The sequence below is a fragment of the Natator depressus genome, chromosome 6 (assembly GCF_965152275.1).
Source record: "Natator depressus isolate rNatDep1 chromosome 6, rNatDep2.hap1, whole genome shotgun sequence".
NCBI classification, from domain to species: Eukaryota; Metazoa; Chordata; order Testudines; family Cheloniidae; genus Natator; species Natator depressus.
Genome location: NC_134239.1, coordinates 103,627,167 through 103,699,255, shown reverse-complemented (window position 1 = coordinate 103,699,255; position 72,089 = coordinate 103,627,167). Strand labels below are relative to the sequence as shown.

The following is a 72,089-nucleotide window of genomic DNA, read 5'->3' as shown; positions in this document are numbered from 1 at the left end:
GCACACCCCAAGCACTATCACAGGGGAGGCTCTATTAGTTTTCTTCCCCAATGTGATTTTTGCGCAGATGGACTCTGTCTTATCCATTCCATCGCTTCTTTTTTCTTTACATTCTACCTCATCATTGATATACAATGCTACTCCACCACCTTTACCTTTATTTCTATCTTTCCTAAACAACACAGACCCTTCAATATCTGTAGTCCAGTCATGACTACTATTCCATCATGTTTCTGTTATCCCTACAATTTCTGGTTTCACTTCCTGCACCAGTAGCTCTAGTTCCTCCATTTTGTTACCTAGGCTCCTCGCATTGGTGTACAAACATCTTAATTTTTGCTCTACAGCCAGTATGACCTATTAGACTGGTATCCACACTGCCCTTCCTTCTAATGTCCATTCTCCTACCCACGGCTGTATCCTTTCTTACTTTGTTTTCTTCCAATTTCTGATCTGCTTAGGGTCAGACCTGGCAGTATCATTAGTGTCCATGTGGCTGAGCAGCATGGGGTGTTGGTCAGAGGTATGGATGAGCCACGGTAACCTTTCTGTAATGTCTCAGACACGGGCTCCAGGCAAGCATCCTACCCCCAGTGTATTGAACAATTTCCTTTCAGAGAAGGCAGAGCTGATAAAGTCTAGACCTCCATGATGCTGAAAACAGCCATCATGCTGCCTGTGAGCAGAAGTTATTGCTAGGAGATGTATGCACTCTATGGAAAGAACAGAGTTCATGGCTTAGCTCCCAGAACTTTAGTGGCCTGCATTAGGACAAAGTGCTGCTGGGTCATGGGACATGCTGTAAAATACTGTTCTTAGGGATGGAGAGCCTATTGAACTAATGTTTTTGTGTCCCTTGAACCGTTACAGCTATCTGTTTCCAAACTTTTATTATGTAGTCTATGAATATTAATCTTTTAAAATATCTGATCTGTGGTTTTCAGCCACTTGCACTGGTGCAGTGAGGAAATAATATTTGCTTTGGTGCCACCTAGTGTAAATGTGCTTGCTCAATTCTGAATCCTTTCCAGTCCTTTCTTTTTTACAATACCTTTCTCATGAAAGGTTTCAGAGTAACAGCCGTGTTAGTCTGTATTCGCAAAAAGAAAAGGAGTACTTGTGGCACTTTAGAGACTAACCAATTTATTTGAGCATGAGCTTTCGTGAGCTACAGCTCACTTCATCGGATGCATACAGTATGCATCCGATGAAGTGAGCTGTAGCTCACAAAAGCTCATGCTCAAATAAATTGGTTAGACTCTAAGGTGCCACAAGTACTCCTTTTCTTTTCTCATGAAAGAATCTCAGACTTCTTACCAGGTCTGTCTCACAAGATAAATCACAATCAAATCACTGGAGCTTTCTCCCAAACCACCTGCAATGGATGCATTAATATTAATTTTGCCTTCAGTGTTTCTGATGTAAATTATTTACTGGGTGAAACCTTTAAGCTGTTTGTGCTTACACAAGGGTGCAGAGCACAGTGGAACTGATGCATTTTTGCTGAATGGACAGAAGCAAAGCAACAGAGAATCCATGTGCTGTTGCCACCACCACTGCACACCAAAGATGGGCATCTGTGGTTGATGTCTGTAGCAGATTCATAGATTCTAAGACTAGAAGGAACCATTGTGATTATCTAGTTTGACCTCCTGTATAGCACAAGCCATAGAGCTTCCCCAAATTAATTCCTAGAACATATCTTTTAGAAAAAAAATCCCATCTTGATTTAAAAATGGTCAATGATGGAGAATCCACCAGGACTCTTGGTAAATTATTCCAAATATTAATGACTTTCATCATTAAAAATTTACACCTTATTTCCAGTCTGAATTTGTCTGGCTTCAAATTCCAACCATTGGATCATGTTATACCTCTCTCTGGTAGACTGAAGAGCTCATTATTAAATATTTGTTTCCCATGTAGGTACTTACAGACAGTGAGCGAGTCACCCCTTAACCTTTTCTTTGTTAAGCTAAATAGATTGAGCTCCTGGAGTTTATTGCTATACGGCAGGTTTTCTCAATCTTTAATCATTCTCATGGCGCTTCTCTGAACCCTGTCTAATTTATCAACAACCTTTCTGAACTGTGAATAGCAGAACTGGACACACAATTCCAGTAGTGGTCACTCCAGTACCAAATACAGAGGAAATATAACCTCCCTACTCCTGCCCAAGATTCCTCTGTTTATACATCCCAGGATGGCATGAGCTCTTTTGGCCACAGCATTACACATTTTGTGTAATGAACTTATCTTACACTGATTATCCACCGTGACCCACAAATCTTTTTCAGTCACTGCTTTCCCAGGAGAGATTCTCCCATCCTGTAAAAATGGCCTACATTCTTTGTTCCCAGATGTATGAATTTACATGTAGCCATATTAAAACACACATTGTTTGCTTGTGCCAAATTTACCAAGTGATCTAGATAGTTCTGAATCAGGGACCTGTCCTCTTCATTATTTGCCACTTTTCTAATTTTGTGTCATCTGCAAAGTTCATCAGCGATGATTTTATTTTTGATTCCAGGTTATTGATAAGGAATTTAAATAGTGTAGGGCCAAGAACCCGTATCTGCAGGACCCCACTGGAAACAGACCTGATGAGGGATGATTCCCCATTTACAGTTACATTTTGAGATCTATCAGTTAGCTAGTTTATAGTCTGTTTAATGTGTGCAATGTTAATTTTATATACCTGTAGTTTTTTTAATCAAAATTTCATAGCCACCAAGTCCCAGGATATTATGTCCACACTAGTACCTATATCAACCAAACTTGTAATCTCATCAGAAAAAAATATCAGTTAGGGTGACAGGATCTATTTTCTGTAAACCCATGTTGATTTGCATTAATCACATTACCCTCCTTTAGTTCATTATTAATCAAGCCCCATATCAGCTGCTATATTGCCTTGCCCGGGATCAATGTCAGGCTGTCATCCTGTTTACCGTTTTTAAAAATTGGCACAACATGAACTTTCTGGAACTTCCCCAGTGTTCTCAAACTTACTGAAAATCAACTTGCGCGGTCCAGCGAGCTCCTCAGTCAGCCTAGATGTGAACAGGGATGAGGGAGTAAATTTGTCACCTCCCAAAAAAGTGTGGTCAGAGGTCCTCTGGGCCACATGTTTCCCATGGCCACAGTGACTTTAGATAGGATTTTAAAAAGTAAGGAATATAAACCCTTAGGCATGGGCCAACCTTCTGAGCTGCTGTTAAGGAGATTTGTATCCCTCAGCCTGCTCAAGTTGTTTTACACTGTAGTCCAGAGTGGGCCTGGCTCAGTTATGTCAAAGGGGAAGAAGGCACAAAGAGCCTTCAGATCCCTTCCTCCCTGGGCAAATCAAGCCACAGTATGGCTGGGGATCCCCCAGTAGGAATGGTCTTCATAAAGAAAGGAGTTCTCTGTCTGCCCTTTCAAGGGTGATAGCCTTGCTGCTGCAACATGGAGTCCTGTGCAGCACAGCCTTTCCGCCTCCTTAATCAGGGCTATTCTTTCAAGGCATAAGCTTTCAGTAACTCCCTTTTTTTCCTTTTGTACAAGAGATCAGTTAACCTTCAGCTCACCCTCTTGGTGGATGTAGAAACAGCCCAGACCCCGAAAAGGATCAAACATATGCCATGCCTTACGATTTTATTTTGTATAGCGTCTTTCATACACACTGTATCTCCAAGTGCTTTACAAGGTTGAACACTTCACAGTAATAGAGAGAAAATAATAGCAGGAGGGTGAGAGTGGTAACAAAGAAGGTGCCTGGAAGTGGTATGTAGTGTATAACGTACAGCAGAGTGCACTGTTAATACAGTTTTTGTTTGGTTCTGACTTCTTCCCAAGAGCTAATATTTGGCAGGGGTAGTGATGAGTGCAGAGGCTCAGAGAAAGTAAAAACCAGCTGGATCGATTCCTTATACCTTGAGTTAGCCCTAAACCCATTTGGGGCCCATGGGACCCAGCAAACCCTGCTGAACTGTATCTTTAAATTTAAAGATACTGTTGGGGTTTAGCTGCAGTTTTCACCCCAGGACCCCTTGAGAACTGTAAAATCTCAGTGTGTGCAAGATTCCCCCCGTCTCCTTCCTGAGAGGTCCGCAGCTCTAGCAGGAAAAGAGAGCAGGATCCTCACATGCTGCAGGGTTTTACGGTCCCACTGTGCAGTCTGGGGCTGGCTCAAGTTTGGGGATGCCCTAGAGTATTGCTAAATTTTCAAAGACAGTTCAGTGGCGCCAGTAGGAGTGCTGACTCCTGTGGGCTTCTGCCTGCTTTGTTGGACTGGGGAGTTGCCATGCAGATGCTGCCTTCCCACACGAGGGGAGCAGATTGCCTGGCCACCTTCTAGAAAGGACTTTAGCTCAGAGGTTGTGGAGAAGGGGAAGGAAACATTTTACCACAAATGGATGCTCTTGCCTTATCTACCTGCTATGGTGCACCGATGACACCCAAGCTGACCCAAATCTATTGCCTACCGTATTGGTTACATGCTGCTTTTGCCCTCTATCTACTCGTCCTATATATGTAATATAGTAAAACACGCACACATACTATGCCCACATGACTACTTGGGTGTTTGTGTTAGACCTAATTAGAACTGGATGGCAAGTGGTTTTCCTGTCCCATTAATATTTTTGAGATTTCAAAATTTTTTTCCTGTACTGTATTATGATGAATTTGAGAGCTTTGGACATTTTTTTACAAAAATAGAGCAGTGTGAATCCAGCATAGCCAGAAGCCTGGTGGTCAGGGAATCCTTGCTCTGCCTGATCTAGGGGTGGGTCTTGACCCCTGTCAGTACTGTAACCACTGGGCTGTTGGCCATTATACACTGGTCTCTCTCAGAGACTGACTATAACACTGGGTCCATCTCTATGCAATAATCACGTAAACCTCTTTGCTCCCAGTAAAAATTAATTCACAGAAAATACGATTTTTACATGACTTAAAATATTAATTTTTATTTTTCCAGGTTTTCATGTTTAGTTCAAAGGGTGGCTATATAGAAGCAGTGCTAGGTCAAATTCAATCCCTACTGTAAATCCATTCAGTAGTTACTCCAAAGATGAAATTATCCTATTATGCTGTAACAAGTAAATAAATAAAACAATTTTTAGATATAAGGGGGGGAAATAAAGTATGGAAACATAATCAAGTCCATCTCCTCAGCCCCAGGTCGGTTTGTGCAGTCAGCTGAGAGGAGGGACAAGAAAAAGGAGACTTAAGCAGAGAATGAATAATATGAATTTAACAGTTTAATAAATGCCATAATTTGCACATTTAACTTTAAACAATTAAATTCCACCCCTACCTACAGCCCCTGAGTTTGGCTGCATGTGAAATTTTCAAATCTAAAGAAAAGGAAACATCTGGTGCATCATCTGGCCAAATAGCCCATATGTATCACACTGCAATAAGTCATGACAATACATTTGATGTTTTTATTGCAGATATGAATAATGTGTATTGCTTTGTCTATATATTTGTCATTATAATTTTTCCTGCTGTAACTAATCCACAAATCATGCTGCAGAAATATATGGATGACTGAATTAGTTGGGGTTCCCCACTAATAGGTTGACATTTGAATACCAGAGTTGAAGATTGCTTGTGTGTAGGAAGTATAGTAGCTAAGTTACTAAATGTGTACCTAGCAAGACAAATATGGATGCAACCCTAATTTTTGTGTATTCTTTATATGGGAATTTTATCACTATTACATCTCATTTAACATAATATCTACTGCATTCATTATCAATCTGTGAGCAGCATTCTCTCTATAGAAGGGCCAGCTTTTGCCCTCAGTGTGGCCTAATAGATAAAGCACTGAATTGGGAGTCAAGAGACGTGGGTTCTATTCCTGATTTTATCCCTGGTCTGCTGGGTGACAGCCCTTCTCTGTGCCTCAGTTTCCCCATCTGTAAAACAGGGATAGTGATACTGACCTCCATGGGAAAATACTTTGAGATGGACTGATGAAAAGCTCTATGGAAGAGCTTGGTAGTACTATTATTATATCTGTGGAATCCAATTGACTTTAGGGGGCTTTATGGGTGTAAATAAAAGCAGAATTAGCCCTCTGTGTCTTTTTGGCCCTACATTCTGTAATGACACCTGTGCATATGGGATGAGATTGTGATTGCTTTAGGCATATGTGCTTCTTTCCTTGGAGTGCACAAGGAAAGCAAGATCCAGCCCCTTTATAAGTAATGGCTATTAGACAAAAGAACAGCTAAATTCTTCCCCCCACCCCTGCCCCACAACAAACAGACTAGATTCCACCCCTTCTGCAAAGTGTTTGGAAACCACTTACCCAAGTTTGAGCCAGGGAATGATGAAAGGCTGGCACTGCAAGCGTAACAGAGGTTGTGGTAGGTTGTCTGAGGAATGTGGTAATTTAGTAGTGATGCGTCTGTCTGGAAGGAGCAGAGGTCAGGTGGTTTCATGTTCTATCTGTCTTTCTGCTTTTGAAGCTTTGTGTCATGTATGTTTCATGTACAGCAACCTAAATCGAGCCACCATAAAGATTTTGTATGTGAGTTTCACATTGATTTTTAGTTCCAGAAAAAAATATCTTTTGTACGGCGTCTGTCACAATAGGATCCTGGTCCAGGACTAGTGCTCCTAAGCCCTATGGTAATACAAATACTAACCAAACAATTACACAGCAGTGGTTCCTCCTTTTATGAACAACAGTATCTTGTCTACACTAGAAAGTTGTACTGCTCCAACCACACTCATATAGTTAAAGCAATACACCCTCATGAGTGTGGATGCAGTTATACTGGTATGAATGGGCTTATATGGGTATAACCTGTTCCCATTATGGGATTGGGAATAAGCTATACTGGTACAAGGCAGCTTTTTACCAGTGGTTGTACTGGTATAACTATTTCAGTTTTTAAAAAAATTATACGTCTGGCAAAACTATTTATAGGCGTACCAAAATTGTGTGTGGGTCAGGCTTTTGGGAAGGTGCTCTCCATCTGAACTGCCTGGGCACTTTCCCAAAGATCCCGATTTTTGTCAAAGAAGTCACTAGTATCTGGCAAATAAAACACTTTCCCCATGGCCATAAGAGCCAGAAACATAATTTTGGGTTTAAATGAAAACGTAGGTTCTGGAGCATCCATTCAACATTAAAAATATTTTACGGTTATCACTGCAACAGCCATGTGTTACCAAGCAACTGTCTTGCCCAAAAGAAATAGTTAACTTTTAAACCAGCACCATATTGATGGTTTTATTAACTTTTTTATATATATTTTTGCAAGTGAAATGCTGCAGTTTATAGGATTATCTATAATTATTAGTCAAAAAGCTCAGAAAACAGCCACATTCACCCCACATTTATAAGTTTTGCAGAAGTTTGTCAGATCAAGACAGCTAAAGTAAACATGACAAATGTAATTTCGTAGTTCTTAATACCGTTAATCCTTAAAGCATGGAACCAGGAAACCCTTATTCGTAGTGGTATTTGAAACCTGTAAGCAATATCATGTTTCTAATGCTGATTTTCTTTTTATTTCACAAAGAAAACAGTATCAAGGCCCTTTTCCCTGGAATATTACTTGAGGCTATTCAGAAAAAAAAATACAACAGGAAATTTGGCTCTTTAGACCTAATAATGGTCTCCTTATTGAACAGAGACTTGCTTTTTTGTTAAACAGATTTTCTTATGAAAGGGTTAGAAGTGAATAAACGACAAGTTCAGGCTCATCTGATTTCTTTTGATTTATGCTGACCTTGAGAGAGAGAGAGGTCATGCTGTTGGCAGGCAATAAGAACTAATCTGTTACTAACTGAGTAATTAAAAGCGAGTCCTTATATATTTTTGTAGTGAGTTGACAGCATTTTCCATCCCCAAGTCAGACTGTTGCTCTAATCAACATGGTCACGGTATTTAACACCAAATGACAAGTTTATAAGAAGTCAGATGACAAACCCTGAAATGGGCTGTTCTTTCATCAGATGAATAGTCTGACTATATTGTCAGTGGGGGAAAGACTCCAATAAAAAATTGTCAGCTTGAGCGTACAGTTAAGAATAGTAAACTTTTCTAATGAATTGGAGGAGATATGGTTGGTAAAAAGTAGAGCTGTGTTCAGTACAGATTTAGAGTTTTGGCAGACAAACCTTTGTGGACTTCTGTAGTTTATTTTGTCATATGAGTGCTTTATTCTGACATCAGATGTGACAGTATCATCTGACTTCCTATAATGTTCTTTTCTGTAGCGCCAAATATCCTGTAAAATAGCAGTTTTTAAGACATGCTGGCAGCTTGGTGACTGAGATCAGAATCATGCCCCATGTTTGATTCAGGGCTTCAATCCTGCAAGGTACGGAAGTGACAACTCTGACCCCAGTCCAGCAAAGGACTTAACCAGCCGCTTAACTTTAAGCATGTGAGTAGTCTGACTTCAAAAGCACTATTTGCATGTTGAAAGCTAAGCATGTGCTTAAATGCATTGCTAACTACGGGTCAGGTTGCTCACTCAGCCCCTTGCAGGGTTAAGCCCCAAAAGCACAGACTTTTCTGTAAAATAGCTCCCATATATAATGTGGACTATAAGATTTGAAAACACTGCAGGAAATAAGCTAGCATGCAAAGTCACACCTCCTATAAGTGGATGTTGGCACACACTCTTCAAGATGAAGAAGGGAGATAAAGATACCCAGGGGTGATCTGTCTCAGAAAGAACGATAAAATTCTTCCAGCTCTTAGCTCATAGAGACAAACATTTTGTCTCCCCCTGTCAGGCATCTCTTCTCTCTTAGCAGAGAAACCACTGTGAGGAAAGACTTCAGCAGGGATATAGATTAAACTGAGAAGCCTGTGAGCATCACAGTGACATCTGGAATGTCCTTCCCCTGTCCATCAAAGAAATAACACAGTTATTTTCACAGATGTCCCTTGTGGTTTGGAAAATATAAACCGGGACGCTGCTGCCTTGATTCTTTTTTATTTGATTTTACTCCCAGGGGTCTCTAGTTACAGTGCCTCCATCTAGATTTCTAGACATCTGCTGTGCTACAAACCATTCTCTCAGCCAAAAGTGCCTACAAAGCACTCCTCCTGTTATCCTGTTTGTTCTTTATGGCACATAAGTTTCAGTAGCTGTGATCAAATCTGCAAATACACGTGATGGCAATGTGGCAGGGATTACTGTCAGGAAGAAGATACCTTCTATCTTCTGCAAAAGGTGACAGCACAATCCCCTACCTATGTGTGTGTTTGCTTGGCACCTAAGCTATCATGAAACAGTCTGGAACTATTCGGGAATGGGCAATTCTGCCTAACAGATGGCTGTGTGTAAAGGCAGCCAAGAGACCATGTATAAGCATCACACATTTCTTGGGGGCATGAGTCCTAGCCAGAAATGTCTAAATGGACTTTGCCCTGAGCCTTCTGATCTATGACTAGCAGATATGTCCTTTCTAATTCAACTTTGGAAAAATTAACTGCCAAAACGTTGTTTAAAAAGTGTCTGCATGTCTTTGAGAAGGGTGTTTGTCTTTGGTTTTAGGGTGGTTATGTTATATTTATTTATTTATTGTGCTCAAGAGAAAGACATAGCAATGTGGTGCAGGGAGCTTGAAAAAGGTGTTCTATTAGAATGGCCATCCCCTTTTGCATTTCCTAGTGAGACACCTGGATCCCAGCCAGCTTTCCGCAGAGTAGGTTGGCAGGGTACCGGGACAGATTATGCAGCTGTCTGCTGCCTTCCATGGACTCCTGCATGCATAATGTTCCTGCTGGATAAAGCCATTAGGGTCCAAATTACAGAAAACACAGGGTTTTGTTTCATAGCTTTTATTTGTTGTTCCATTTCCTGTTTCATTCCTACTTAACCTCTGCTCTCTCTAGTTCAAAATAGTATCCATGTGAATTTGGAAATGAACTTCATATGGATGAGAATGAGTTGTAAAATGTAATATGTACTCTATCCTATATTGTGTATTTCTTTAAAACAATAACCTCTAATTATGGTTTACTAAATTGGAGGATTTTAGTCATCTAGTGTTCTTTAATAATAGTTCACTCCCCCTCTCCAATATCTTCTCATGTACAGATTTCTCCTTCTGAGCACATCAAGAGTCAAGTTTTTAAACTCTTTGGGGGCAGGGATTGTCTTTTCATTATGTGTGCATACAGGGCCTAACAAATTGGTGCCTGGTCCCTGACTGGGGCTGCTGGGCATTACTGCAATGCAAATAAATGTACCGTTTATATGGCCCATCTACAGTGACAAAGGTCATCATGAGCTAGGACACCCCTTAAAGAGGTAGGAAAAGTGTCTTTAAAAAGCTGAGGTATTTGAGGGAAATAAGTGAAAGGAGGATCCTAGCTTGGTGAATCTCTTTAACTTTGGCCCCAGGTTTTTAAAGGACATTAGGTGCCTAACTTCCACTGAAACCAATGGGAGTTAAATGACTAAATGTCTTAAAAAATCTGGCCATTTCTTTCCTATTTGGTCACCCTCAGAACAGCTTGATATAGAAAGCAGTGCCTGAAATAGTGGTGGTGAGCGTACAGACAAGGAAGCACAGTGGTTGCAGCTTTGCTTCACAAGTTGTTTCCTTAGAGCACTCTTTTCTGCAATGTCACATCAAATGCATTTGTCAATAGAAAGCTACAGTTTTGTGGATCTGGCTGTTTAGGAACATAGGAATTGCCGTAATGGATCAGACCTGAGGTCCATCTAGTCCAGTATCCTCAGAGCACTCAGCTACAGATGCTTCAGAGAAAGGTGTAAGAACCCCAGAGCAGGCAGATACTGAGTAAGCCCCAATTCTCTATCATTGGATCTTATCCTGACTTCTGGTAATAGATTGGCTTAAGCCCTGAAGCATGAGGTTTAATATCCATTCCAAACATTTTTGCTGGCATTAATTATAACTGGATATTCTTGATAGCCATATAAATGTCCAATCCCTTTTTTAACTTCTGCTAAGGTGTTGGCAATGAGTTCCAGTCTAATTGCACATTGTATGAAAAAGTATTTCCTTGTATCAGTTTTGGATTGTATACCTTTCAATTACATTGAAAGTCATCTTGTTCTTGTGTTATGAGACAGAACAGAAGCTCCCTATCTACCTTATCTATACCGTTCATTATTTTATATACTTTTATCATATCTCCTCTTATTCATCTCCTTACTAAAATAATCCCAATCTGTTCAATTTATTTGCCTATGTCCTTGATCTTTCTTATCACCCTTCTTTGAACCCCTCTAGTTTGCAATATCCTTTTTAGATGGGGGTGATCAGGTAAGTGGCCGGACCACTGGGCTATAGGCTATTCTGGGGTGGGTCTCTCTCAAGCTCTCCTGTTCCACTTTGTATAAAATACTTGAGTAGTCATTGAACCAGAGAGCATAAGATTCTATAGCCTAGTGGTTAGGGCCCTTACCTGGGAAAGGGGAGACTCAAGTTCATGTCTATGTGCAATGACTATTTAATTATTGATACAAAATTAAACAGCTTTAGCAGGAGAGCCATCACCCAGTGTTTCGGGCAGTCTTCTACAGTGTGAGAGACCCAAGTTCAAATCCTTTCTCCACATCAGTGAGAGGATGGAATTGACCCTAGGTCTCACAAATGAGTGTTTTAGCTCAGTGGTTAACAGCTACAAAGGAACCACACCCAACTTCTCTTCCCTACCACATTTTGTGAACCTAGCCCTTCATTTCCTTGGCTTTTGTATTTAAAATATATTTAAAAGGTTTTGTTGTGGATTGAACAAAATGTAATTTTTTTCAACCTTTTTGATATGCCAACATTTTTAGTTTCCATTTGACCCACACTGATTTTCTTTCTATTTTTCAGAACTGCCAGTGAACCAAAAATCAATTATTCACCAAGTGTTACATTCAAGCCACCCATAAGAATTTTATTTTTAACTTTGTGGGTTTTTCTATCCTTACTTTATGGAAATCTTCTTGAATTCACTCTTGTATGTTACTTAGGCTATTCTTGATGTAGTCTTATTTTCTTATGTTCTCTAGAATTAGTAGCTAGGCTTAGATTTTTAAAGATATTTGGGCAGTGCTGCGCTCAATGTTGTAATGTCTGATTTATGTAGGAGCCAAAATCTCATTTTCAAAAGGAATTTTGGCAGTCAAGAGCCACAATCCCATTGACAGCCAGTTGCTAACAGCACACTAAGCGAGGTGTATAACATGGGCCAGTGCCATTTTAATTTGGAGTGAAGTCCTACCCCCCAACATGACTGTGGCTAGAAGGTGATGACCCATTCCACTACATCTGGTATTTTCTAGGAATGTTCTTCAGAACGTTACAACAATTGAACAGGTTAGCATTTGTTCTTGATTATTACATAATGTCCTCCTCTACACCATGTATCATTAGAGAGCCTATTCTATCCGCTCAGCTATAAGCAGGAAGGACTATAAATGTTGTGTCAGAAAATATTGTGTTATTTGGGACGTTTCCATACAAGTTCTTTCACCTTTTGTGGCTTAATAAGGCACACAGACTTTTAGACATTTAACTGAACTGCTGGATCTTCTGACATTCCGCCAACAATTAGTTCCACGATGATCAATTAAAATGGCTGGCAGTAGCATTAAGATTAAATTTGACCACCCATAGACCTAGGGACAAGATTCAAGATCTGAACAGCAATGCCTATCTGTTGGCCACTGAACTTTTCCAGTACTCTAATATAGAGCAATGGCTAGAATTTTCTTTTTTGGAGGGGTTATAAAGTATTTGGATGAGTCTCTGTTTCATTTTTGGAAGGTTTGCCTCTGGTTTTCTTTAAGACATTTTTTTTTGTTTGTTTAGCAATTCCTTTATGACAGCCTGGCATTCTTTATGACTAAAGCCAAAAGGGCTATTGAGATTAGTAAATTCTGGAAACAATCTATTCTGAAGCAATTTCTTTCCAAAAGGTAAAAGAGACTTCAAGTTATTCCAACAGGAAGAAGGTAGCTGAGATCTGGAAGCCATGTCTGGAACATTCTGCAAGAAAAATAGGCACTGGTAACTGTATGTCTTAAATGAGTAATTTGTTTTGGAGAAAGGCTTTTGAGATTGATGTTTTTGAGATATGAACCTGAAATGACTGTTTCCTCTGAGTAATAGTGGAAGTTGTTCTGTCTAGGCAGAGGAATTGCTGGTATTCTAGTTTTACATTGTGGAAAGGATCGTGACAAGTGTAAGAAATGGAATATCTTGCAAGATTCTCAATTTGCTTGGTATGTGAGACAGAATCATTGCCAAAAAGATTTTTCCCATTAAGTTCATTTGGAAAATATATCCGCATCATATTGGTGGTCTCTGTTCTATTTTTTTTACCACCTACTCTGCAGCGATTCCTATATTTGTGTTTATATTATTTGCATCCCACTTATTGTATCCCAGGAAATTTAAAAATCCAGAACAATGCCTTAACCACATAATTCCTTTCAAGCCTTCGTTGCTTACAGAATAGGTTACTGGTCGTCTTCACTAGCTATTTCATTTTGCGCCAGATTTGGGATTTCTCTGCTTAACGTGGTGGGTCTTGAGAGTGCTTTGATCTGTTGCTTGTTTACAGATAGTTACACCCATATTAGAGAATGTGGACAGAGTCCTTTCTGGAGCAGTGGAATTGGCATCACAAATAGGAGTATCAGCAACATCAGTTTGTGGGATAACACTTTCAAGCCCAGCAAAGGAGCAAAACCGAGGGAGCTGATAAGATGGGGGTAAGTCTTTATTATCCTCATATTACAGATGGGGAAACTGAAGCACAAAGCAATATGGTGTTTTACCCCAGGTCACGAAAGAATACAGTGGCAGAGCCAAGAAAAAATCAATGTCTTCTAACTCCAGGTTCTGTGCTTTTGCTATATCATTGTCCCTTTATTTTCTTTACTTTGGGAGGAATGGAGAATGCTAAGGTAAAAATGCACACTTCCCTGTAAACTGCCTTTCATACTGGACCCTGCTTTGTATAAACATTGTTAGAGCTGGTTGGAAAAAAAATCTTGAAAATCTCATCAAAAATCATCCCCTGCCTCCAGTCCATCTCTAATCATGGTACAGTTCAGGAGGTTATTTATACATCAATGAATAAGAAGCAAACTTTTAACTGCCTCGAATTAACTTGGCAACTCAATCTTTTATAATAAAAAACAAAGTATTTCTCTGTCCAGGGCTGAAATCCACCCTACATTTTGCATTCTGGCAAACCCTGCAGTGAAGGCAACTTTTGGATCTCTTGGTAATGATGACTCTGCACTCACATATAAAGGTAAATCTGTGGCTGTGAAAGTACATTTTAATGACCAGGGAGTTCAGTGGATGGGAACTGTGCAGTTAATTTCAAAATTTGTGCTGCAGAGGTTAATCAGTCGGTATCCACTTTAAACATCATGAGAGAGAATGAACTATTCCTACAACTGAATAATCATCTGTCCTTTTAATTATTTGCTTAGTTTCCCATCTTAAGTTCGTACAATATATTTCTGAAAAGGATGATGGGAATCTGGCAGTATCATGTGATCTAGCCTGTTGGACTCAGTTTTTAGTTTACTGTATGTCTCACAGCTCATTTAGTAGGGTGTTACCCTGACAATACTTAAGTGGCAGGCAGAGGTGAATACGGATGAACTGCAGAGCTATTGGTGTTTTTTGTGTTCTCACCTTTCTAATTTTAAATATGGTCTTAATAATTGTGATCAGTGTAGACACTGCAATTTAGTTAGTTCCTCTCTTCCACTGGATGAGTCAGAGATGTGAATGCCAAGCTTGGTTGTGGAAGATTTTTTCCAGCAACGGCATGTGGCTCTCTTTGACAGACTCCTCCCAACCATTTTGCTGGCAGCTGCTAAGTAGCCTCTAGATCTGTTATGTGGGAAGACTACTGAGGGGCTTCTGATCTACATATTTCTCTGGAAACAATTTTAGTGAGCTACCTTTTGATTCTCCAAATGTTCATTTGTTCTGTATTTATCCGTTTGGTTCCAAACCCCACATAAGTCTGTGACTGCATACAGATCCTTTTATAGCTGACAGAGCAATTTTATGAACTAGCATTCTATGGTGATATTTCTTTGTCCCACCCAGTACATTTCTCACTTGAACATTATCTTTTCTCTGAGAATCAGAAAGTAGTTTCCCTCCTCACTGAAATAAATTATGCACAATATAATCTAATTATGGGTTAGATTCTGTCTGCCCTGTGCACCAGATTAAGGCTGCAGAATGCCCCTTTTCCCTCCACTGAGACCATGTGGGAAGCAACCAGAAATGAGGGGCAACCAGACAGGTTGAGGGAATGACCAAGGCTTTTCTCTCTCCCATGCCAATGCTGAGCTGAACATCTATGATGGTACTGTACCTTTTTAAGGTTGTACTAGTGATTGTGTTTGAGTACACTTCCTGTAGCATCCTGGAGGCGTCCTGTCTCTCTCTCTGCCTTCCCCACAATGCAGAACACCTCTGACCCTTACTGTCCAAGCACATCCACTTCTTTGAAGGGCTGCCGCCAATGAAGTAAGTATGTAAGTATATCTCCTATTTCCTCCTGGCAACCAGATTCTCTACACCAGTGGTTCCCAAACTTGTTCCGCCGCTTGTGCAGAGAAAGCCCCTGGCGGGCCAGGCCAGTTTGTTTATCTGCTGCATCCGCAGGTTTGGCCGATCACGGCTCCCAGTGGCTGGGTTCGCTGCTCCAGGCCAATGGGAGCTCCAGTAAGTGGCGCGGACCAAGGGACATACTGGCCGCCGCTTCCTATTGGCCTGGAGCAGCAAACCATGGCCACTGGGAGCAGCGATCGGCCGAACCTGCGGATGTGGCAGATAAACCGGCCCGGCCCGCCAAGGGCTTTCCCTGCACAAGCGACGGAACAAGTTTGGGAACCACTGCTCTACACGCAGTGCTTGTATTTGTACTTTTACGGGAAATTCTGTCCAGAGATCTCAAAGTGCTTTAGAAACACAAGTGAATTAAACCTCAAAAAATCCTTGTGATTTGGGGAATTATCCCAGTTTTACATATGAGGAAGCTGAGATGCTGGGAAGGCAAGAAGTCCGTATGGAGCCAGGAACAGAATCTGACTTTGAGAATAAACATCTCACTGCGTGTTACATTGTACACATACCTATCCCTGCAACTTGCTGTCGCTCTCTGTTTTAGAACTGGGTGCATTGGAATGCCTAGTAGTAGACTTCATATTGTGTTTATTGACTATAGCATTGCGGACAAACCTACAGCCATCAGCACACAGCCTCATTGTGACTTCCTCTGTTTACAAACTGGCATATTCTGTGCTATTTGTGTAGTCTTGATTCAATGACATTCAGTAGTTCCTCTATGGACAATAAAGAGCTCCTAAAAGTGCTTAAAATCATCATCCAAGATATGAACTCACCAGATGTGGTCTCAACAATGACCTTTGATAGACACCTTGGGCCATATTTTGCTCTGAGTTACATTTGTGCAGCGCCTTTGAAGTCAAAGGGGATGCATTGTTGTAACTGAGAGCAGAATTAGATCCCAAACACTTTGTTGTTTGATTTGAAATTTTATACTTCCGAAGTGGAAGGTGTGAGTAGGGTTTTCCACCACCTCTCTCCTTTGTCAATGTATGGAAAAGTATGGCAGTGGTCGTGTTGTCCCAAGTACATAGCTCATTCTCGAACTAGTAAGAAAAAATAGGCTGTCTTTAACATACTGGCACCATGTCAGAAATTGCTGTACCTCTGAGATAAATGCATTGTCAAGGTTTGAGTGAAGCTGCCTAATACCATCCAGGAATTATTGCTATTCACATATTGCTGGGGCAGGGATTCTATGTTAACATGATGAAAATATCTGGAGTTTTAATTATTTTTATTTATTTATTTATTTAGTGTGGCTCCTAACGAGTTTCAGACATGTAGGCACCAAAGAGCAAACTTGTTGTGTCTTCCATCTGCCAAGATATTGGAGTTCTTTTCAATAGCCTGCTGTAGCAGGGACTTCCAAAATATGGCTGTGTGATTGCCTTTAAAAACATTGCCCTTAGAGTTGCTGGTCTCCTGGTTAAGTTTTTTAGGATTCTCAGTATAACTTCCTAGCCAGTTTTTTGCTGCCCTGTATCAAGATATCGATGCCAACAGCAGAGCCTTGTCTTTAAAATTAAGTAGGTGCAGTATCTCTGTGACGTGCTAAGATTAATCTCTCAAGGTGCACTAGACAGTGTAGATTGTTAAGATTTCTCTTGTGGCAAAATAACATGAAGGGAACCTAGTCATCAAGCTGCCCGTTGAGTCTTTAGGTCTGAATTTTTCTCCCAGCGGCCTGTCTAGACAGGCGTACGGTGTGCCCTTCTCTGCTTTGAATCGGTGACTGCAAACGTTATGCAGATACTGTAGCTACAGGATGAGGTGACCACAGCTTAGTACAGCACACTACCGTACTTTACAACTGTTCTGCAGTTTGGAACCAATGGAGCATTATGTAAATTTGCAGTCTCTGCATAATAGCACTTTTGCTGGGTCATTCGGAATCTTTCAGCGCTCTTTTTCCACCTAATTGCTGCTGTTCACAGGTCTGCCTGGAGACCAGGAGTGCCTGCAAGGCCAAGTTACTGCAATTAATTATGTAGAGCCCGATCCTGAAAGCTTTCCTCACACCAGTAGTCCCACTGAAGTCAGTGGGATTGCCTGAGTGAGTACAGGTTTCCAGGGTTGGCCCTTTACAGTGTAAAAATCTGAGGGTCATAGCCTTACCTTGCTGTTCCCTGGGTGAAGAGCTTTGAGCTCCATTCTCCAGCTGGACTTTTGCCTACTCAATTCCCGACATCAGAAAATCCAGGGCTATGAGATTTCATAACTTCCAGGCCCAGACTGAAGTAGGTAAATATCAAACAGACCCCTCATTGGTTGGAATGCCTAAAGCCTGTTGGATTGTGTCCACACACAACAGCTGTGTCAGCTGTATTGATTGACTGTAGACATGCAGGAGGAGACCTTTAGCTCCTGTTCAGTGGCACTAGTGTTACCTACAATGATTTCTTTGCAATGTGAGCAGAAAGACACAAATATTGGAACTGCACCAAGTTCAGCTTGTTCTCCAAACTCTATCCTTCAATGCTATGGCTCACATTCAGAAATTACCCCAAAGCCCCTGCTCCTGTCAACAATGCTGGGAACTGTGTGGTATGTATTTCAGGAGTCCCAAGATGCACTGGTACAAATGTTGTTGTAAGGTGCACTCAGTGTGTTGAGGTACCAAAATGGGTTCTGTCTGAAAGAGTGTTGCTGTGTGGTTGCACTAAACTGTTGCAAAGACAAGCTGTGCAGAAAACCACTTCATGTAAAAGTGTCCCTGCAAGTCTTCTCTCTTGGAGTTTCAGTCCTGGAAGGTGCTGAACACCACCCTGAGAGCACTCAGCACCTACCAGAAGTGCTCAAAATCTTTCAGAATGAGGCCCTTAGCATGGGCACACCCTTCGTATACTACCTTTCCTACCTATTTTGACAGACAACAGTATAGGGTCTAAATATCACAGACTAAAACAATGTTACAAGATTATTGGCAAACACTGAAATCAAGACATTGAAAGTTTTAAGGTGATATAAGACACCAGAAAACCATCTGTAAGAGGCAACTACTGTGGTTACTATGGCAACCAACTGGAGAAAAAATATTGGAAACAATTTTGTTTTTGCAATGCCATGGGGATTAAAAAAGTAAGCAAGCAATAAAGTGGGAAGCTACTGCTATGTCATAGCAGTGTGGGAGTGAAAAATACTGATTTAAATATGTATTAACTAGTAGTTAGGTAAAATTAGTGCCCTCAAATATAGGGAGGTCACAGCTGTATGTTCCTTTCATTGATTTTGATAATACACATCTGCACACATAAAAACGCCCAAGGCACAACCTATTTTACAAATAATCAATTTGCTAAATCATTACAATATTAAGGATGAAGGAAACCCCACAAGATAGGCAACAATCAAAGACAGGTAAGAGAAATTGAACAAGGGCCTAGAGTAACACCATTAAGCTATTGCATGTAAACATCACCAGATGTCCTAAAACTAGTCCTAAAAGCACATTAAAGTGGGATCAGAATTATTTCCCAGGGTCTCAACACCTAGAAGTACTAAGATCTTACACATATCTTCCCTTAATGTAGCAGAGAAGAAGAATGCTTAGTAGAGGAAAATAAACAATACCTGGAGGGTGGAAAGAGAGGAAATCAATGACAAGCATGGAAAGAAGTAGGATGTGTTAACATTTGTAGCACAAGACTGAAAGTCAGGAATCTTGGGGTGAAAGGCAGTTGCAAAAACTCCTATTGACATCAATAGGGTCAGGATTTCACCCTGGGGTTCTTTCCCCCGCTGTATTCACTTACTAGGGCCAGTCCTGCCAACAGTTTTGTGTGTGTGTGTGTGTGTGTGTACACACTTAATCTTGAGAAAATCACCTAACTTCTGTGTGGCTCACTTTTTTCCCATTTTATTTTTTTTAATTACAAATCTTTCCACATACGGGATTTTTTAGGATGAATTAATGGCGGTAAAGTGCTTGGAAATCCTTGAAAGAATTAGGTGTGATAAGGCATATACTTATCAATGACCAACAAGCAGTCCAGATGGTTAATAGTAAAGCATGATTTTCTAAGCACCAGCTGAAGAAACAATGTTGTAGCAAAGTTTGCCCCACATTTAAAGAATACTGTATCACCAGCATGAAAAATTGGAGCGCTTACTTCAGAACACATCATATATAACCAAGCACTATAAGGTATGGTATAAAGTACACCTGCATTAATGGAGGGAAAGCAAGCAGAGAACAGAACCTCTTTGAAAGCCCATTTGGGATTACTATTACAACCTGGTTGTTGCCTAAAATTATATTTCCCAAAGGCATCACATTTGTTGCGCCTGCACGTCTGTAAATGGGAACGCAGCGGGAAAGAACGCTGATATTTTTGTGACTCTCGGCAGCTCACACAGCCAAGAAAAGAGCTGCACAGAAAGGAAGAGAAACATCTAAATTGTTTTTTCAAGATCTGCCCCCAAGACTAGAGCAGGTTGGGATTAACGTGGCCCCTCCTCAGTGGTGCAAGCAGAACTCATCTCTCGCCGGTAGCTGCACTCGTGGGAGGGACACAAAGGGGGGAGGGGGGGGGGCACGTGATCTCCCCATGTGATTCCTGCCCGGCCGCCCAGCCTGGGGACCCCGCGCTCTCCCCATCCTTCACCCTGTTCCACATCCATCCCCACGTTACCTGCGGGGGGAGGGGGACTCTGTCTCCCCCCGCTGCGCTGGAAACTTCTGCTGTGCGGACCCCAGGCAGGAGGACTCAGGAGCGGCAGCCGTGGGGTCTGGCGGCTGGGCAGCCCCGAGCCGGCTGCTCCTCCAGCGTGGCGGCCGTACTGCCCCCAACCCCGCCCTCAGCCCTTCCGTGCCGCTGTGTCTCCTGAGTCCTCCTGCCAGAGGGCAGGGCCGGGGCCGGTACAGCCGCCAGCGTGGGGCTGCCCCATGGCCTCGTGTTCTGCCGCGGTTCCGGGGAGAGCCCTGAGCGGCCGGGCTCTCCAGGCAACCGCGGCGGGGAAAGGAGCAGGATCCCGGCCGCTGTGCCGCTGCCAGCCCCTGCCTCCTCCGTCTGTACAGCAGCCCCGCCAGAGGTGGTTCCCCGCGGGGAAAGGAGCAGAGCGCAGGCAGCTCCCCCAGCCCTGTCCTCCGGCAAGGTTGCTGGGCCGATGGGGGAGACGCAGCCCCCTGGGAAGGGTTGGGCGGGCTCCTCCTCTGTCTTTCCAGTAGGCCTAACTAGCTGTAAATATCTTACTGGTGTGGCGTACGGGACTGTACCACGGCCCTTCCCTACATGGCCCTGGAACTGGATGGAGCTCAGAATTGGGGGAAGGAACAAATGATGGGTCAAATTCTGCTCAATTTGTTTTCCCTTTGACATCAGTGGGACTGCCTGTCTGAGCAAGGTGAGGTTTTGCCCTATATAGGCGCACCCATAGAGTGGATAGTAGCAAGCAAAGCACTTTCTCTTGAGCCAATTTATATAGAGCGTGAGTGTCTCTTATTCTCAGATAGTTCCATCCCTTAAAGAAAATGAAGCTAGATGCATCCGGGAAGGTTTTTGTGAGATGTTTGACAATTCTTAAAATAGATTCTGGCCATGGAATACATGCTTGTCAGGCTAAAGGTTTCTTAACTGCAAATCCCTCTAAAAAAGGGGAAGATCAGCTAAATATAATTTAAAATTTTGCTTGGTCCTGAGTCTTTGCATTTCTGCATATAGTCAGAATGAAAGCTTGTTCACTTAGAGACCTGAATGAATTAGTCCAAGATCTGACATTTTCCCCATTTCAGGAAAACAAAATATAATGGTTCTCAAAGGATCTTTATTAAAAAAAAAAAAAAAAAAAAACAGCGCGCTTACTCACAGGCAGCATGAGTGTAGAATTCCAGTATGGTGCCTGGGGAGTTACACATATGTCATTTTTTCCCTGCCCTTTATAGACTGACTCACAGGCACACACTTTCATATTGCTTCCTGAGCACTACACTACTACTCTATTATATTCAAATTGTCACAGCTGGGGGAGGTGAAATGCCAACCAGACAGAAATGCAGAGCCCATTCCTTAGCCTATGCTCCAAACTGTACCAGTAGATGGCATTGTTTACATATTCACCACAGGGCTGAATTTTCAAAGGTGACTTTTAATTGTGAAAAGAAAAGGAGGACTTGTGGCACCTTAGAGACTAACAAATTTATTTGAGCATAAGCTTTCATGCATCTGATAAAGTGAGCTGTAGCTCATGAAAGCTTATGCTCAAATAAATTTGTTAGTCTCTAAGGTGCCACAAGTCCTCCTTTTCTTTTTGCAGATACAGACTAACACGGCTGCTACTCTGAAACCTTTTAATTGTGAGTACTTTAATTTTTTGATGCACACTTTAACACATTGAGGGCCTGATTTTTCAGAGGTTCTGAGTCCCCCATATTCCAATGGTCTTCAGTTGGTGTTGAGGGTGCTCAGCATGGTTGAAGAACAGGACATAGATGACCACTTGTGTCAGTGTTATGTGATAGGGTCTGGGACATAAAGACAGGTCTCTTGCCCATCACTCTTGTGTGTCACACCTTTATTAAAAGACCCCCAAAATTAGAGGCCACTTTTGAAAATTTGGACCCAAATTGCCTCTTATCAATACATCACTATCCAAGGAAAATTATGAGTTCCTTTTTTAATGTTACAGCGATTCCTGTTAAATTTGCTGAATAAACATTTTATCCTATTTCTCAAAAAAAGGAGTACTTGTGGCACCTTAGAGACTAACAAATTTATTAGGGCATAAGCTTTCGTGAGCTACAGCTCACTTCATTGGATGCATCCGATGAAGTGAGCTGTAGCTCACGAAAGGTTATGCTCTAATAAATTTGTTAGTCTCTAAGGTGCCACAAGTACTCCTTTTCTTTTTATGGATACAGACTAACACGGCTGCTACTCTGAATCCTATTTCTCAGTTATTGTAATTAAAAGTTATTGCTTTTACTTAATCCACTTGTAACTCACCTGTTGCCAGCACCCTAAGCATTGGGCAATGAAAAGGATGCAAAATATCTTTACAAGCTTTAAAAGACTTTTATCTGTCAAATGCAACGTAAGACATCAAGAGACACAGGCAACTGAGTGCCCCTATAAAATGATCATAGCCCAACTAATGAGAGGGTTTAGGATCAACAGTAACGATGGGTAATTTGGAACCTATACAGAGCAGGCCACATTCACTGCTGTCACAAATGGGCGCAGCTCCATTGAAGTTTTGGGTAGCAATTAACTTTGGCCCAGTATTACTATTCTGTATTTAACCTGTAACATAAGTGTAAAAGAAAACAGCATTTGTCATGCTGTTAACTTTGTAATTGATTCAAATACATAAGCATGAGGATGGAGCTCGGCAAACTTTCAGAGTTTGAAATTGTAACAACCTCAGTGCTTCCTTGATGAAAGCTTTGGTGTAACAAATTTACCCAAGATGAAATTACATGGGAGTTATATTAAAATCAGTCACTTTCAAAGATATTGCATCAGGGATGAATTTGCTCTATATGTTGATATAATTCACAGACAAAGTAACACAATCTTCTTTCAGACAGGGACTACTAAATATGTCTACAGGAATAATGGGGTTTTAAATGGTTTTAAACTCAAGCTCTATAATAATAATAATAGGTTTCATGTACTTTGAATCTGGAAAACAGATTCACCAGTAGATGGTGCAAATCTCTTGATTTGGCTTCAGAGTGTTAAGTGTAAGGAATATATTGAATAAATAATAGTTTGATCTCGCATGAAAGTTTGCTTATTTATAACTACTGAATTCATTAGCTGAATGCTGATACTCAAATTATATTTTGTATTGTTTTTTGTCCAAGAATCAAAATATTTTAGCCATCAATGCGCTAAGCCTTGGTTCTTTAGTACTTGGCCTGGTCTCACACAGTCCTTACACAGGCAAAAATCTCAACACAATCAAAGGGTCCACTTCTGCTCTCAGTTACATAGTTACAAACCCTATTGACTTGCCTGGGCAAAAATTGTGGGATTTAGCCTATTGTGTTTTATTTGTTGGTATAGGGGCTTGTTTCATTTTCTAAACAGGAGAAGCCGATGCCTAAATCTTACATGCTGGTTGATTAAAACACCAATTGATCAAAGGCTAGTACTAGTATCTACACCAATTGATTAAAGGCTAGTACTAGTATCTTCAAATCCCCCTGATGTCAGCTGAGGGCATTCAACACTTTGCCGGAGCGCTCTCCGACTTGCAAGATCAAGCCCAAAATTCTTAGCGCAAACTATGAAGAAACCAAAGAAGAGTAATTGAGACAAAACTCCCGCCTAACTCTCATCTCTCCCTTCCACCCCCCACCCCCCAAAAAACAAAAAAACTAAGTAGACATGTTTTGCAGGGGAGCTTAACCGGGTGGTTTGGCAAATGCAATCCTTATCCCCCAGACCACAGCCACAATGCAGAGCAGCTGGGCAGTCACTCTGTGGCTGTTTTTGCAACTCCTGGGCTGTACAGTAGCAGCAGCTGCAGCCAACTATGGTCTCTTCATCTGGAGCTTTTGACCAGAAGAGCCATATAATTTTACAGACCTACCAGCCCCATCCCTGCCCTTTCTTGGGACTTGTCGCTGCCCCCTGCCGCAGAGCAATGCAACACAGTCTGTCTGTCATTGTCATTTTGTTCTTTTATATTACATCTATCACTTGGATTGATTTCTGTCTCTCCTCCATGCTTTCTGCATTGCTTTCCCACTACCTGTTGGCTGCGGAGCAGCACCATAAAGATTCCATTGCGTGTCAGGCTTTTGGGGCCTTTGCAAGGACAGGCTTTGCCCCTAAAAGAACATGGTCTATATACGTTTGTCACAAACGGAGACAGTTTTACACGGAGAGAGACAAAGGTAAGAAAAGAAAAAAAGATAGATGTGCTAATTGGACCTGCTTTAAAGTTCATTGTGTCAGCCTGATGAAGGTTTAATTTGATTCTGTTACTCAGCGAAGAGATTCAAAATCAACCCAGCTGTCTTTTAAAAGATCAGAAATAATTGGATGACAGTTGCTAGGAGGACTGGATTCACACTACCTTGAAATGAAGTGAGCTGTAGCTCACGAAAGCTTATGCTCAAATAAATTAGTTAGTCTCTAAGGTGCCACAAGTACTCCTTTTCTTTTCTTGAAACAATGCTGTTCTATTAATTGAAAGGAAACACAGTGGCTAATTATCCATGGGAGAAAAGAAAAAAAAATCCCCCTCATAAATAAGGTTGCTAATACCTCTTGAGTTGAAGAGTTTGTGCAACTCAGACCCACATTTGCCCAGTTATAAACTTCCAAAAGAGCAAATGGCATGTTATTGTCTGATAAAGGGGAAAACTAAAGAACCTCCACTTCCTATTAACTTCTGTAAGTCTGTGTCTAATGAAAATATTTCTACATCTAAGGGCAAGGTTTGCTCTCTGTTACACCCCAAGGAACTCAGCTGAAGTCAAGGGAGAATGCAAAGCAGTATTTGATCCATAATATCTGACCAGAAGAGTTGAGAGTCTCCTCAATCAAGTGGTGGAAATAGAGGTGTGCAGGTGGTCCTCTGGACACTCTGCATGCCACTGTGCAGTGCTTTACTGTTCTATTTGGAGCAATACAGCAGGGGAACTTGTAGGCAAAACAAAGGACTGCTCAGTAAATCCATTGCTATGTCTGTCCATTACCCAGATCTCCTACAAAGAGCCCACGGGTCAGCAATGCTTACAGCGGCCTGGAGGCTGTAGTCAGAGCTGTTTTGTTGGTGCTCCATGGCTTTGGGAGGTTTACTCCAATTTTGAGGATTTGTCATTAAAAAAACCAGACCTTTTTAAAAATGATGAAATAGGGAAAAACTCAAATTTGGGGGGATAACAAGTTGCTGAGGTAAAAGGCTCCATGATGCAAGTACTTTCGGAGGTATCTAGATTGCACTGGAACAAACCTGTGTGTTGCTGTACTAATGTGAGCATGCACTGACAAATTTCCTCTGGGATCTTGTTTGGCTGCTGCTTCGGGATTTTAGCAAAACAATGATTATATAAACACTTTAATAGACATGGTCCTAATCAGTATTGCAGTGACTGGATTTCAGGGGTCAGAAAAAAGCCCTCTCCTATATACAAACTATAGCTTGTACCTTACATCCTTGAAGCAGTTTGTGATCCTTTGGGAATGAAAGGTGATATGAAAGTCTAAATTACTAGTATTTAAATTACTGCATTTATAATATACACAATCCTACATTGGTGAAATGGAGATTTAACTATGGGGTCAGTCCTTCTGTGGTCATAATCTGGACATTATAACTGTTAAGCTATTCATTTGTTCAGTGCTGGCCTTATATAGAGAAAAGCACAGTTCATGTCCCACAAGGCTTAGGATGTAAAACACACCCCAGACAGATAACTTTTGTTCTGGATGCTCATCAAAGCATCGTAATTATTTATTAGTATTATTTATTGTCGGTTGTGTAACCGCATTAATGACTGCACTGGCAGGCTTGGTGGAAAGCAGTATGTTTCAAGGGCGGGGTTCAAACGAAAAAGCTCGAGGCACTGGGAGAGTGAAGGGAGTGAGAAAAGCACTAGGAGGTAGTGGGAGTGGACGTGTAGACAGGGCAGACTTGTTCAGGGCCGGTAGGATTTCCCCTCGCCTTTGCTACATTTCCCATAAAAATGCAGGCTCCTTAGTGTGGAGCACGAACGTCATTCCCCCCAGGCTGTCTAAAATCACAAGGTTTAGTCTTCCTCTGACTCATGCTGGTGTAAACTGAATTGAGAGTGAACTTGCTGAATCGGACACACTGGATGTTTCCCATGTCACTGGTGCTGAGCACCTATGGTAACCGGTGGTGCAAGGAGAATAAGTTTCTTACCGGTACGCTGCAGTCATGGGAGGGACACAAAAGAGGAGCACCAGTTAAAGGGTGGGGGCATGTGGCCTCCCCACGTGACCCCCCTATGTGACTCCTCCCCACCCCGCCACCAGCCCGGGCCTCCACGCTCTCCCCATCCCCTCCCTGTGATCCACATCCTTCCCACATTACCTGGGGTGGGGGCCCTGTCCTCTTCCCACTGTGCCAGAAACTTCTAACCGCAGGGCTCTCCGGAACTGCAGGGGAAAAAGGAGCAGAATTTGGGGCCGCCAGCTCCTCCAGCATGGCTGTACCGCCCCCCCATGCCCACCCCCAGCCCTTCCACGCAGCTGCATCTCCGGTCTGGGGTCTGTACATCAGCCCCGCCGGAGAATGGGGCTTGGGGGGGCCGGGGCTGGGAGAGGTACAGTCACGCCAGAGGAGCTGCCGGCATGAGGCCACCCCACATTCTGCTCCTCCTGTGTCTTTCCGGTATGGAGTACCAGCTAGAAATATCTTACTGGTCCAGTGTACCGTACCACACCACCGTACTTGTACCACTGATGGTAACCATACATGTACCGAACAGTGACTCATAACGCACATACACCTACAAGTATACACGCATCTCTCTTGAGTCCAGCCATAGCATCATAGTGCCCTTCCCATATCACTCTGTTCCGTATCACTCCGTTCACTCTGTTGCAGGTGCAGGACAGGTATAGGTATCCATGGGATAGTTCTCCATAGGTTATGTATTCTTGGTCATGTCACTATAAAAATGGATGGAATTATACCTGGCATGAATTTAGCCCTTGCAGTTTCCAAGGACTAATATGGCAGTAGTCTATGGAGGGCTGTATGGTGTGAGCTTTATTCATAGAATCATAGATGTGTAGGACTGGATGGCACTTTGAGTCCAGTCTCCTGTACTCAAGGCAGGACTAAGTAATAACTAGACCATTCCTGAAAACTGTTAAGCTTTCCTTTGGATAGGTTTCAACTATGATTCTACAAGGAAGGGAAAGGGTTAAAACTGAAACCCACCAAGAATCAAAGTAAAATTTAGAAAGATCTTACAGCTAACAAGAGTTTGCCTGTCAGATGAACTCCATTGTACCTACACGTTCATACCTGGTGCCTCAGAAGTACTTTCTCCCCGGCTTCTGCAGTCGGGCTAACCTGGAGAGTCAGAAAGAGTTACAGTGAGGCCAGTGTTATTAGTTCAATAGTGTCTGCAAGGTTTTGGTCTGGGTCCATTTCTAAATGTAAATGACATCCTTAGCAAAGGAGCTTTACAAGTGGAGGTTGCATGACCACAATGTGATCAATTGCTGTCCTTGTATGAATACAGTGACTTAAAGATGCCCGTCCTGCTGAGCGGGGAACTCTCAAGAATGTACTTCTACAAGTACTTCATCTCAGTCTCTTCTCCATTTAAAGCAAGTGATGTTACACAGAATGGGCACACTGCTAGAAAAAACTACCTCTGTGTAGAAAGAGGCAGGACAGGATCCACAGAGGCTTGCTAAGGTAGCAGGAGATGTTTATTTGTACAGCTGGTCCAAAAAAATGGGGAAAAATCAATATACATTTTGAAGTTGTTTCCCTTTTGCAAGGTTTGAAATGGAACAATTTTCACAAAATATTTATTCCAACAATTCTGAAACTTCAGCATTTTCTTTCCCCTCCATTTTCTCTCCTGTTGGGGTGGTGCACAGCTTTAACTATATCTATATGGTTAAAGCTATCCAATCTTTATGTTGCATTACAACTCTGTGTACATAAGTCCAGACCCCATTGTCAGTTATGTATCTGATCTATATCTAATATATCTAGTCTATTTTTGTGTAATCTCTCTAATCTATTTTGTCTGTCTAATTATAGTCAAGCCTTAATCTTATTTATTTTATTCTATTTTTTAACCTTTGTTTTTATAATTCATTCATCACTGTGATAGCACAGGGTGGAACCTAGCCATGTACCTATTAATATCTATAGCAAGGAATGATACATAGTGATTCTTAAAAGTGGAATATTAAGCAATTGACACTATTGAATATTATCCTTTAATTTCTGAATCTGTTATGAATCTTCTACAATCATTACATTATGTATACCAATTGTTATGTGTCTGATGCTTTTAAAAATTTCCTAATAGTGAAAAAAATATATTAAGATTATCCAGTTGGTGTACTCTGCCTGGTATGTTTTATGCCAAACTTAATCAATTCACTGAGACTCTGTCCTCCCTTCTGTTTGTTTATCTTCTCCACTTGTTGTCTCATCAGATGCTTAGACTGTAGACCCTTTGGAGCAGGGGATTGTCTCTTTATTTCATGCTTGTCCTTTGCTTAGTACACTGGGACCCCAATCCCAGTTGCTGCAGTGCTAATAAATAATAATGACAAATATAAAATTTACTTGGAAATAAATGTCAATAAATGTATCCATCAAATAGTATCCATCAAAATTCATTTGTAAACAATCAGATGCTTCCAAGTCTAGTTATCATTTGTGGGGGTGTAAATTTTAAATGTACTATATCTTTGAATTTTGCAAAGAACACTGATAAGGGCACCTGCTGTTCTCATTCTGTAATCAATATCTTTAGGAGTAGGATGCTAAATTTCAACAATACTTGTTCATAACACTGATGATGAGATCTAAAAGCTATATATGTATTTGTGTGGTAAAACCAGTTAAAGAAGACAGCACAAAGAGAAAAGAATGGGAGTGGTTCACTTGAAGAAATCTGTAAAGAATCCATTTGGTCCCAGTGCCTTTGTGGGCTCTCCATCAAACATTCTCATCTACAGCTGCAATTGTGAAAGGGATTCTCAATAACACTCTGTCATCATGATGGAGATACTGAATAGGTTGTTATAGTTTACTTGGACTCTGTAACAAATGTAACATTTTATATTCTTCTGCCCTGGAGAGTAAGTCACTTAAGAGTACACCCCCTCAGTCCGTAAAGTTCTGGTTTCAGTCTGTCCAAAGGGGCTCAGACATCAATGTCGTGAAATAGCATGCCAGCTTCAGTCCTTCCATTTTTTTCCAGGTAGGTCTAACACAGATTCGTTCCTACTTCTCTGGCTTCTGGAAATGACTCTGGAGTTGACTGGTGTCTAACCTATCCAAGCTACTTCATTTGTCACTCAGCTGAATGTCAGTGGTGGCAAGAAGGTGTGGAGGGAGGTCATGGTATGGGTAAGTTCCCACATGCATCATGAATCAGATGTGTGGTCTTATTTCTGCAAGGGAAGCAGCCAAGCAGTAGTCAAAGACACAGGTATGGAGGAGCATTGCACTGCCCTGTACCTATCACAGCAAGTCACTAAAAGACAATAGGAGGGAGAGGGAAGGCAGGGGGAGTTGGAGCAAACAGCCAGTCAGCACTGGGGAAAGAAAGTTCAGAGTCAGCACTCTGATACCATTAGTGTGACTGATTGCCCCAATGCTACAGCACCTGCTGAGGCCACATCTGTGCCTGTTCCTGCCACATTGAGCGTTTCTCTGGTTTTGGGGGTTGGCTTCTACTGTTTTTCTTCTCCAAGCCCATGTAGCTCAGCATAGGGCACTGCTGGAGTGGTGGGAGTCAACTGTGTTTAATTTCATAGTCATGGGACTATGCTGCAGGACCCTCAGAAGCCAGTAGGAATGCCCGGGTAAGTGGTCAGTGAAAGAGCAATGCTCGGGCTGTGAATAACAAATGTAGAGATATATTATAAGTCATGGTAGATAACCACAGGTGAGACTACACCTAAAGGAGGGGTGAAAAGAGAAGGCATCAATGCCCATAGCACTGCGTCACCCACAAGTTCCAGGCAAGCAGGATGCCTGAAAGTAGTATATAAGCCAAAAGAACAAGAAGGGTTTTTAGAAGGGAATAAGTAAGGGCCTATAATACATAGTTCAGATAGTGGCCATACAGTTGGTGACAGCTAATTAAGAGCTAACAAAGAGCACAGGTAGAAATATGGTTATAGGAGATATGTACAGCAAAGAGCAAATGACAAGAGTTCCACTCATGGCAAACAAGCACATATGAAAATATGGGGTTGGATGTGTATTGGGATTTATTGCGAGATGTGGGAGGGCAGGTGTACACCTAGGACAGCAACCATCCCTGTGAACAGCACGCAGCAGGCCATTTCAGCAGCATAAGGAATATAAATATTGAATGATGTTAACTGAGAGAGAAGCCCTGATCGTCCATGTTGATTGAAGCAGTAGATGTGTACCTGGGTGGTGGTAGTACCAGATGCTATTCCATCCCAACAGCATAGCAGGCACTTATACACGGGCTTAGCAATCTCTGGGTAGTAAGTAAGGGATCCTCAGGTACGATGTAGCTCACTGGGGTGTTAACTATATGGTGTGAATGGGCCAGTGTTGCATTTAGTGGTGGCCTTACTGCGTATGTCTACACGGCATTTTGTAGCCCATGGGAGCGAGCCCCCCTTCCTAGGCTTCAGAGTCCGAGCTCCAGCCCAAGACTTCAAAGCACTGTCTACACAGCTATTTTTAGAGCACTAGCCTGAGCCCCGCTAGTCCAACTCTGTCAACCCGGGCTGGGACGCTCGCTCCCGTGGGCTCCAAAATGCTGTGTAGATGTACCCACTATGTCTGTGACCAAGCTCTGCAGTGTCTGTACAGTCATGTTGTAGTCTGAGCGCCACAGTGATCACACACACAGGCTGCTCCATGCCTTTCAGTGCACAGGATTCGTAACAGTGTGCTCTTGTTGATGGCATGCACAGTCTTTAACCAGTCAATTCGTTAGGCTGCTGTAGTTGATCGCTCCCCTTCATATGATGTCAAATGATTAGAGGAGGCCTCCTTATCACCACTCAAGATTATCTAATCTATGTTGCACTCATCTGTGTGATATGTGAGTGCCTGTTCTGCAGGTGGTTATCAGGGTCTCATCTCATGGTAGCTGTGGCCTCATCCGCGTCTATGGGGTTGACATCATTAGCAACATCCTGCTGCTGCAGATCTTGCTGTGCTGATGGCACTGCGCTAAACAGTAAAGAACACCTCTGTGTACCAGCATGGCATCCAGTTCTGAAATGCCTTCTCATGATGGGCACATGTTTTACAGGCCCAATACTAACTCCATGGCCTAGCAACTCTGCTGGGGCTTTGGGATCCACAATTTCAGGGGTGCTAGGAAAACTACTTCTGTAACATGAGTTCCAAGGGCTGATCCTTATTAACCTGTTGCAGGAAGGAAGGGGGGGAGGGGACAGAGGGAAAAGCATGGGGAAAGTTGCCAAATCCCTACTCTCAACTGCTGTTGAGCAAGGAAAGAGGCTGACATATCCTTTGGAGCTGCTTGCGAGGCCATCTGTCTGCCTGCCTCCTCCCATCCCAGCTTCCACAAGAGCTGAGCCTGGATCAGAGCAGCAGAACACAGAGAATGGCAGCCACCACCCTAGCGAGTAGCAGGTATTAGTAGTTGCCTCTTTTCCTTATAACCAGCGCAAGCAGAGTGGGTGAGATGATGATCAGAGAGGCAGAAGTATTGGTGAGGGGAATGCACAGCCAGAACTGTCCTGCACTCAATGGTGAGACTAACCTTAATCATGCTTGAATGATCAGAGGTGGCTAGCCAATGAAAACTATGATCCTGAGACCATAGGAATGAGGTTCCAGATCTGACAACCAGATGAGAGTGTGTTGTGCCCGTTTTGCTTCTTGACTTTTGCCTGTTTGAAAGTGACCGTCAGCCCTCATGAAAAGCCAAGGCAGTGACACAGTGCCCTGTGCTCTTCCATACTACTGACTTTCTAGTGGTGTGGACTTGGTGGGGTCCTTTCTGAAAGGGCCTTGAAGTAGTCAGCCACTTTGAGTAACCACTGTGTTCATTTCATGCTCCTCCGAAGATGAGTGACATGTTGCCACCTTCCTTCAGCAGGAACACCAGTGATGCAGCTAGGCCATGATGAGCTGCCTATATGCAACAGCCATTTCAACTGCATCTCTAGGCAGCTGGTGAAAATTTCATAGGCATCAGGCAAAAATATTTCTTGGGGTGGGGGCTGAAACAGTCCTGAATTCACCCCTGCAGTGGCAGTTCCTGTCCCAGAGGGCTGGGCCCAGCTCCCCATTCCAGCCTCTTGCTCTGGCCACTCAAAATGTAGGTGCTTGCCATAGTGTCACTTGATGTGCATGTCTGTGTGGAAGTGGGACCCTCCCTCACAAGATGTCCCACCCTGCCCCCTTCCTGGCACTGCTGGATGTGGGTCCTCAGGACTTTGCCTCCTCCCCTGGGACTACCTTTCCCCTTACAGTCACCAGGATTCTCCCCTTCCCCCAGGAATCTCCTTCCCTCCCAATCCCCTCAGCAATCTCCCCAATCACCTCATTGTTTCCCCCCCTTTCCCTGGGACTCTCCTTCCCCCGATCACCCCAGGGCTCCCCCTCCTGCTATAGTCACCTCAGGATTCCACACACCCGGGAGTCCCCCCAATCACTTCAGGATCCCCCCTTCCATTCCTGGGAAGCACGGTTCAGGAGCCAGCACCCCCTGCTGGGACTGAGGAATCTAGCTCCACCTGTGGGGAATCTACAGCGTAGGTGGGAATGGGATCCTTCCACTGCATCTCTCCACCTCTTTCCTGGCCCTGGCACTGCCAGAGATGGAGTTGAGAGGACTAAGGCCCATCTAGCCCTAGCCACTCACCACCTATGACATTGTTGGTGGCTGGTCATCTCATTTTTCTGTAGGACTCACGGCTCCAGCTACGAGACATGGTTATAGTACTGAACTGACGGTTGGCACGGGTAGGTGGTTGTATGCTAGCTAAGTGGCTTTTGTGCATGCTGGTTAGTGCAATAGGTCCTGTTGCCTAAGCAGCTTTGGTGTGCTAAAGGTGATTGTCAGCTGGTGATGCCAGTGATTGCTTGTGCTGATAGCTGTATGATGCCTCACTTCTGACAGGAATATTTCTCATCATGAGACCAGGCTTGCTTCATGGGTTGTGATGAAAATATCCACACCAGAGAGGCTGGGAGTTGCAAGCACCGTCAGGTCATACTGATGGTCTGTTGAAGCATTGTATTGTGGAGCTTGTCAGTAAACAATTGCACAGCACAGTGTTTCAGATGCTGCATGACAAATAGCATATACCAGTTGTGACAAAGTTCTTCCTCTGCCTTGGTGGGTCCTGCACTTTTTGGCGGATTTGCTTGCCTCAGAGGTTCACGGCAGCCCTCAGCTTGGCCACTTCTGCTAGAAGCTCAAACCTGCCATTCACTCAGCTAACCTCATCACTGGCAATATGGGATAAACAGAGAACAATCCCCACAGTCTCTGTGTCCCACCTAGTAGGATCCCTTTCCAAATTAGGTCTTCCCTTCTGGTGTTGCTCACAGACCAGGTCAACTCCTCCTGTGTCCGATCAGGAGTTGGGGGGATGGAGGAACCCCGGCCCACCCTCTACACTGGGTTCCAGCCGAAGGCCCTGTGAATAGCAGCTGTCTACAATGTCCCCTGTATCAGCTGCATGACAGCTACAACTCCCTGGGTTACTTCCCCATGGCATTCCCCCAGCACCTTCTTTATCCTCACTGCAGCATCTTCCTCCTGAAGCCTGATCACACTTGTACTCTTCAGTCCTCCAGCAGCACACCTTCTCACTCCCTGCTCCTTGCATGCCCTCCACTAACTGATGGGAGGTCCTTTTTAAACCAGGTGTCCTAATTAGCTAGCCTGCCTGCCATAATTGATTCTAGTAAGTTCTTCATTGGCTCCAGGTGTCTTAATTAGCTTGTCTGTCTTAATTGGTTCTAGCAGGTTCCTGATTGCTCTAGGGCGGCCCCTTCTCTGGTCACTCAGGAAACAGAAAACTATTCATCCAGTGGCCGGTATATTTGCCTTCTACCAGATTCCTGTACCCTCGCGTCCCGCCCTGACACAAAGTGGCGGGACCTCTTGCCACCTCTAGAGGGTGAGGAGCCCCGGTGGGCCAGCCTCTATTCCGCCTTAGTCCCGAGGCCCGCCGGGGATATCAGTTGGCGGCTCCTTCACGGGGCCATGAGCACGGGCGTGTACTTGGCGCGGTTCACCCCAATCCCGGACACCTGTCCCTTTTGCGGCATGAGGGAAACCCTGGCGCACGTCTATCTGGAGTGCGTCAGGTTGCAGCCCCTATTCCGGCTCCTCACGAATATTTTGTTAAGGTTTTGGTTGCACTTTTCTCCTCACCTTCTTATCTATGCACTCCCTGTCCGTGGCCCCACTAAGTCGCGGGACCTCCTGGTCAACCTCCTCCTGGCCCTGGCTAAAGTGGCCATCTATAAAACCAGGGTGAGGAGGTTGGCCGATGGAGTCTCCTGCGACTGCGGGGCCTATTTCCGATCCTCCGTCTGTTCACGCCTCCGGGCAGAGTTCCTCTGGGCGGCGTCCACTGACTCCCTTGACGCCTTTGAGGAGCGGTGGGCGCTGTCCGGAGTTCTCTGCTCGGTGTCCCCGTCCGGTTCCCTTCGTTTGACCCTTTGACCGCACTCCCGTCCCTGTTGTTCATTAGTTGTCCCCCGTAATTATTTGGCTTCCCAGGTCCTGTGGCTCTCCCCCTTAGGCTGAGGGGGGATCCTTTAGCAGTGGGCGAGCTTCGCCCGCCCACTTCCTGGATCCCAATAAGACCAGATTCCTGTACCCCACTGATCTGGGTCTGTCACACAGTCTATAGGCGAGGTTTGTCTGTTCATTGCTATCACCATGATACCCATGCTTGCCTCTTTAGAGCCTCTTCTGAGTGTTGGTACAGGTCAGAAAATTAAGGCCATATTTTCAAAAGAGAGTGTTGGCCCCTCTTTTGTGAGGGCATTTTATGCCCGCAAAACTCCACTCTCAGTTTGTACCCAGAGTGCAAAAGAATGGGCGTGGTCCCAGCCTTAAAACTACAATACCCACCTGCTGAAGTGAAGAACCAGATTGACAGAGCCAGAAGAATACCCAGAACAGGTCCAACAAAGAAAGTAACAGGACACCACTAGCCGTCACCTTCAGCCCCCAACTAAAACCTCTCCAACGCATCATCAAGGATCTACAGCCTATCCTGAAACACAATCCCTCACTCTCACAGATCTTGGGAGACAGGCCAGTCCTGGCTTACAGACAGCCCCCCCCCCCCAACCTGAAGCAAATACTCACCAGCAACCACACACCACACAACAAAAACACTAACCCAGGAACCTATCCTTGCAACAAAGCCCGTTGCCAACTCTGTCCACGTATCTATTCAAGGGACACCATCATAGGACCTAATCACATCAGCCATGCTAACAGAGGCTCGTTCACCTGTACATCTACCAATGTGATATATGCCATCATGTGCCAGCAATGCCCCTCTGCCATGTACATTGGCCAAACCGGACAATCTCTATGCAAAAGAATAAATGGACACAAATCAGTTGTCAAGAATTATAACATTCAAAAACCAGTTGGAGAACACTTCAACCTCCCTGGTCACTCAATTCCAGACCTGAAAGTCGCAATTTTCCAACAAAAAAACTTCAAAAACAGACTCCAATGAGAAATTGCAGAATTGGAATTAATTTGCAAACTGGACTCCATTAAATTAGATTTGAATAAAGACTGGGAGTGGATGGGTCATTACACAAAGTAAAAACTATTTCCCCATGCTAATTTTTCCCCTGCTGTTACTCACACCTTCTTGTCAACTGTTTGAAATGGGCCATCCTGATTATTACTACAAAAGTTTTTTTTCTCCTGCTGATAATATCCCACCTTAATTGATTAGTCTCATTACAGTTGGTATGGCAACACCCATTTTTTCATGTTCTCTGTGTATATATATCTTCCTACTGTATTTTCCACTGCATGCATCCGATGAAGTGGGTTTTAGCCCATGAAAGCTTATGCCCAAATAAATTTGTTAGTCTCTAAGGTGCCACAAGTACTCCTAGGTTTTTTTGCTGATACAGACTAACACGGCTACCACTCTGAAACCTGTTAACCACTGTGATCACTGGCCACATAATGATAGCTAGTCTGTTGTTTACAGTGATCTGGCATATGATATGACTGTTTTGCTTCCCATCTCTGTGACATGACAGTGTACAGCTATAATTATTTTTACAGCCTCATAACTGAATGTGATGCTTGTTGGTTAATGGTTGATTTGTGATATATTTGGTTGTCATCGTTCTTGCCTCCTTGGGTAGTACTGAAGATTAACGAGGAGTTTAATGGCAACTTCTTCAAACTACTTCATATTCTTCAAATATAGTGGTGTCTGAAGAGATGAACACAGATTGTGTCCATAAGTGCCCTGTTTTTGTGTCTAAATCAAATATCTGGGTTTACAATTTCCCCATGCTCTTTAAAACTAGTTGACTCACTACAGGTTTCTAAGCAACATGCAGTAACAAATTCCTGCATATAAACCGGAGGCTTAGGAGGTGCTTACTTATTATTATTACCCAATATTCTGTCTAAAGCAAAAAATATTTGTTGTAAAACTTGAGCATGGGACAAAATATCTGCCAGCATTATTTTGGGGAAAGATTTGTTTTAGTAAGATATTATTGTGAGTTGATCTTTCATTAAGATGTAAATAGCTATTTACTAACAAGTCACAGACATAGATTTATGCTGTGTGCATGTAAGAAAGAAAGAAAGAAAGAAAGAAAGAAAGAAAGAAAGACCAGGTATATGAGGCTATACTTAAATCATTACAATATTTAAAGGGAGTTTTACCTCTAAAACACAGTATGACAATTAAAATGTTTTTCTGTCTTTACAGATAATGTATTATATTAGACGATTTTTTTAAACAAGAAGAAATGAGTGGAGTGATGGTAGAATTACTATGAATTATTAGTCTGAGGTGATTATGTACAGTATTATTTGAAAGGTAACTTTATGTATCGAGGTTAAATTTTTAAAAAGCATCTATGTGACTTGGTGGCTAAGTCCCATTTTCAGAAGCAATCTTTTCCTCCTCTCTGCCCCCTTTCCCTTCCTTCCTCCTCTTCTGTTCTTTTTTTTTTCTTTTCTCATCTTGCTTGCTGTCATTCCCCCAGCGCTTTTTGTTTAACCCTTTTTATTTATTTCCTTAGCTCTCTCTTTTGGTATGGTTTGACAGTATTCAGTATTCTGAAAGAATAATACAGTTTCATTGAGTAAATATAAAAAAGGGTGACACAGACAGCATTGCTGAAATATACTGTGTATGTTATATTTACAATGAAAATTCTTGATTATTGGACAATGCGTATTTTGGTGATCTAATTATTATAACAATATTTCCCTCCTTTATATTTGTGATTTTGTATTTTCACTTCTTCCCCACCCTTTTCTGTTCTCTCTTTACTATTAGAAAAAGGGAAAGAAATCAATAAAATATAAATGAAAAAAATAGCGCCATTGGCACTTAAGAGCAGAGCTGGTCAAAACTCAGAATTTCCAAACTGTGAGAATTTTTGACTTTTTTTGTTCCAATTCATAGTGAACACAAATAGTTTCAAAATTTCCCACAAAACAAAATTCCTGAAAAATTTCAGTTTCAGAAAATGTTTGTTTTGGTATTTTGGAATTTTATTTTGGAATTTCAAAATTCTGTTTCAAATTTTATTTTATGGGTTTTTATTTTGATGATATTTTTATTCTTTTTGTATTATTTCATGACATGTCGGCTATAGTAGTGCATAGTACTCTGTACTTTAATATGTACTATTATTAACATGTCGTAATGTGACATAATATAATCGTTGACATTTTATTTTAAAAATAATTAAGCGGCAGCTACTTAGTACTGATTGAGACATCTTGTCTAGATCACAGTGTCTTCTGTTTGTATTGTAACAAAGCAGTTTAATACTGTCAAGGTGTCAGGTAGAGTGGGGATTTGAACCTACGTCTGTCACATGCAGAATGAGGGCTCTCAGCACTTTTGTTAGGGGGTGGGGGGAACACCACTACCAGTGTCACTGGCATAGGATTGCCAATTTTGATTGGAGGCATTCCTGGAGGTTTCATCATGTGACATAATATTAATCTTTAATTCCTTGAGACTGCAGCACAATCCTGGAGGGCTGGCAACCCTACTCTGGCACCAACTCTTTCTTGCTTTTTCTCAAGCAACATCTGACCTGGCATAGGCCCCCTAACTCCAGAAGAGAGTTCATTGCTGTGAGTGGAGATGACATCTCCATATGACCCAAAGTTAGGTGCCTTTCTGACTTCGAGGGACAAGGCCTAAATCACACCCTCTCAGCATTTCCTATTGGCTAGCTTGGGCAACTTCCCACACAGCGTGCTGGCTTCTGTAAATCCCATTCTTAGGCACCTATACTTGGGCACCTAACTTGGGGCTGTGTATTCTAGTAGGTGCCAGAACGCCCCAAAAGTTAGGTGCTGCAATATTAATTGTTGTAATGCCGAAGTCCCTCTTGTGAATCTAGCTGCTAGTGGGATCTTCAAAAGTGCCTAAGCAGATTAGATGCCTAACCTGCTTATGTTCTTTTGAAAATCTTACTCGGCGCCTCTCTGCGTCTTGAGGTTCCTAGATACCTTTAAACACCTGCCCTCCTCAGTGTGTAACTCACTTTTGAAAACTAATTCTCTTCTGGAACTTAGGCTTCTAAGTCACTTAGGTCTGATCCACATTTACAACCTAGCTATGGTGTTGAGGGGTGTGAAAAATCCACAACCCTGAGAACCTTAGCTCTGCCAATGTAACCCATGATATAAACGCAGCTTGGTTCATGGAACTATGCTTCCATGAACCTACCTACCATCACTCAGGGAGGGGAGTTCCTACTGTGATGGAAAAGCCCCTTTCATTGCTGTAGACTGCACCTACACTATGGGGTATGCTGACAGCTACAGAGCCATAGCTATGCTGCTGTAGTCCCTGTAGTGTAGACTTGGCCTTAGACACTTTTGAAAATGTTACCCCGAGTTGTATTCTCAAAGTTTGCTCCCTTGAGCTGAGGCATGGGAAAGTTAAGTTTAAGGGACTGCTGACAATGCTGCTTCTGTCTCCAGAATGGGTGTTTTGGTAGCCACAGTTTTTCTTTTAGGAAAGTGAAAAAACTGGAATGGTATATTTAGAAGATCTATAAAGGAAACCCCACTTAGGCTTCCAAATTCAGAGTCTAAATGCTTTAAAACTGGCAGGAGACCGGAGTGGAATATGGAATTTTACCCCCTTAATGAATTTAGAAAGGTGCATTAATCATGATTTCAGGTGGAAGATGGAACCACACTATCCTATTATGTGTGAAAAGCTGAACTGTTCTCGGATCAAAAGCAAGAGATACTGTCTGCCATTTGTATGTTTCATATTGTTTGTGTTGGGGTATGGCAGTCTGACTGCTGTCTCCCTGGAACCGACAAAAAATAGAAATGGGTAACTCAGGGAAACCATCCCAGTGGGCAAAATTGTAAAGTAAGACTGGGATTTTGAAAGGAGCCTAAGGGAGCTTGGCACCTAACTCCCATTGAAAAGCCAAGACAAAGTAATTAAAGATGGAAGTTTCTCTATTGACTTCTAAGGGTTTTGGATTAGGTCCCTGCTCCACAATAACCAGAATAGAATACTGCAATCTCATAGGAATTTGCAGGTAATGCCTACCAAGTTTGCAACAAACAATAACCATGGACATACGAGACCGAATTCACATGACTGTGATCATGGGGCTTTGCACTTGCATGAGCTGTTGGTGAATTTACAGTTTGCTATGTGGACTGACAGGAAGCTGTGCATACCCCAATAGGGGTGTGATTCGAAGAAAGCCCTTTGAAGTCAACAAGAAAGGTTCCCATTGTTTAGTGGACTTTAGATGAGACCCTAGGATGGCGTCCAGAACAGCAACCACCAGCAAACCCCTCAAGAATGTGGATGATTTGTATCCACACCCCCCACTCCTGAAAACTGCCAAAACTCCACCTGTTTTAGCAGCTGCTGCTGCAAAGGATCCTTTCATCTTACAGCTGTTGAGCAACTATTGCATTTTTATTCTCTTTCCTGCCACAGCCCTCTGTTAGGAAACTTTGTATAAAATATGTAAAATGGCTGGCTGGTGCATTGGAGGAAGAGATACAAGAGATAGGTGCATGGGACAGGTTTTCGTCTTGTTAAGACCTAGAGAAACAAAGCTGTTGGATGTTTTTGTTTTCTTTCTCTGAGACCCATGCTTCTCTCATTATGGCACTTAGAAATATTTGGTGCCAAATTCAGGTCTGAGCTACCCCCATGCACTGGAATCAATGGTGTGGAGTGTGTGTGTGTGGGGGTGTAACTGAGAGCAAAATTTGCACCAGATTTTATCTCAGTCTGAAACCTCGTAAGTGCCGGAGAGGGAAATGTGCTCACGCAGTGAGCTGCTCATACACATGCTCAGCAGATGAATGGCCAACAGAGAAATCATGACCTGGTATCTGCAGGGTCTATATGTGGACATGCTGTGGGTGGAGACTAGTTGTGTCCATAGCAATGGTGCTGAGCCTTCCTCCATGCTACTGAAATGAGGAGTACAGAGGTCATTTTCTTGAGGAACCAGTACTTCTGCATGCCAGTGGTGTGCAGTCTTGCCTCCATGGAATGCCCTAAGCTGAGCAGCCTTCTCATGATTAATGCCATTCCTATTGTACCTCCTTCTGTCTGTGTTGGAGTAAGTGCACACTGTGCTATGTCTGAAGTATTTTGGAAGGTTGCTGCCAAAAGCCTTTTGTGAAACAAATTGATCTGAATCATTTGGGGGCAGAGAATGTGGTCTGGTGCACCGAGCACAGGATTGAGAGCCAGGATCCATTTAACCTCCCTGTGCCTCATTTTTTCCATCTGCAAAATGGGGATAATGATGCTTCCAATAACTCTCTATAGTTTCTTGCAAAATAAGAATACTGTAATTTGAGAGTGGAAGCTACCCTGGCAAGTTGCACACAAGAAGCATTTAAAATATGTATATTTTGGAAATGGGTTCCTGTAGGAAAGGAGGATGAGTGCTAAGGGAGGAAATAGATCAGAAAGAAACAAAGGAAAGCTTCAGTAATCATCTGGCACGTCAGGGTATTTAGTATTAAATGCCCCATTGTGGAGATTCACGTTGTGCCAGAGAGTTGCCAGTGATTTGCTGGTGGAGGCTGCTGTTAAAATTCCACAACCAAACTGGAGGGAAGACGAGAGTCATTTTCTGCCTCTGATTCAGCTCGCCCCTAACCTATCTCTAACTACTGCTATAGCATCTCTGACAAATTTGACATCCTTGAGGCTCCTGGAGTTACTTCTGAAGAACAAAATGTTGCATTATAATGCACCAGAGTGCATCAACTAGCATGTGCACACACCTTGCAAATTACAGAAGCCGGATGCTCTACTTTACTATCAAGAGACTCAGTATATTTTTCCAAGGGAAAGTATACACAGCTCCAGCCACGTGCAGTTTGGTATAAGTTTGCGTGTCAAATCTTGTTGCCTCCCTCTTTAATTATGGTTGTGGGACAACAAATTAAGAGGCTCCTCAATTTCCAGATTAAGAGACTCCTCTGAAATCACAAACGTACCTAATGTATTGGGTTTAACACAGGCTAAGGTGGAGCCTTTTTGGTGCCATCTATACAGGAAATTTTATCAAAATTCCCCACTATTGCTAACACTGGTTCAGTGCCACAGAGTATATCAAAGTTGGGAGTCAGTCCTAGTGTAGACAGTTCTCTTGTTGACAATCCTGTGTTACGGAACCCTTCTCAAAGCAGATATAATCGATACAACACGGGAGGCAGTTGGTGGTCCATCTACACTAGGGCTACTATTGAACCTATGTTAGCTGCAGTGGGAACTTTCAGAACTTTCCCAAGTGTAGACAAGGGCTCAGTGGGAGCACCTTGTTATGTTATTAGCAGCACATCTCTGGCACCTGCCAGCATAGTTTTGGAATATCAGGTCTCAAAAATTGAATGAAATGGTCAAATTCTCTGTGAATCAGTGTTCCTAGCTATCATCTCTCTAGATTTTAGTATCATGATGGCATGTGAGTGTGTTTCTTATTTCCTTATTCCCTGTCCCTGGTAGTTGGATTCTGGGGATTATCCCAGCTGAAACTCAGATCCAGAGCTGGTATGTTAGTGTCAGGAAATTCTCATTCCCAGCATATCAGTATAAATAGCATTGATTTTCTTTTCTCCTCTCTGTGCATGTGTGCGCACCATGTGCTGCATGTAGCAGCTTTCCTCCTGAGAACACTTTGAGGTGTGGTCAAAGTGTGTTTGAATATAGCTTACTCACTGCCATCACGTTGTCATTATCATGGCGTCTATATTTAATTTGGTTTACATTCCTCCGTCAGAAATCCGTCGCTGCACAATGAAAACTACAGCCCAATTCTAAAAGCCAGTTCTGAGTGAGATTGGTGACATTTGCACAAAATAAGAAGCACTGAAAATAAAATCATAAATGCTGTTCCAGGTGAATACTGTGCCCTTGTGGGATTTAGATTCATCACATTTGAGTCAGCTTTGTCTCCAAGAAAGCCTTCTATTTCTCAGTCCTTGGTTCAAGAAGCCATTTATGTTTCTCTTTAAGGGGTTAATTCTCCAAGGCACTGAGTACCTGCTGTGAGGTGCTAATCACCCTCAACTTTCATTGATCCAGTCACCACGAATTCAGTGGGTGTTCAAAGTGCCTGGCATTTCACAGGTCAGGCCTTTATACAGTCCTTAGAAAATGTTATCTGATTATTATTATTAATTATTTGTACCACAGATGTACCTAGTGGCCCCAGCTGGGATCAGAGCCCCATTGTACTACACTTCGATCATATACATAGTCAGAAATGGTCCTTGCCCTGAAGAGATTACATAGATAAAACTGACACACGCTGGGAGTAAGGATATATTATTATTGCAGTTTTGCAGATGCAGACCTGAAGCACAGAGAAGTTAAGTGACATGCAGGGAATCTATAGCAGAACTAGGAATGGAAGCCTGTCTCCTGAGTGCCAGTCCAGTGCCTTAACCATGTGTTCATCCTTTCTCTTTAATTGCACATCAGTTGTAAGTTGTAAAAAATAGCAAGCTATGCAGGGACCCTGTAACAGATTCTTTAAACCAATATCATTTTTGTATATAAACATGCAGAGGAAATATCTGGTTTCATACTCTTATGTCTGGTTTTGCATTAGTTTCTGTGGGAAAGCATAAGAAGAGACAGGCACATGTTCAAACATAGCAGGATAGATTCTCTGAGCCAACTCAGCTACACTTGCACAGAATCAGAAGTGTCTGCTCCCCCAGTCCCAGGCTGCCAGACAACAGCCTAGTCCTCAGCATAAAAATAAGAATGGCCATACTGGGTCAGACCAAAGGTCCATCCAGCCCAGTATCCTGTCTTCTGACAGTGGCCAATGCCAGGTGTCCCAGAGGGAATGAATAAAACAGATAATTATCAAGTGATCTATCCCTTGTCACCAGAGGTGAAAGTAAGCCGGTCCCGTCCAGTCCGGTGTACCGGTAAAAGCCGGTACACAGTCAACCGTACCGGCAGGGCCGCTGATGGTGGGTGCGGGCCTAAAGGGGCAGCTTCCCCAGGGCCCGGCAATTTAAAAGGGCTTGGGGCTTCTGCCAGCGGCCGGAGCCCCTGGCACTTTAAATTGCTGCCAGAGCCCCGGGGCTCCTGGCCGCTGGGGCCGCTACTGCTACCATGGGACTCCGGTGATGATTTAAAGGGCCTGGGACTCCGGTTGCTGCCACGGTAGTGGCGGTGGCGGCGGCCGGGAACCCTGGGGTTCTGGCAGCAATTTAAAGTACCCCAGGCTCCTGGCCACCGCCAGCGCTATCCCGGGGCTCTGGTGGTGATTTAAAGGGCCCAGGACTCCCAGCTGCTGGAGCCCTGGGCCCTTAAAATCGCCGTCAGAGCCCTGGGGTAGTGGCGGTGGCTGGGAGCCCTGGTGCGCTGATGGCGATTTAAAGGGCCCGGGGCTCTGGACCTTTAAATCATTGCTGGAGCCCCAGGGTAGCACTAGTGGTGGTGGCAGCCAGGAGCCCCAGGCGGCATGGGCCAGGCAGCCCTGAAGGGCTGGCTGGGGGAGTCTGGCCCCAGCCCCACCCCTTCCAGTGCTGCCCCCCCCACCTTGCTCAGGACCCCGGCCGCCCTGTGTTACTTTCACCCCCGCTTGTTGCCCATTCCCAGCTTCTGGGAAACAGAGGCTAGGGACACCATCCCTGCCCATCCTGGCTAATAGCCATTGATTGACCTGTCCTCCATGAATTTATCTAGTTCTTTTTTGAACCCTATTATAGACTTGGCCGTCACAACATCCTCTGGCAAGGAGTTCCACAGGTTGACTGTGCGTTGTGTGAAAAAATACTTCCTTTTGTTTGTTTTAAACCTGCTACCTATTAATTTCATTTGGTGACCCCTAGTTCTTGTGTTATGAGAAGGAGTAAATAACACTTCCTTCTTTACTTTCTCCACACTAGTCATGATTTTATAGACCTCTATCATATCTCCCCTTAGTCATCTTTTTTCCAGGCTGAAAAGTCCCAGTTTTATTAATCTCTCCTCATATGGCAGCTGTTCCATATCCCTAATCATTTTTGTTGCCCTTTTCCGAACCTTTTCCAGTTCCAACCTTTTCCAATTCTGAACCTTTTCTAAAGGCTGCTCTGTTTGGCACCCAGATTCCCATGGTCCCTGAGGACCACTCTTATAACTGGGGACCAGCTGAATACAGCAGCATCCCAGCCATGTCCCCTTTCATCTGGCTACCCGCCCCCTACATGGTATGGAGCCCCTACACCAACCCAGTGCTACCACACGGGGCGGGGGGGATCCTCAAGTGGCTCTTTATGCTGGGTTTATGGCTGCTTTGTACCAATACCTTGGTCTCCTAGTGGGATTAGGAGAATATACAGTCGCCTACCTTGACGATATGGCCATATTTTCGGATTCCTGGGCAGAACACCTGGAACATCTACAAAAAGTCTTCGAGCGCATAAGGGAGGCAGGACTAACTGTTAAGGCTAAGAAGTGTCAAATAGGCCTAATCAGAGTGACTTACCTTGGACACCAGGTGGGTCAAGGAACTATCAACCCCCTACAGGCCAAAGTGGATGCTATCCAAAAGTGGCCTGTCCCAAAGTCAAAGAAACAGGTTCAATTCTTCTTAGGCTTGGCTGGTTATTACAGGCGATTTGTACTGCAATACAGCCAAATCGCCGCCCCACTGACAGACCTAACCAAAAAGAAACAGCCAAATGCCATTCAGTGGACCGAAGAGTGTCAGAAGGCCTTTAACCAGCTTAAAGCGACACTCATGTCTGACCCTGTGCTAAGGGCCCCAGACTTCGACAAACCATTCCTAGTAACCACCGATGCGTCCGAGCATGGTGTGGGAGCAGTTTTAATGCAGGAAGGACCGGATCAAGAATTCCACCCTGTAGTGTTTCTCAGCAAGAAGCTGTCTGAGAGGGAAAGCAACTGGTCAGTCAGTGAAAAAGAATGTTACACCATTGTCTATGCTCTGGAAAAGCTAGGCCCATATGTTTGGGGATGATGTTTCCACCTGCAAACCGACCATGCTGTGCTACAGTGGCTTCATACCGCCACGGGAAATATCAAAAAACTTATTCGGTGGATTTTAGCTCTCCAAGATTTTGATTTCGACATCCAACACATCTCAGGAGCTTCTAACAAAGCGGCTGATGCACTTTCCCATGAAAGTTTCCCAGAATCAACTGGTTAAAATTGTCCTTGAGATGTGGAAAATATTGTTAGTCTTTATATACTCGGTAGTATATTTAGAGGTGCATGTGTCTTATTAACTCTGCTTTCTCCTAGAGCTCCAGGAAGAAATCACAGCCAGCGTTTCACCCTAGCTGTGATTTGGGGGGTGTGTCATAAATATAAAGGGAAGGGGAAACACCTTTAAAATCCCTCCTGGCCAGAGGAAAAACCCTTTCACCTGTAAAGGGTTAAGAAGCTAGGATAACCTTGCTGGCACTTGACCAAAATGACCAATGAGGAGACAAGATACTTTCAAAGCTGGAGGGGGGGAGAAACAAAGGCTCTCTTTGTCTGTGTGATGCTTTTGCCGGGAGCAGAACAGGAATGGAGTCTTAGAACTTAGTAAGTAATCTAGCTGGATATGCGTTAGATTCTGTTTTGTTTAAATGGCTGATAAAATAAGCTGTGCTAAATGGAATGTATATTCCTGTTTTTGTGTCTTTTCGTAACTTAAGGTTTTGCCTAGAGGGATTCTCTATGTTTGAATCTGATTACCCTATAAGGTATTTACCATCCTGATTTTACAGAGGTGATTCTTTTACTTTTTTTCTTCAATTAAAATTCTTCTTTTAAGAACCTGATTGTTTTTTCATTGTTCTTAAGATCCAAGGGTTTGGGTCTGTGTTCACCTATGCAAATTGGTGAGGATTTCTATCAAGCCTTCCCCAGGAAAGGGGGTGTAGGGTTTGGGGAGGATTTTGGGGGGAAAGACGTTTCCAAGCGGGCTCTTTCCCTATTATATATTTGTGAGACGCTTGGTGGTGGCAGCAATAAAGTCCAAGGGCAAAAGGTAAAACACTTTGTACCTTGGGGAAGTTTTAACCTAAGCTGGTAAAAATAAGCTTAGGGGGTTTTCACGCAGGTCCCCACATCTGAGGTGGTTGATGTAAATATTCAACCTGTTTAAGGGAAACCAGTTCAAAACATCAAGGAGAGTTAAATCAATTGTTCTCAAAGCCAGTCCTCCACTTGTTCAGGGAAAGCCCCTGGCGGGCCGGGCTGGTTTGTTTACTTGCCGTGTCCTCAGGTTCGGCCGATCGTGGCTCCCAGTGGCTGCGGTTTGCCGCTCCCGGCCAGTGGAGGCTGCGGGAAGGGCAGCCAGCATGTCCTTTGGCCCGCGCCGCTTCCCGCAGCCCCCATTGGCCTGGAGCGGTCAACCGCAGCCAGTGGGAGCCACGATCGGCCGAACCCCTGAGGACACGGCAAGTAAACAAACCGGTCCGGCGCGCCGGGGCTTTCCCTGCACGATTGGCGGACCGGCTTTGAGAACCACTGAGTTAGACAATCTTGAGTAATATAAACAGCCACATGTGGGACAAGCATATTCAGCAAAATTAGGTGTCCGGTAAAACCAGTTTCACCACTGCTTGCTCTGCCTCATCTCTGAAATTGAGTTCTGAGTCATAGCCCTTAGCTGATGTAATTAGCATTTACTAGCAAGTGCCCTGCTGTATGTTCAGCAGCATAAACAACAGAGCAAGGAGCAGTGCGGACCTGGAGAACACAAGAAGACTCTGTTGATTGCACTGTAAGTAATGTTTTTTCCCTTGGAGAATTGTAATTCATGTTCCCTGTGCTACATGCAAGTCGGTTCATGGATAATCAGTTGTGGAATTATTCCATCCACACACAGGTTGCTTTTGTTCAATCTCAACCTTTTAAAAAGAAATCTGCGCTACAGAACCTTTTTGTATGGAATAGCTCCTTTCAGATAAACTGTATCTCCAAATGTTTTAAGTAGTTAAATAATCCAAGAGAGTCATGGTACCAAATGTCACGTGTGGCATAAAGAGATTGTGTAGTGAATACGTTAAAGTGTTATGCCATAAACCCAAGGCAGAGGGAGAGAGAAAAGAGAGGCTGATGTAAGTAGGAAAAGGTATGATTTAACATGGGACTTCGAGAGAGAGAGAGAGCTGATGAGGCAGAGGGTTACACAAAGGCTTTTGGAGAATGCAGAGCTGAGTAGAGAAGGTTCTTGCACCAGCAGTAGAGGAAGTGCCTGGAGGCAGAGACTGGAAAACAGACTGAGAGAGAGAAACTGGAGCAAGCCTGAGATGCTGTAAGATCAATTAGGACAAATTTAAATGTGTTGCTGACATGACAGGGGAGTCATGGTGGGTTTGCTATAGTTGTACCTCCTAGCATTCTGAGCTGGCTGGGTTTTGGAGAACTGGGGCTTTTGATGGAATATGGTGGAGGAAAATGCCATGGGCAAGTTGAGAATTGATGGAGGTAATCAAATTAAGTCAAAGAGAGGTGCCCGGTTCATTCAGGGTATTTTATTTTAAAAACATATCCCCTGGATCAAGTGACTACTGGGCATATTCTGGGTTTACATATATGCAGACCATACATTTATTTGGTCTGTTGATCAAAACCCGGACACCAAATATTAGCACAGTTTGTGCCCAGTGATGTCATTTCAGCATGTAAAGATGCTGTTACCACAGGTACATTGACACTGACAGTTCCTACACCACTTTGGAAAACCCTCTCCTGTTGTTTTGGTTGCTATTGTCTTTTCCATTGGTTCTGTTTATTCAGGGGTCCACTATTTGTAATTTCTCAAGATTTTTCCAGTTCAGTCTCATCACCCCCACTATCAGTATCACACTCTCCTCCCGTTTTTATGATCTCTAGGATCTCCTCAGTTCTCCATGATTTTTCCAAAATAATTGTCATTGGTTTGGTACATTCATTAACAATTCCCCTAACACTTTGGTATGCACATCACCTGGACTTGTTGCTATGTATATATACACATTTTCTGTGTATTCCCTTACCTATTTGTGTTTTACCAATTGCTAAAGTATATAGGGTTTTAATAGGTATTAAGTGCCCAGAGCAATTTTTTTTCTCCTATTACAGATTTTTTTAAAAACTTGTTCACCCATTGTGGAACCATAATAATTTTTCACCCATTCCTCATCCATTAATGGAGCTATTTTCTCTCTGGTGTATGTATTTCTCCTCAACACACTTGAGATTGAACACAGTTGTTCTTTGTTCCCCTTTTGCTAACATTAATATTGCTTTCTTTCTGCCTTATCTTTGCCTGCAAAACTTAACTGAATATTATTTGGCTCCCTCCCCCTTTCTATTGCACACCAAATTTCTTTTAACCCTCAGTCCCTCATTGAAAAATGCAAACAAATGGGGAATGACTGATTTCAAATGAATTCTAGTCTATTGCACCTTAATTATGGTGTCTTTTAAGATACTTCAGTCTTCTTCCTCATTCATGGATTTTAACATGTCTTCTTTCACAATTCATTCAATAACATCCCAAAATTTGTTTCCTTGAAATATAATATTGCTACTACTCGGAACCCTTTCTTCACTTATTGAATTCAAGTAACCTGTGGTCACTGCTTCCATGCCTCCTCCATAGTATGTTCAGGTTCTTAAACAATTCCTTCCTGTTGGTGAGCATATGTTGAAAATTATTAAGATTTGTAGACCAAATATGTTTTCTTTCTTACAGAATCTTAGAAAAATGAAGTCAATCTTTTACCTGTGTTTTTTGATTGCCGGGATTCATGCTGATAAACCTTGCGAACAGAATTCTAGCTACAACAACAGTCCTGAAAATTACCACAGTAGAAAGAGAAACCAAGTAGATCCAGTAAATGAAAATATGCTGGGTCATAAAGTAGGGAGAAGCATCTGTCAGTTTGCATTTTCTTTTTATAAGGAGGCTTATTTTCAGAGAAACAACAGGAATGTGATCTTCTCTCCCACGAGCATCTCCACTGCCTTTGCAATGCTGACCCTGGGTGCTAAATCAGAGACACTGCAACAGATTCTTAGCGTGCTGCAATTTAAACCAAATGAGATTCAGCAAAGGGAGATACATGAAGGTTTCCGTCAGCTCATGCAAACACTAAACCGCCAGAATGCTAACCTCCAGCTGGATATGGGGAATGTCCTGTTTGTGAAAGACCAGCTGAAACTGCAACAGAAATTTTTAAATAATCTAAACAACTTTTACAGTGGAGAAGCTTTCTCAGAAAACTTCAGGAATGTCAGATTAGTTCAGCAGAAGATCAATAATTACATAGAGAACAAAACACATGGGAAAATTGTCAACCTACTCAATAATCTGGATCCAGTTACTGAAATTCTTCTCATTAGTTATATCTATCTTAAGGGTAAGACAAAATCATAGGACATCCCACCTCGGGTCATTTGGCTATCCTTGTGCCAACTCTAGGCTTCACCACTTCCTTTGCAGTACTATTTTTGGAGGAGGAATCACAACCTGCCTCACAATTGGCCTTTTTATTCACAGTGTTAATTATGAATAGAACTGGTCAACATTTTCATTGAAAATAATTTTCTGATTGAAAATTACTGTTTTTTGGACAAAATTTTGGTGATATTTTCTCCATTTTCTGATCAAAGCCAGAGCTGATAAAAAAAATTAGTAAAAAATTTAAAATGTTTTTCTGATGAAAGGGTACGTAAAATATACATTCACACAGGCCCAGATTCACGAGAGCATCCCTATTCAACAAAATACTTAATCATATACATAGCGTGCACTGAAGTCAGTAGGACTCATTGCTTAAGTGCTTTCCTGAATTGGCACCCTAGACAAATGCTATGAAAATTTCTGCTAAGCAGGTTTAGAGTGCAGTTTGCAAAATGCTGTAAGATACCTAAACAACTTATTGAGTGGAAAATTATTTATTCTGTCCCAGCAACAGCAAACAGTACAGAGGCAGTATATAACAGAACTTCTGCTTCTCCTCAAAGCCCATCTCTTTGTAACTAAGGTAACTGATTACACCTTTTATCACATTCTGAAACCTGACCAGGGCCCCCAGTTGTGCCAGTGTTTGCACATGTGAGTCTCTTTACTCACATAAGTTGTCCTGACTTCTAAATTTTGAAATTAATTTTTTTAAAATGAAAAATGTTAATGAAGTTTCTGGAAATGTTTTCCCTTGGTTTGTAACCAGCTATTGAGCTGGTCAAAGTTTTTCAAATGTTGACCCACTCCTTCTCCAAAAAAACATTTTCCCTTTGTTTTTCAATTACATCTATGCATTTGTGTAAATCTTTGAAGGATTAGCTGTAGAGTGGCAAAACTAGTTGGAATCTAGTTCAATTGATTCACTTGAAAGGCTGCCATAAAAAAATGGAATAAAGTTGTTCTGTCTTGCCACAGAGGGCAGGACAAGAGGCAATGAGTTCAAAGTACCATTTAGCAGATTTAGGTTAAATCTCAGGAAAAACTTCCTAACTGTAAGAACAGCAGGACAATGGAACAGACTGCCTCAGGAGGGTCTGGAAGCTTCTTCACTGGAGATTTTCAAAAGGAGGCTGGATAGCCATCTGTCTTGGATGGTTTAGACACAATAAATCCTGCATCTTGGCAGGGGGTTAGATTAGATGACCCCTATGGGCCCTTTTAACCCTATGAGTCTATGTTTCTTTGTCCTTCCACGCCCATATCCCTCTTCCCCACTCCATCAAGGAAGGTTAGTTTCTATCTCTCTAGTTTCAAGATCTTGACTCATCTCCAAAATAGCATTTTCAACACAGGCTTTTAGTCAGCAGGTGTCAGGCTTTCCTGCCAGACTTAACAATGGGCACAAAAAATGTGTGGATTCTGCCCACCCCGAAACTCAAACAGCTATGAAAGTAAAAGTTACATATATGTGAAGGGTTTAGTCATAAGTTTTGTACAATATCATACATTATAATAATAAGAGGAAAATATTCACTAAAAATAATATAGGAACTAAAACCTTCTACATCACACATATGAAGGTACAGCTGTCACGCATGTTCTAAAATGGATATTTATTTAAAATTAGAGATGCCCCTAGCCACAATGTTCAGTTCCATATCTGAAATAACTTCCCAGCACCCCCAATAGTTTGCGTGCGTAGATCCTGTCTTCCACTTTAAATCCCTCTCTCTTTAAAATGTTTGCTAGGAGTAGATAATTATGCCCTGAGACAAACTTCATTTTGCTTTTTGCTTTTAAAGAAATTGCGAAGAATTCCACTTAAAATCCACACTATTGCTCCTATTGCTTCCATATGGAGAATTCAAATGGGCTAAAATGTGGAATGGTTCGGAGGCTCGGTTTGGTTTGGAGAAGAATCTGAAATTTTAGAAGCTTTTATAAAGTCTGACCTAACATTTAATAGCTATCCCATCCTCTGTACCATATGATTATTGCCCACCCCAACAGTCCTGATGACTCCTCTCCCTTTTCCATTGTGCATTGTAGCTTACATTGAGTTGTTGTCTGAGGATGGAGGTTTGGTAGCATTCTATCTTGCATTGTACTGAGGGTTTCACTGGATGATTTGCTACTCTTCTTGTTTGCCTTGGGGCTTAGATAGTGAGCATGTTCTTCCCTCCCTCCTTCCCCCCTCCAAAAAACCCATGTCATTTTACTTGCCCCCATAGTTCAGTGAGGAGTTATTGTCCAACCCACTGGAAAAGGCAAGCTCTGGGTTTCCTTTTGTCCCTGGAGCATTGTAAAGAATTGCAGAGGCAAGACCTCCTTGAAAAGTGCCCTGCTAAGAGGAAGGGAAGCACAGGCATATCTGGGTTTGGATGGAGAAGGAGGGAAGAATTAATGAGTGTCCCCAGTATGCAATCTGTCTGCCAAATTCTGACATCCTTACTCAGTTTTTAACCAAAGCTGTGTATGAAACCAGTAGGAATTTTGTCCGAGTAAGCAACAAGTAATAGCTGCCTGAGCATATCAGGATTTGGGGCTGTGACTTATGAAAAAGGTTGTGACTCATTATGGAATTTCCCTAAAACATAGCAAGGCAATACTTCTGCCATGTTAAAGAAGCGTCCAGGGGCTCTGAGCTGACAGTACAAAAATTAGAGACTTCTTTTAACAGACAGACTTACTCTAAAATTACAGGTTTCAGAGTAACAGCCGTGTTAGTCTGTATTCGCAAAAAGAAAAGGAGTACTTGTGGCACCTTAGAGACTAACCAGTTTATTTGAGCATAAGCTTTCGTGAGTTACAGCTCACTTCATCGGATGCATACTGTGGAAACTGCAGAAGACATTATATACACAGAGACCATGAAACAATACCTCCTCCCACCCCACTCTCCTGCTGGTAATAGCTTATCTAAAGTGCAGGAGAGTGGGGTGGGAGGAGGTATTGTTTCATGGTCTCTGTGTATATAATGTCTTCTGCAGTTTCCACAGTATGCATCCGATGAAGTGAGCTGTAGCTCACGAAAGTTTACGCTCAAATAAATTGGTTAGTCTCTAAGGTGCCACAAGTACTCCTTTTCTTTTTTCTAAAATTACATACATCATGTTTGTGGCTACACTGTTTATGGAGAAACTTACAGTCACAATGTAGCAATTTTCTCCTGTTTAAAAGAATAATGCTTTCCACTTTATATCTTGAAAGCCCCATACAAGCATTAATTAATAATAATGACACCCTTAAGTACTATATAACTATTATTACACCAGTTTTATAGCTGAGGAAACAAAGGGTTGAGATTAAATGATTTGTACCAGGCCTCAGAGTGACTCAGGTTTGGAGCAGGGATTAGAATTCCAGAGGACTTTGTTCTCAGTCCCGGGTTTAGTCAACTAGACCAATTTTACCCACCAGGGTAATCTTTCTGCCCAGGTACTTTGATTAAGAAGCAAAGTGTAACTTAGAGTTAGAGCGGGTCAGAAAATAGGGATTGGTTTCTGCAGAAATTTCAATAACTTTTCCAACTTTTCATTGAAATATCAAATACCAAAATATTTTGGTGTTCAGGGATTCAGTTTTTCCACAAAAGTTTCCCCAGAAAGCAGATATTTTAAAAAGGTTCTAGTCAAAACCCTGATTTTTCATAAAAAATAATTAGATGGAAATTGTCAACAACTCCGACTTACAGTATCTCTTTTCTTCACGACATTTTGGCATTGTCTTGATTTGGCAAGAAAACATATCCGAATTTCCTGCAGAACAGAGATACCAATTTTTAACCAGCTCCACTTGGGACCAACTCCAGTTTGACGAGATTAGTCACTTCAGTAATTCAGTTAAACAAGATTTATTTTGAGCTAATGTCTTTGAGGTATTTTTAAGGCTCCCATCATCATATATCTAGGCATTAACACACACTATTTTAGTATCATTAAGGGCAGTGTCTGAGGTGGGACTAGAACTCAAGGTATCTTGCCTCTAAATTCTTACAAGAAAGGGGTGTATTTTTGGCACTTATATATATGTGTGTGTATATATATGTGTGTGTGTATATATGCAATATACTTGAAAAGAAAGCTATAGATATTAAGCATTATCTAGTGGGAACATATAGCATTACAGTGGAAGCATATCAATGCATTCTAATGCTCTGTTTTCCATCATTCAGTACTTTCTGAAAAATACATCAGTTTGGAAAGTCTAAGCAAAACTGAATCATAGAATCATAGAATCATAGAATATCAGGGTTGGAAGGGACCTCAGGAGGTCATCTAGTCCAACCCCCTGCTCAAGGCAGGACCAATCCCCAATCAAATCATCCCAGCCAAGGCTTTGTCAAGCCTGACCTTAAAAACTTCAAAGGAAGGAGATTCTACCACCTCCCTAGGTAACGCATTCCAGTGTTTCACCACCCTCCTAGTGAAAAAGTTTTTCCTAATATCCAACCTAAACCTCCCCCACTGCAACTTGAGACCATTACTCCTTGTCCTGTCCTCTTCTACCACTGAGAATAGTCTAGAACCATCCTCTCTGGAACCACCTCTCAGGTAGTTGAAAGCAGCTATCAAATCCCCCCTCATTCTTCTCTTCTGCAGACTAAACAATCCCAGTTCCCTCAGCCTCTCCTCATAAGTCATGTGTTCCAGACCCCTAATCATTTTTGTGGCCCTTCGCTGGACTCTCTCCAATTTATCCACATCCTTCTTGTACTGTGGGGCCCAAAACTGGACACAGTACTCCAGATGAGGCCTCACCAATGTCGAATAGAGGGGAACGATCACGTCCCTCGATCTGCTCGCTATGCCCCTACTTATACATCCCAAAATGCCATTGGCCTTCTTGGCAACAAGGGCACACTGCTGACTCATATCCAGCTTCTCGTCCACTGTAACCCCTAGGTCCTTTTCCGCAGAACTGCTGCCTAGCCATTCGGTCCCTAGTCTGTAGCTGTGCATTGGGTTCTTCCGTCCTAAGTGCAGGACCCGGCACTTATCCTTATTGAACCTCATCAGATTTCTTTTGGCCCAATCCTCCAATTTGTCTAGGTCCCTCTGTATCCTATCCCTATCTGCAACCGTATCTACCACTCCTCCTAGTTTAGTATCATCCGCAAATTTGCTGAGGGTGCAATCCACACCATCCTCCAGATCATTTATGAAGATATTGAACAAAACCGCCCCAGGACCAACCCCTGATTAATACTGATTAATAGATCAACTGTTTTTTAGTACAGAGGGTTGGGAGGACAGGGAACAATTTATTTCTGTACTGTAAGAAACATCATTGCAATGTTTTGTTGTTTTTCTAGTTGTTAGTTAACAGCTCTATGGCTGCAGTGAATGAGGGTGAATAGTTGGATTTTGGCTTGGAAGTTCTTCTCACTGAGAAGAAGACACTTCTCTGAAACCACTTTGAGTGCTTCAGAAAAGATTGGTTTTGTTTTGACCAAGCTATTAGCTTTTGAAAATCTCATGTTTTCTGCTTACCCAGTACATTTTGCAAGAGGGTTTTCACCAAGCAGCATGAAAGCTGGAGTAAACACCTCCTGCCACCCATTGGCTGGGTAGCAGACCAACATTTAAAACATCCCCCAAAACCTAATTTGGATGGGAAAAGCCATAAATAGATTGTGCCCTGCTCCCATCTCTAAGAAACACCCTCACTTCAGTCTGGTTTAGGTGTGGGACTAGGTAGAGGAGTTTTCAGCTCAACTGATCCCTTTCTTCTACTTGGCTGAAGTCCATCCCCTTGAACAAAAGCTCTTTTATGGACTTCAGCCAAGTGGAAGAAAGGGATCAGTTGGGCTGAAAACTCCTCTACCTAGTCCCACACCTAAGCCAGACTAAGGTGAAGGGAGGTTGTGAGGATGTTTCTTAGAGATGGGAGCAGGGCACAGTCTACTTATGGCTTTTCCCACCCAAATTAGGTTTTCGGGGGGTTTTAAAATGTTGGTCTGCTACCCAGCCAATGTGGTGGCAGGAGATGTTTACTTCAGCTTTCATGCTGCTTCGTGTCACTTGAAAATTGCTGCCAGACATGCAGGATCAACTCATATCTCACGTTAGGGCACGGGGGAATGTATTAAGTCTCCTCCCTGAGAATAGTCTGGCAATTCCTTCTGGCATGAGGACAGGCATTGGGGTATATTATGGCTATCTAAGGTGAAAGTACCATTCTTTTACTACAGAGCAGCTTCTGGGTTTGTTTAAACCACTCCCAACCCAACCCACCCATGTGCGTATTACAGTTGAGTTACTCTAATTTATGCATTTAGGGACAGATCCTTAGTTGGTATGAATTGGTGTAGCTCTGAAGGCAAATGCAGCTACTGCAGTTAATGCCAACTAAGGATGGTTTCTTGTTCCCAGAACATCCAGTAACTCTCTCTTTCTTTGAATCATAAGCCACGTGGAATAAAACTTTCAATCCAAAGTACACTAGAGATGATGACTTCTTTGTGGATGGAAACACAGTTGTTAAAGTCCCTATGATGTTCCGATTGGGCATATACAAACACACCTATGATGACCAGCTGTCTAGCACTGTGGTGCAAATGGATTATAAAGAAGAAAGCACTAAAGCATATTTTATTCTGCCTGATGAAGGACAAATGAGGAAGTTGGAGAATGGCTTGTCATGTGAAAGTCTGTCTAAATGGAGAAAATTACTTTCAGAAAGGTAAAATCTTTCAGCTCTCTACTCTGGTGGCAGCGGACAAATTCTTGGAGAAGGATGACTGTATTTTTAACTATGATCCCTGGGCTATGGTATAGAATTAGGACTAATGTGCTACCCTCAGTGATGTTAATGCACAAAGATGAAGGCTAGAATATGGCCTTTATGTAGTTAAATTTTTTAGTTATTTACAAGGGCTTGTCTACACATATAGCACTGCACTGATGCAGCTGCACCACTGCAGTGTAGTGTAACTTTCCCCGTCAGTGTAGGTACTCCACCTCCCTGAGAGGCAGTAGCTATGTTGATGGGAGAAGCCGTCCTGTCGGCATAGCACTGTCTACACCAGGAGTTAGATCAGTATAACTGTGTCGCTCAGGGGTGTGGATTTTCCACACCCCTGAGCGATGTAGTTATACTGACGTAAGTCTGTAGTGTAGACCAAGCCCAAGATATGTTATTTATTCAATATCCTATTGTCACATTCTGTATCACTCAGTGTGGAAAATCTGCTTCCCTTTAGGACCACTGCCATTTCTGCATTTTGTTTCTTTTTCTTCCTTATATGCCTTTCTCTGTAGTCTGTTGTTCTCCCTTTATCTCATTTTTTCCCTTTCTGCATTTCCCTCCCTGTGACAGCTTTCATTTCCAGCCCCCCTGGATTCTCTCTCCTATGCTTTCCCCCATCCCACCTGCTAAGATGATTATCAATGAAAAAGTTAATGTTAATATTTTAAGTCTCATCATTTGTCTTCAGAATTATCACCCCAGTGAGACTAAAGGAGTGTGTGTGGAGGGCAGAGGGGGGAAAGGGTTCATGCATCTCAAAGCCATTGTTTCAGGCTGCCGGCAGACCCAAGAAGATGGCATTTCATTTATTACATTCATGTCACATTATCTTTGCAACCATGAGAGCTAGAATTTTAACTCACTTTTAAAGGGGCAAATTTAGGTTCACTGAAATTTAGGTCCAGTGCTGAAAACGTGCTTGGCTTCTTGCATGTCTACAGTGGGACTGCTAATGTGCGTAAAATTAAGCATGTGCCTGTTGGTGGACTCAGGGCCTTTCATTCTGGAGAGTAAGAATGTGCCACATAAATGCACCAAGCAGGCTGAATGCTTGACAACACTGCCTTAGATTACCAAACCCCAGCTTTAAGACAAAAAACTGAATTAAATTAAATACACAGTTTACAGTTCTTTACGTTGACTAGCTGGCAGAGCTTTTTGAAATGTGGCAACACTTTTTCACAAAAACTTTCATTGAAAAATGTGAACTTGTTTTTCATTGAAACTTCAAAAATGTAAAAATTTAATCTAGCTCTACCAGCAGGAGGATCCTCGTGACCAGTGGTGCTGGAACAATTTTTATAGTCGGGATGCTAAGGGCAGAAACCATATATTTGGGTTGTTATTTTACTACTTCAAGCCAGGGGGTGCGACAGCACCCCCCACACCGCTAATTTCAGCCCCAATGCTCATGATTGTTCCTAAAATCAGTACTGGGCAATGAAACAGCTTAACCAAAATATCAGTGGTGTTATCCCTGTCAAATAAACATGAATTGTGCAAAGAGGAGCTGCCTTAGTATCAGCAGACAAGGAACTAAGCAAAATGTCTTACTTTTTCCAAAACTGAAATAATCTACCTATAAAGCAGCAGTGGGATTCTATGGTTTGTAGTATAGAAAGACCTCATTATTAGAGACCCCAATGAGCTGGCGTTGTATGGAAATGCTCACTCACTGAAATTCACTGCTGTTTGGCAATCATGCAAACAGATGACCAGTAAATACCTCCTCTCTCCCCACATAGTCTTCAGAGCAGTTGGTTGGTCCATTTTGCATCTTTGGGAGGGTGTAGTAAATCCATTCACTCCCTAAATCAAACCCACTTAAGGGCCTTCAGGGGAGCAGGCTACCTACCTGTTTTTCTGTTCAGCAGTAATACAGTTGGAACTCCTTGGGTCCTGTTCTCTTTTTGTCACCTTCATGTCAATCTGCAGCCTGATGCCCCACACCCCACTTCAGTAGTGAAGAGAGTTTACAAGGGGAGGTCATTTGACTTTCGTAAACCCAGCTGAGTTATGCCTGGTTTCAGTGAAAAACTTTTGCACTGTCCAGTTCAATGTATCTGGTCTGAATAAATATATGGAGATGATGTAGAATTGCATGCAGCTGGGAGCAGTGTACTTCAGGCCATTTCAGTAGGTTACATTCAGGGAAGAAGGGGTGGCCCTATGGTTAAATCTCAGGACTAGAGATTCAGGAGCTCAGGATTCTATTCCTAGGTCAGTCACCAAGTTCCTGTGTGATCTTGGTCAAGTCACTTGACCTCTTTGTGTCTCAGTTTCCCCACCCACAAAATGAATTGATACCACTCACAGGCGTATTGTGAGAAGTGTTCATTACTGTTGAAATTAGAGTGACCGGACATCCTGATATTAGGGGCTTTGTCTTATATTGGCCACTATTACCTCCCTGCCCCCATCCCAATTTTTCACACTTGCTATCTGGTCACCCTAGTTGAGATTGTTGGATGGAAGGTGTAGAAGCATGGAGTGTTACCTTTATATATAGCAAGGGCCCTGTTTAACATGTGGGTAATTTGTTGTGTGTCCCAATGTCTACTCCTCTCTTCCTGAGACTGTGTGTGTGTGCTGCATTCTTCTTTCCCCTCACATTAGCAGTAGATGGGGAATGGCTTATTCTTTATAATGGGAGGATAGAAATGGCCCAATGACAGTTGCATCATTAATAGGGCAGCAGTCAGCACCTTCTGCGAAAAAAACAGGCAAAGGGAAGAAATCAGCAATCAGGAAAGAGTCTATTGCACCTCCACTAGCATTATTAGCCAGGAACAATCCTAGCATCTAATCTAAGACATGTTCTCACATGCTATCAAATGGCTAGTGTATCTCACTGTAGATGCTAGAACTAACTCCAGAAAAACTAGAGACAGTGGGACAGTGAAAAAAAAATGCACCAGAAATGCTGAGCATTGACTAGTTTTACAGAAAGCACTGAAGTATTCATTTTCCTTTAAACTGACTAAATCTTACATAGAGCCAACAATATGATTCATGAGCTAGACAGATATGCTTTGTTGTTAGCTTTTATCCTAAATAAATTAGGCACCCCACACTTTTCTGCTCTCTTTGGAATCTGTTTTGTTTGTTTTCCCCCCAAAGGTTTACTTTAATTGTTAAGATAAGGCCAACATTTTCAAAAGGGACTCATTAATTTGGGTGCCTCGCTTTTTGGGTGTCCAGCTTGAGACACCTTAAAAGGGATTGATTTTCAGAGGGTGAATGCTCAGCACTTTCTGAAAACCAGGCAAAAAATCACTAGTCACTTTTGAAAATCTTGGCTAAAGAGCCTTAAAGAGGAAAATTTCCCGAAAAATGGGAACACAGTACAACCTTAGGTATCTTAAGGGACACCGGCAACCTATCAGTAATAGAAGCTTGGAAGATGGTCCAGCAGGCTCTGAAGTTTATTCTGTTTTTAAAGCCTGCTGGTCAGTTCTCCTGATTATGGACATTGAGATGAGTTGTCCTGAGGGTTGACCCATAGTCCTTTGAAGTCAATGAGAATCTTCCCATTGACTTCAGTGGGTGTCACTGAATCAGGTTATTGGTGGGGCAGATAAGGAATCTCCTGGAAGATGGGGAGGGAAAACAAGCAGGGTGAAGGGATAATCCAGATGCTCTGCACTTGTTGAATTCAGGAGCACAGCCTCAGTCTCGTTGTACTTAGCAATATTACTTAGAGCTTTCCTGAAACTGTCTCTCTCTCTGCATTAGGTCCTTATAGGTCCCGTTACCATAGTATCTGAGCACCTCACAGACCTCAATGTATTTATCTTCACAAGACCCCAGTGACGTAGAGCAGTGCTATTATACCTGATTAACAGTGGGGGAGCTAAGGCACAAGATTCAAGTGACAGGGGATAGAATCCAGGTCTACTACGTTCCAGGGTAGCACCTTAACTATGAGCCATCCTTCCTCCCAGTCCAGGCTTCCAATATCACTTATCAGAAACCTCCCGTTCCTCACCAGAAGAAATTTGTCATGGGTCTTCAGTCAAATCTTCTCTATGGGCTAGTGGAAACAATGCAAACAAATTTCTCAATAATCACCACAGCATGTTATGTTGTCAGGAATGAGCCTGCCCTGCACTGTGATGTCTGGTTGAAATGTTTTACCATTTTCTTGCATTTCTCTTTGGACAGCTCAGTCAATTTATATCTTCCAAGATTCTCTGTTGATGGCAAATTTGATTTAAAACAAATTCTGTATAGAATGGGCATCAGAAATCTATTTGCTAATGAAGCTGACCTGTCTGGAATTACTGGGCTGCCCCGGCACAGGATCTCAGAGGTAAGTTAGGTTTCATTCTGTTTAAAGGATCCACGGTACCTGATAGTTAAAAACATTTCTTTACAAATGCCTCCTAGGGGAAACCCACATGAAAGGGCTTTGCTCTATATGAAAAGCAGGGACTGAGGGATGGAATATTCAGCCCAAACGACCTGGGTTGCTTGTGCAGTTGTATCCCAGCAAGTTGCAGCATGTACAACATTTTGGCCCAGCAGAGTTTTACAGCGCATGGGGCCACTTTACTGACCACAAACCTCTCTTTCCCCTCTCCCACTTCCCAGAGAAGACCCCACAGCCATCTTCCCCTTGGTATGAAAGGGGGTGCAAAGGGCTGGTTTTCAGAGCTTCCATTGCTGCTGCTGCCTGTGCACAGCTGCCTTTGCCCCGCCTGTTATTAAAGACAGTGGGTTCAATTCTGTAAGGTGCTATGAACAGCTGGGCAAAAAACAGGTTCTTTGGTTTACTGGCAATTCTGAAAAATAGGGGGAAAACATCGTTTCAGGTCAAACTGACAGCACCATTTTTGACAAAGCAAGGAGTCAGAAATAATTGTTCTGGTTTGACTGAAACATTTCCCTCAACCAGATATGAAACCTTTTGTTTCCCTTCACAGCATTTTAATAAAAAAAAAATTAAAGGGAATTTTGAAACAAAAAAGCCATTTTGAATTGAAAAAATCAAAACATTTTGATTTTTGTTTGTTTATAAAATCTTTTTAAACACACACAATTTGGCAAAATTGACATGCCTTTGCAAATTATTTCAGTGTCACCAAATCTACATTTTTCACTGAAAAAAGTTTTGGTTCAAAAATTTCTCCCAGTTTGAGAAGCACCTTTAGCTCCTGTTGGCTTCAGTGCCCGCCCCTTGCAAACCATTACCTGCAGGGTACATTCCATTAGTTAACACTGAACTCCTGTTAAAAAACAATACAGAAACCCTCAACCCCCCTACAAATGAACAGATGTAATCTGATGAATCCAGGTCTGTAAATGTCTCTCAGTGCTGTAAGGACAAGCTTGTGCCCTTTTCTGCCCCAAACCCATTTTATCTATCCAACTTCAGATGCTCTTAACATACAAGACATATGCAAGGAAAGCAATCTGTACCCCTCAGATCTATTTTCTGTCCACTCTTGATTGTCCTCACCTATGAACTATTACTCCACTATATAAATTTGCCAAAGACAACTGGGTGTAATTCTGCTCTCACATTAGTTTTACACTAGTGTAACCCCACTGACTTCAGTGAAGTTGCTCCTGATTTACATTGGTGTAAGCGAGAGGAGAATCGGGGCCAGTGCTTGTGATAGTAGTATGAAATAGTGACTATGAGAATGTCTTCTTTTAAGGATGAGGTGATTTTGATTCGTGCAGATCACAGATTTTTCTCGCTGAGTTTGCAGTTGCCCTTTTGGTTTGTGGTGTTCACTCACACCTGTTGCTCTGTTGCTCATTCTTTAGCAGTTATTTCTCTCAGCACTTTTGGTTTAAAAACAATCAAGCTCATATTCAGAAACCTGCTTATGGTCCACACCTGGAACGGTAATGTTTGTTGATTTCCTTGTAGGCTATCCATCAGGCCACGGTGAATGTGGATGAGAATGGCACTGAAGCTTCGGCAGCCTCTGCTATGGAAATAGTGCCAATGGCTGTGCCTGCTACCATTAGGTTCAACAGGCCCTTCATGATGATAATATCTAGCAATAATAACATACTCTTTATGGGCAAAATCATGAACCCTATGAAACAATAGTTACTAAAGTGCTGTATGTGTTAACTATGAGTAATTTACCACCACTATTAAATAAAGAAACGTATTGACCTAACCAGCGTAGAGATGGCTTTAGAGGCCACCTTTTCCCTTGTAATGTTGTATATTCTGCTTCACAACTGAGACCTTTAATCGATTTTAAATCACCATCACTGCAGATTGTTTTTAAATCCAAACTCAAACCAAAGAAAAGAAAAGGAATTTAAGTTCAGGCAGAACCATCAGCAGAGGTGAAAAGAGAAAATCCTTTGTAACGCTGAAAACAGCAAAACATTTTCTGGAAAGTGAGGATCAGAAAAGATGTTGAGATTACTAACCTATGCCTGCTGCACCCCTCCTGTCCACATCCTCACCGTGTAAATTACATTTGTTTTGCATGCTCACTGATTGCCAAATCAGTCCAAGTTACACTCCTTTACCACTTACATCCATTTTCTCACCAACCTGAGGCTCAGTCTAGCAGATACCTATTAACAAATGTAGTGTTTACTACCCTGAGTGGCCCCATTGCTGTTAATGAGTCTGATAAATCATTGCCCTGTGGCCTCTTTGTGCCACCCATGTGGGTGAAAAGGGATCACAGAGAAGGTGAAAGGTCTCCCTGGTGAAGAGCATTGACACCTCTGTATTGACCATTCTAGGGCAGGACAGAGGCATAGCAGAATTGGGCCAGAGGAAGGAAGTGGAAGATCAGGAATGGGAGGAGGCATGATCGGAGTAGAACTGTGCCCCAGCAATTCTGCATCCTTGAAGTGGCGCCTGGGTGACACTGAATCAAAGTTCAGTTTAGGTCAGCCCTGTGCCGGGGCCCGAGTCAAGTTCTGGAAGTTCCCAAATAGGGGAAATGGCTTGTGTTTCCCCAATGTCCCTGTGTCAGTATTTTTGACAGTATAGGATGAATCTAACCCAGTGGAACCACTCATGATAGTAAACATCACTCCAATAGTAAATGTTTGCTGGATCCATCACTTACAGCCTATCTGTAACTTACACCGCATTTTACATAACCACATGTTTTGGCTGTAGTGTCTTGAGGTTGGCCCTGTCTGTTCCCAGATTGTACCTTCACAGACTATCTGCACAGCTCAACACCTGCTTTATATTTTAAAATAGTCACATATAGTTGTATAGGTTTTCTCTTTAGTGTTAGGATACAAAGGGTTCCAAGATCACTCATACTACAGATGCTTATTTATATATTTTTCTTACCTAAATTTTACCTTCATACCATTTTACTCTTGTTTCAGAAGATCTATCAATATTTTTTCTTCTATATTCATGCTGATGGTATATTTTCTGACCTCTAGTGGCAGAAGAGGTAAATTACTGAGTTATTCTGTTAATGGGTATTCTATGTTATGATTTCCAGTCTTTATGTTTGACCTTGAAATATACAAACAAGTTATTATGTTAGAGAAATGAAAATTAATAAACATGAAATTTAAAAGTTTTTAATTGTACTATGTGATTTCTATAGAACAGGAATTAAGCAATTAGAACATATGATGCAAATAATCTAGCTAATCACAGCATCAACCAGCGTCGTATCTATTTGCTAATTAAGATCTCCATAGGGATGTCTCTAGTGGACTTCACAGAGGCCTCTGCTCTTTGCCATGTATGCATATATTGTTACCCTTTTTGGCCCGAGTGGTTAGCCAATATTTAGGGTCTTGCAGGTTGCTTTAGGAGAAGTTATTGGTGATAGGTATTTCTTTGATGCAATCCTTGTTATTTATAAAGAATGTACATAAAGTTCTGTTTCTCCAAACATACTAGGAAGCAAACAACAGGAGGCAGTTTCTTTGCTCACAGTTCTAAGCCTCTGTTCAGCTAGCACTCTGCCCAAAAAGTTCTCTCTTGGCTCTCTCTCAGGACCATGTTACCAATGCTTTTCTTGATGTCTCATTGTTTTTTCTGCTGCCTTATCTGTCAGCTTTCTACTTCTTTCACACTACACAAAGACATGTACAGCCCCTGCGTTTGCAATTAGTCCCTAGTTCGGTTATGGTGGGAACGCTGGCAGAGTGCCCTAAAGGTGGTCAGATTCTGAGTCTGTCTGATCTCCTTTGGAAGCTGTTCCACTGCTGAACTTCCTTTTTTGTATCTGAACCCCCTCAGGAATTCTCGGGAAATTAGATAAGACCAAAGATGAGTTTTATTCCCTGGCTCCTTCACAGAGCACACATTCTTATTTCTCTTCCTTTTCCCCTCCTCTTTCCTTTCTCCACCTTCACTTCCCATTGTGCATCCTGGGAATTTTAGTTCCTGGACCCAGGGTTACAGGAACCACCTAGGAGCAAACTTAAAATTTTTGCAATCTGGTGTAGCTATCTACACCTATCTAGATACAACACCCTTGACTGAAAATGCTCCTCTTGCATGCTTCTTCGTGGGTTTTGTAAAACTGTGTTGTACCAGAGAGATTGCCACAGTCCTGGCAGGTCATGGATGGAGTTGCTGATGTAGCTGTATCCTGACCCTTTGGTGGTTCTGAAGATGAACAACAAGGCATTGAACTGACCAAGGAAGCAGAACTGCCATCAGCACTGCCAGATACAATGCGTTACAGTAATCCAGACTGGGGCTGGATCTGAATAATTGTGGCCAGGTCCTCATCTGAGAGAAAACAGAAAAAGTTTCTAGGAAAATGGAGGTGGGAGATGTTTTTCACCACAGATGCTACCTAATCATCTAGGCTTAGTGAGGATAAAAAAGGAACCAGAGGCGACTTCACACAAAATTTGATGAACATGGAGCAGACATGTTCAAAGTAAGGGAAGGAAATGTCCCAGCTTGCTCTTTGCGTGTTTCCCCCTCTCATCAACACCTCTCCAGTCTTGCCAGACCAGCATTTAGGCTAGTTCTTCACCCGGATGCTGATCTCCTTGAGGTTTGTGACATCTGTGTAGTGATATAGGCTGAGTCTATGGAAACTGACATATGCAACATCAGCTTATTGTCCTATGGAATTAAGGATACCATGATGGTAATAATACTCCCATGGGTCTATCCCCTCTCAGGGATCTCATGTAGTTATTGAGGCGAAGGAGAAGGGATAAGATAGGTCTCCATGGGTCTCTATACATGAGGGTCTTTGGAGAAGAAGACGGTTGTCCATCATCAGTCTCTGGGTCCTGCTGGAGAGGAATAATTGGAGTCACTCTACTGCTGTGCTGACTACTCTAGCTACTCCTGTAAATGGGCCATCTGTGACAAACAATGGTCAGCTGTGCCAAAGACCTGTGTTGTAAGGTCAAGTAGTGTGAGCACTGAGATAAAGCCTCTGTGTATGGCAATGAGAAGATCATATTTTAATGCTAGATAAGGTCCAGTCCTGTATTTCTTGTGCACCCTAAACTCCCAGTGACCCCAATAAGGTTCCTGTAACCCTGTGTTCAGGCACCAGAGGATGCACCATTGACCTCCTGGGGAGTTTGGATGAGCAGGACTAGGCCTAATTTTATATGACATTCTATTCCAAGTATTGTTTTGGAGCAATTGAGTGAAGTTCACATACATCCCTGTTTGAAACCAGCCAATCATCCCTAGAGGATTAGAGCAAACATGCTTTAAAAATGTAAACACATGAATTAAAATGAGATCATTTATTTTTGATAAATAATTCCAGACTCAGCTCAATTCAGACATGAATTAACAGTAACTCGGAGGGCCACTGGAAACCATCCCTGCAGTGCATACGACCAAATTCATTGGTGCAGTACAGGTGTAAATGAGAGCAGAATATGGTCCGTTAGATCTACATGCCTTGACAAAGATAATTCTCTGAATCACAACTCAGTGTCTTGAATGGAAGTAATTAAAAGGGAACACTTGGTTAACTGTTCTTCTAATTAAAGGCATTTTTTAGTATTATAGTAAGGAGTAACATATGTTTTTAATAATTTTTGGAGGTCTCATCATTTTTATTACTTACACGATTAGAGATGATAATTCTTAGGTTACAGAAATAATTTTTAGTATGTTTGTAAGTAGTATAATTTTTGTAATATCAGACTATTATTCAATGGAATAGCGTATATCAAATGTAAACCAATCTATTTTTCAATAAATTTTTTTTGTTTTTTCCTAAGGGAAGTTATTCAAATAAAGCTCACTGTCAGGAAGTTTTCCCTAATATTCATCCCAAATTTTTCCTGTTTTTAATTTCATGTTATTACTCATCGTTAAAACCCATTGTAGCAATCCTAAATAATTCTTCTCCCTCTTTGTTTTCATCTCTCAAATATTTATGAAATGTATGTCTTCTCCCTATATTAAAAAAAGAATCCCAAACAACTCTAAACAGTGCATGTAATGGGTAAGTGTAACTACTGCCATCTTGGTTATCATTCAGGACCTCCACTTGAAGCACAAATCTTGAACTAAGTGCCTGATCCAAAGCCCTTTGTTAATGATTGTCTTCTCATTGGCTTCAGTAGGCTTTGGATCAGGCCCAAAGTCCCCTAGTTGACAGCTGTAGCACGGTTGCCAACCCTCAAGGATTGCAACATGAAGCAGAATTATATCCTCTGAGGATTATAGTGGTCAAAATAATGAAAATTCTGTTCCCAGAGAAAATCTAAGATTTTGAAATTTCATTTAATTCCAAATCAGGATGAAAAGTCAAAATCTCAGAATTTTTCATTTTGTTTTATTTGTATCGAAACGTTGAGGCAAAATGCTGAAATATATTGTTTTGACATATATTAAACAAAAATCTAAACAATAAAGTTGAAATGGAATATTTTGAAAATTTCCTCTTGAAAATGTTAACTTTTAGATTTTGTCACATCAACCTTTTCCAACAGAAAATTGCTCCACTGGAAAATGTGACCAGCTCTTCTGAGGAGGAAGCTAGCGCCGGCTGGGAGCTGCAGGGTCCCCAGCTGCCACGGGTAGCAGGTAGACTCCCCGCAGCTCCTGGCCACCGCAGGCAGTGGGGAGGACCACAAAGCTCCCTGCTGCCATAGGCAGCAGGGGGGACCCCCGGAGATCCCGGGCACTGAGGGCATCAGGGGAGACCCCCACCACTCCTGGCCACCATGGGTGGCGGGGGGACCCCTGCAGCTCCCTGCTGCCCCAGGTGGCAGGGGGGACCTTGCAGCTCCTGGCCGCTGCGGGCAGCAAGGGGGATCCCCACAGCTCTGAGCCACCAGCGGAAGGGGACCCTGGAGCTCTGAGCTCCCAGCTGTGGTGGGGGCCCCTGGAGCTCCCAGCTCCCCCGCAGCTGCCCATGTTACCCATTTTGTCATGGATATTTTTAGTAAAACTCAGGGACAGGTCACAGGCTTCCGTGAATTTTTCATTATTGCCCATGACCTGTCTGTGACTTTTACTAAAAATATCCGTGACAAAATCTTAGCCTTACTTATTAGTCAGTTAGCCAACAAATATGTATTTAACAATTGTAATATTTCTTTGTAAGTCCCTCCAACCCCCTACTTACTTTTCTTATCTGAACTTTCTCCAATTTATGAATATATTTCTAGTAGCAAACTATATGCAGCGTTCCAGGAACAGTAGCATCAAAGCCATGCAGACAAGGTTCATTACCTTCCTATTTCATGATGTGAGAATGCCTGCAAATATGAAGCCAAAAATTCCACCAGCCATTGCGTATCCATGTCTAATTTGCTATCTACCAGCCCCCTTACATTTGTCTCCATTAATTTCCAGAATTCTTTTTAATTGAATATCTGATTTGGCTCTTCATTTTCCACGTGTATTAACCTGCATTTCCTCCTGTTCCAAGCTGAATTTCATTTTGTTCTCTTCTGCTCACATTTCTAATCTTAATTCCTGTGATGGGGTGAACTCACCCCACATTGGACAGGGAAGGGTTAATTCCTCAGTGTGGCTGGAGGAAGCCATGTCCCTATCGGGCATGCTCGAGGTGTAGCACTTGTATAAGAATGAGCAGTTCAGCTCAGTCAGGGCTGACCACCAGAGAGGAAGGATGCTCCTTGCCTGCCCCAGCCAGGGAGCAGCTGGAACCACTGACCATGGAAGCCGGAACTTCAGAAACCCAGATGGACGCCCAAGTGCCTGTGGACTTCTGCAACAGACCAGAGTCACTGGGGGACCGCACGTGCCGAAAAGCCCAAAGAACCCAAAGACACTTCAGCTACAGTTCCAAGAGACATGGTAGGAAGAGGCCCAGGATATGTGGGGGGACTAGCTATAGTCCAGTGGGAAGTTGGCGTGACTCAGTGTGGAATACCCTGCCACCGTTAGGGCCCTGGGCTGGGACCAGGTGGAGCAGGGTGGGTCCAGGTCCCCTTATTCCGGTCTCCAGCCCCACCCCAGGTGGTGGCCAATTGATTCTCACCAGTTTGCCTTACCACCCTGCAGCTCACAGTAAACTCTATTGACTCTGGCCGTTAGACCTTTCCGCCCTGTGGCTCAGGGCAACTCCATTGACTGTGGTCACTAGGCCTCACTGTCCTGCGAATCAGAGTAAACTCCATTGACTCTGGGCACTAGGCCTTGCTGCCCTGCAAACTAGGGCAGCCATATTGAGTCCGGCCCCTAGGCCTTACTGCCCTGCGAGTCAGGGTAACTATATTGACTTTAATCCTTAGACCTCACTGCTGTGAGGTAAAGGACAGTTGAGGGATGGGATGAATTCATCCCGCACTGGACAGGAACTCCCACCCCATCACAGTCCCCTTTTTTATTACTTTTCTTTCCTTAGTAGCATTTGAAATTTCTTTCAATTTACTATGAATGTCATGCATGTGCTCTTTTCCTGCTTTTCTACATCGTTACTGAAGATATTAAATGTCTGAGATTCTTACAGCCAGAATGTTTCTAATGTACTTGTGTTCAGAACCAATAAAGAAAACAGCAGACACAGTTTTAAAGAGAAAGGATTTGATATATGCTAGCAAAATATAGAAACACTAGCAGCAACAATGGAGGCCATCCACGCTCTAGACTGGTGCTTCCCTTCTGGTTATATTTTGGCTTCCTAGCGAGTACTAGTCTCAAACAGGCTTCTTGAGATCTTTCCCGTAGCTTACTTTCTTGGGCTATTTTTCCTCAGACCTTTCTAGATTTCCCCATCCAAAATGAAAGGCCTCTCTTCTTCCAGACACACCTGAGGCAGGAGCCCACAGCAGCAACTTGTCTACTGCCTTTGTCCCCAGAGGAAAACAGATACAGAGAACCAACATAGGAAAGGGTGGAGGTGAAAGAACAGGCCAGCCCCATATATATTTTGAAATTGCAAACAAGATCTTTTGGTGATAGATATCAATACATTCAGGGTAGATCCTCCACAGGGGTAAATCAGCATAATTCTATTGGCTGCAGTGGCGTTACGCAATAGTAGTAGTTATGTGCCATACCACATTTTAAATCTAAATTTTGTTTTATTCTTATTCATAAATAACTGGTTTTCTGGAGAACTACCAGGCAAAACATGTCTGCCACAGAAATCTTTCAGTGTGTACATTGTATGGCCCCGCTAAAGAATCCACAGAGGCAATATTTATAAACTAGAAATATACTCCAGCTGAAGTTACTTGGTTTGCAATGAGATTCCATCAATCACTATTTTAATTTCTGCATGAATTTCATGTGTTAGTTAAGGAATCAGTGCTCATGGTATAAAACAACTTAGTGAAAATTGTTAAATCCTTTCATAGAACAAGAAGTTGGGAATGGGAACTGTGGGACTCAGACATAGGCCCCAGTCCTATTCCAGTTTTACCTTTGTAAATCTGGATTCAGAATAGCAGCCGTGTTAGTCTGTATTCGCAAAAAGAAAAGGAGTACTTGTGGCACCTTAGAGACTAACAAATGTATTTGAGCATAAGCTTTCGAGAGCTACAGCTCACTTCATCGGATGCATTCAGTGGAAAATGAAGTGAGCTGTAGCTCACGAAAGCTTATTCTCAAATAAATTTGTTAGTCTCTAAGGTGCCACAAGTACTCCTTTTCTTTTTGTAAATCTGGAGTAATTCTCTGAAGTCAGTGGAGTTACACTATGTAAATCTAGAGTAATGTAGTGCAGAATTGGATCCCCTGTAATTTTCAGTAGTCCGATATCTGTAGAGTATGCCAGTGATTTGTACTGCCTTCTGTCAAAGATGGGTCAGTGGGAAATAGGTATTGTGAAAAGGACCCTAGTTCTTACACTATATAAAGTAGTGTGATGCTCAGAAGCATTGTGTTAACCTATTTTGCAGGTCTCAGAAGAGCAGATGATTTCATATATGCTGCAATACTTGGGTGTTGAGTTTGAAGTTAGAGTGAATAGGAGTGTTGACGCAAATTAGTAGACCAACTGTGTTTAAGAGATTAATTCAGTTATCATCATTAGCAGGAGCGCTGGAATGTTCACAAGGGTAGGAGGCTAGCTCAGACTGGTTTTCATGAACCCCACCTGCCTAAGATCTACTAAAGGCATAAACTTAAAAGCATTCCATCATCCGAAAACATCTTACTGGTTGATCAATGAACCTGAGGGCAGGACACCTAGAATCTTTAGTGACCTGATTAACTCTTTCATTGGCGTCATACCCACTAGGACACATCCTCCCTGCCATGGATCTGCTCCGTGGAGGAGTAGGGGAAGTTGCATAGTGATGTATTGCAGGGGTGGATAGGTACATCAATTCACAGACAATAAGAACCAGTCCAGACTTTGCCTGTTCTCTGGGCTTAGCTTTTGATAACGAATCTTGCCCTCCCTCCCCCTGAGCCTCCAGTAGATCCCATATACCATTTCTATCCACAGTTGATTAGAAAGTTGTGGTTGGGGCACGGTGCAGTGACGGAGATGGAAGCCATCTGGGTCAGTGATGTTAAGGGAGGCAAAGAGAAGAAATGTTCCTCAGTGCACCAGTAAGAGCAA

General features: G+C 42.6%; 1 protein-coding gene across 1 annotated transcript; it reads left to right on the top strand.

Annotated features, from left to right (window-relative positions):
• Positions 1 to 15,496: 15,496 nt before the first annotated feature.
• Positions 15,497 to 64,217, top strand: LOC141989780 (alpha-1-antitrypsin-like). Its single transcript, XM_074956695.1, has 6 exons — positions 15,497 to 15,501; positions 24,322 to 24,448; positions 49,678 to 50,344; positions 56,802 to 57,075; positions 61,306 to 61,453; positions 63,023 to 64,217. Exons 1-6 carry the CDS (start codon positions 15,497 to 15,499, stop codon positions 63,206 to 63,208), a joined length of 1,407 nt encoding a protein of 468 aa, XP_074812796.1. The 3' UTR covers positions 63,209 to 64,217.
• The last annotated feature ends 7,872 nt before the right edge of the window (positions 64,218 to 72,089 follow it).

Coding starts and splice junctions, on each gene's coding strand:
- LOC141989780 (XM_074956695.1), top strand. Junction 50,345..56,801: donor TAGTTATATCTATCTTAAGG/GTAAGACAAAAT, acceptor TTGAATCATAAG/CCACGTGGAATAAAACTTTC. Junction 61,454..63,022: donor CCCGGCACAGGATCTCAGAG/GTAAGTTAGGTT, acceptor ATTTCCTTGTAG/GCTATCCATCAGGCCACGGT.